Below are 72,089 nucleotides of genomic sequence, written 5' to 3'. Positions count from 1 at the left end.
ACAATTACACAGCTTAGGGTTTAAAAATACCCTAATGGGCTCGGGTCCCGCTAAGGGGAAACTAAAGCCCATCTGCGAGAGTACCGCTCAGCGGTAAGTTGCCGCTCAGCGGTACTTTCGTGAAGTGCTCTTCTCCTTCTTTTCTTAACCTACGTGCCTCCTAGACATGCCCGTCACTGGTTCCCTGCAATTCAATGCTTAAAATACTTATGCAAACCCTATTATGCAACTAAAATGAAACAAACAAAAACAATCAATCAACTGGGTTGCCTCCCAGGTAGCGCTTGTTTAACGTCACGAGCCTGACCCAAAATCCACCAACACCCATCAGTAGGTGTTACAAACTTACCAGCACCCATCAGTTGGTGCAAAATTTTCTCACCAACACCCATCAGTAGGTGTTACAACTTAGCATCCTTCAGTAGATGCTATATCCAACTAGCATCCTTTAGTAGATGCTATGTCCAGCAAAATAATTACACAATAATGTTCAATAGATTTAAAAATTACAAACCAAAAGTAAAATTTAAAAGTTCTAAAATCCACTGGGTTGCCTCTCAACAAGCGCTCTTTTAACGTTATTAGCTTGACCCAGTAAAGCTCAAGTTCCCTCTTTATAGTTGATGTTGTCATCCCACCAACTCCTCAGCTGTTTCCTGTGAACTGTTTTGGTCCTTCTAGAATGTGGAGATTTTATCTCTATCATCTCCTTCTCCTTAAAGCCCTTCACAACCCACAACTTGTTTTTGATTCTCACAGGTGCACCAAGTTGGGGTCTTCTTTTCTCCCAGTCATCAGAAATTTCTCCTCCTCTTCCAATCTTTTCTTCCTTTTTCACCTGAAACAACAAACAATGGTTACCTGCAACCTTGGGATTTTCATCTTTATGGCTAGTCATGTGTGCATCTTGAAATGCAGCTTTATAACTAGCTTCTTCCTCCTTTGTTTGCGTCTCATCTTTAAAGACATCTACAACCACTCTCTCCTCTCGGTCCTGGAGCACAACTATACCTTCATTTACATTAATGATAGCTCTGGCCGTTTTCATAAACGGTCTTCCAAGTATGATAGGTATCTTCTCTGTCTCCATCTTCATCACCACAAAGTCTGCCAAGAACAGAAGTTTGCCAACACAAACTATAATGTCCTCTGCAATCCCACATGGCTCCTTTGAAGATCCATCGGCCATTACTAGATTAACCTTTACAGGTTTCACTTTAACATTGCCGATTTGCTCCAGTAAAGAATAAGGTATCAAGTTAACACTTGAACCTAAATCAAGGAGAGCTTTCTTCACCTTTTTCTTCCCTATGGTACAAGGGATAGAAAAACTGCCTGGATCTGTTGCTTTAGGAGGGAATGACTCTTTTTTAACAGTTATACACTCTTTTGCCTCATCATCTTTACGTCTCTTCTTTGTATAGATTTCTTCATTAGATTTAGTGTAAACCGTAATCTGTTGCATAATCTGTTCCCAAGGTGCATCATTATCCACCATGTTGAATAACTCTGTGAAGTCTAGTTGTTTCCCTTGATGGATTGGAAAAGGAAAACTATTATTGCTCTCTATTTATCTTCTCTCTTCTGTATCTAACTCAACTTTCTCATCATCAACACTCTCTACCACCTTGCACTCTTCTCTGGGGTTAACCTCAGTATTAGACCCAAAATTTCTACTTGGCCTTTCTTCCACCTGTTTGGTGATCTGCCCCATCTGAGTCTCCAAATTTTTGATAGCAGCTTCAGTGCTCTTCTGTGTAGACTCAGTCTTCTGTATGAAATTGTTGAGAGTTTCCTCCATCCTCATGGACCTTTCATTAAGCATAGATAACTGTTGCCATAAGGTGGGTTGCTGCTGCTGCTTATTATATTGACCAGCTTGCCCAGTTTGCCCTTGACCAATACTTGGGTGTGGTTTCCACCCCTGGAGAACTCCTTTTTGTTGCATAGGAGCTCCTCTCTCATTGTGCAGCTCATTATCACTAGTAGCCATATTTTCTATAATCTCTGTTGCTTCCTCTGGAGTTTTCCATTTAATATTGCCTCCTGCTGAGGCGTCCAGCATCATCTTGGTTTGTGAACCAAGCCCTCCAAGGAAAGTTAAGACTACTTCCTGATCTTCAAAGCCATGCGTGGGTGTTTTTCTTAGCAAGCTTTTGTATCTGTCCCATGCATGCCCTAGTGATTCTTCCATACCCTGCTTAAATGAAGAAATCTCTTGCTTGCCTTTTGTCACCTTAGATTATGGGAAGTACTTGTTTAAAAATTTTGTGACCACTACTTCCCACTCTGTGAAACTTTCTTCTAGGAAAGAATTCAACCAAAGCTTAGCATTGCCTCCCAATGAGAAAGGAAACAAGCTAAGTTTGATAGCTTCGTCTGGCACCCCATTAATCTTGACTGTGTTGCAAATCTCATTGAATGTAGTGAGGTGCTCATATGGGCTTTCATGAGATAACCCATTAAATTGGTTGCTTTTCACCAGTTGAATCAGTCCTGGTTTAACCTCCATATTAGCTGCATTGACTCTTGGTCTAGCTATACTGTTAAAGTGCTGAGGTCCAACTATATTGGTGTAGTCAGCAAGAGTTCTTCTAACATTGTTGTTCTCCATATTTTCTGTGCTATGAACAGAACCTTGTGGTGATGGTTGCAACAGAATTTCTAGAGGATGGAAAAGTTCTCTAGATGTTCGGATTCTTCTCCTCCGTCTACACTCGTCTAAACCTTCAAGAAGAGGTTCTGCAGTTATCTTGCTCCTTGTTCGAATTGCCTCCTGCATACACAAGAGAACAAAACTCTAGAATATTTGGTTAGCACAAAGAGATATAGGAGAAGATATAAGATTCAAAGAATAAAATAAAATAAAAATAAAAACAGAAAAAAAACAGAAAATAAAATAAAATGAAATAAAATAAAATAAAATAAAATAAAAACCGAAAAATAAAAACAGAAAAATAAAAACAGAATTTCAAAATTAAAGTCAAAGATAATCAATAATCACACAAATTAACCAGTTAAACCACGAGTCCTCGGCAACGGCGCCAAAAACTTGATGAACAAATTTATGAACACCAAAATATGATGTCACAAACTTGTTTTACAATCGACAAGTATGACCGAATCGTTTCAAGTAATAAAACTCGGTAAGACCAAGTATCGTTTTCCCAAAGGACTCACGGCCTAGTTTAGTTATGTGATTTGTTGATTAGCTAAGACTTAAGGACGAAATAAGTTGAATTTAATATGCAAAACAGAAAATAAACATGTATGCATGAATGTGATCAATGGCTAAAGCAAAATACAAATACTTTCAATGGAATATATGGATGAGTATGTTGTTGGGGTTATCAATTTCATCTTATTCACTCTCATATATTTTAGGAATTCAACATTCAATTCATCATTATTAATGCCACTCTCTAAATTACCTTTCAAAGAAGGCTTCTCCCTAATTACGAGTTCAGACGATTCCTAGGATCCCTAATAATTAGTTTATTTAGCACATGAGCTTAAGGCAACCAATATACCTATTGGGAGAAATTCCCCAGATCTAGACTTCCCCGTACGTGTCCGTATCGACAAAACCAATAAGCATGCATTGAATGAGTTAAACAAAGCAAGCATTAAGCAAAGAGGAAAAACCCTAACTAATGATGAAAGAAAGCATAAATCTTAGATTAAGATGCAAGCACAAATTCCATATATGAGAGCTGCAAAAGATTACATTGATTCCCCAACAAACATACAAGGTTTAGTTCACCATATTCATGGTGAACCTAGATGAACAATAATGAAAGAATGAAAGATAAAACCCTAAAAAGGTGAAGAGGTAGCCTGAGCATCCAAATCCTCCTTCAAAGGGGTGGAAGAGAGAGTATTTGCTTCGTCCCAGCCAAAGATACAAACCCTAGGAAACCCTAAAGCTTATATACTATTCGTAAATTACAGAAAATTAGGCCCAAGCCCAAAAATAGTGCCGCTCAGCGGTAAAGTACCACTCAGCGGTAAGTGCGTGAGCTCGATTCTTCCCCTTAGCGGCCAGTTTGCCCCTCAGCGGATCCAACGTGACTTCTTGAGTGCCGCTCAGCGGTAAACTGCCGCTGAGCGGCAGTTGCGGCTTCTCCTTTTGCACTTTTTGATGTCTTTTCTGATTCCATCTCTCTCCTTCTTCACTTCTTTCACCAAATTCACCTTAAAACCTGCACAAAAACACTGAAATCAAGCATAAACCTATCCAGCTCTCTTATTTCTGAAAATATGAATAAAAGCATGATTTTAAGCTAGTTTCTAAGGATAAAGGTTGCTTTTAGTATCAATTTTAAGCATGAAAATAACAGTTTTTGAACTATTATCAATTTTAAACCCTAAACCCTAAACATGAAAATAAACCTTGTATTGTTGTTGGGGAATCAATGTAGTCGTATAAAACTCTCATATGTGGAATTTGTTTTTACATCTTATATTTAAGACCTATGCTTTCTTTCATCATTAGTTAGGGTTTTCCTTCTTTGCTCAATGCTTGCTTTGTTTAACTCATTCACTGCATGATTATTGATTTTGTCGATACGGAAACGTACGGGGAAGTCTAGATCTGGGGAATTTCTCCCAATAGTATATTGGTTGTCGTTAAGCTCCTATGCTGAATAAACTAATTATTAGGGATGCTAGGAATCGTATGAACTCGTAATTAGGGAGAAGCCTTCTTGAAAGGTAATTTAGAGAGTGGCATTAACAATGATGAATTGAATGTTGAATTCCTAAAATATATGAGAGTGGATAAGATGAAATTGATAAACCCCAACAACATACTCATCCATATATTCCATTGAAAGTATTTGTATTTTGTTTTAGCCATTGATCACCCTCATGCATACATGTTTATTTTCGTCTTTTGCATAGAAAATCCAATTATTTCGTTCTTAAGTCTTAGCTAATCAACGAATCACATAACTAAACTAGGCCGTGAGTCCTTTGGGAGAACGATACTTGGTCTTACCAAGTTTATTACTTGAAACGATTCGGTCATACTTGTCGATTGTAAAACAAGTTTGTGACGCTGTATTTCGGTGTTCATAAATTTGTCCATTAGCTAAGCACGTGAAAAGTAAAAGAAAAAGGAAAAGAGAAGAAAGAAAAAGAAAGGCTCAATGCAAAAGAAAGTTGGGAAGAAGGAAGAATGATTGTGTTTAGATAATTCACTTAACTCAAGGATATTGTGACCCAATCGAGTAATATCAGAGTCAGCAATATGATGCTCCTACCCAAGTAGTTCCTCAACCTTCTGCTTCTGAGCCTACATTGGAGGAGTTGTTGAAGTAGATGACCATGCAGAACATTCAGTTCCAGCAAGAGACTAGAGCGTCAATTCAAAGTTTGTCTAATTAGATGGGGCATATGGAAACTTAGCTCAATCAGGAACAATCTCAAGATTCAGAGTTACCATTTCAGACTGTTCAGATTCCGGAAATTGATGTTAGTGCCATCAACCTAGGAGATGGGAAGTAGAGTCAAGTGCTCATTGTACCACCTTCTTTCCCACCTTTATATGTCCCTACTACTGTACTTGAGCAGGCTGATGTAGATCTTGATAAAGATTTTGAGGACTAGGCAAGTATGAGAAACAATTTTCAGCTAGGTAGACTATCTTCATCCTCCACCACTAGTTATGATTTGTTGATGTCTCCTATTTAAGAAACCTTCAGGGAAGTGGAGGTAACCATACCTAAGATTGATTATGTTGTTGATGGGTATGTTGTTGATGATTATATTGTTGATAAGTATGCTTCTAATTTTCATTCTCTACATGATGAGAACCATTTTTTCCCATCCTATCTGAATACTTCTTATCCATGCATTGAACATGAATCTGAGTCTGTTATTATTGATGTTGCTTCTAAATCTATACTCGATTCATGTTTTGAGAGTATTTCTGATGTTCACTCTCATACATTGGGATTTGGTGTTATACCTCTGCATGTAAATTCTTTGGAGCCATATTGCACTAACAATATTGCAGGAGATACGCGTAGCTTTGACCAACAAACACCCACAGTTGACGACAATGGTGCTCACATACACAAAAGCTTGAAGATCAATAGGCACCAACTAAACCCGTTCATCAACAATCCTTCCTTCCTTGACCTAGTTGTGGAAGACATTTCCCTGCTCGATTAGATTTTGAAGATGAAGCAGTTCCTCTAAACTTCCTTCTCGGATCTAGTGGTGGAAAACACTTCTTTGCTAAATCAAGTTTGGCATCTTCCACCCTGACTCAGGGGAGTTTTCTTTTCCCTTTTTACCCACTTTTATTGCACTTGTCCACGATCTGTTGACTACTTTGATTGTTGATCTTATGTTAGTGACACATTGAGGACATTGTGTAGTTTAAGTGGCCTATTGGGGGAATTTTTCTTTGTTTAGGCTTTTCCTTGTTTAGTTTTTTCTATTCGTAGGTTGTTTTTGTTTTGTTTTAAGCTTGTGTATGTGTATAGTTTTGCATGTTTCTCTTGATTTCTGGATTTTGTTTAGGTTGTAGGCTTTTCTCCTTCACTTGATTGATACTTATGGTTTGAAATCCTTGTTTTTCTTTGATGGGAAAATGATTATGATGTTTGAGAGGTTGAATTGATTGTGACAGAGATACCCTGTGTGAGAATTTGATCCACTTGATATTCTTTCTTGTGTGTGATATGTCTCTTGATTGCTTGCACATATGCCTTGGCTTGACTCTTGTTGATAATTCTTGATTGATATGCATGTTTGGAAGTGATAAAGGCAGTTTTATTCTTGAGCCTCTAGCCAAATAAGCCTACTGATAACAAATTTATGAACACCGAAAAACGACGCCACAAACTTGTTTTACAATCGACAAGTGTGACCGAATCGTTTCAAGTAATAAACTCGGTAAGACCAAGTATCGTTCTCCCAAAGGACTCACGACCTAGTTTAGTTATGTGATTCGTTGATTATTTAAGACTTAAGAACGAAATAAGTGGAGTTTAATATGAAAAATAGAAAATAAACATGTATGCATGAATTTGATCAATGGCTAGAACAAAATACAAACACTTCAATGGAATATATGGATGAGTATGTTGTTGGGGTTATCAATTTCATCTTATCCACTCTCATATACTTTAGGAATTCAACATTCTTTTCATCATTGTTAATGCCACTCTCTAAATTACCTTGCAAGAAGGCCTATCCCTAATTACGAGTTCATACGATTCCTAGCATTCCTAATAATTAGTTCTTTTAGTGTAGAAGCTTAACGACAACCAATATACTATTGCGAGAAATTCCCCGGATCTAGACTTCCCCGTACGTTCCCGTATCGACAAAATCAATAATCATGCATTGAATGAGTTAAACAAAGCAAGCATTGAGCAAAGAGGAAAAACCCTAACTAATGATGAAAGAAAGCATAGGTCTTAAATATAAGATGTAAAAACAAATTTCACAAGACTACATTGATTCCCCAACAACAATACAAGGTTTAGTTCACCATATTCATGGTGAAACTAGATGAATAATAATGAAAGAATGAAAGATAAAACCCTAGAAAGGTGATGAGGTAGCCTGAGCATCCAAGATCCTCCTTCAAAGGGGTGGAAGAGAGAGTGTTTGCTTCGTTTCTGCCAAAGATACAAACCCTAGGACGTCCTAAAGCTTATATACTATTCTAAAATTACAGAAAATTTAGGCCCAAGCCCATAAATGTGCCGCTCAGCGATAAACTACCGCTCAGCGGTAAACTACCGCTCAGCGGTAAACTACCGCTCAGCGGTAAACTACCGCTCAGCGGTAAACTACCGCTCAGCGGTAAACTACCGCTCAGTGGTAAGTGCGCGAGCTCGGTTCTTCCCCTCAGTGGCCATTTTGCCCCTCAGCGGATCCCCCGTGAGCTCCTGAGTGCCGCCGAGCGGTAAACTGCCGCTATGCGGTAGTTGCGGCTTCTCCTTTTGCACTTTTTGATGTCTTTTCTGATTCCATCTCTCTCCTTCTTCACTTCTTTCACCAAATTCACCTTAAAACCTGCACAAAAACACTGAAATCAAGCATAAACCTGTCCAGCTCTCTTATTTCTGAAAATATGAACAAAAGCATGATTTCAAGCTAGTTTCTAAGGGTTAAAGGTTGCTTTTAGTATCAATTTCAAGCATAAAAATAACAGTTTTTCAACTGTTATCACCTACCTTGTTCTAATCCTTTGATAACCCCTGTTGAGCCTATGCTTTCCCCTATTCTTTGTTTTCCAGCTCATTAATTAGCCTTAAGTGAAAAACCATGATTACCTTGTTCTAATCCTTTGATAACCCCTGTGGAGCCTATGCCTTTGGAATTTTTTTAGGAACAAGTGTGGTCTTCTTAAGGATTCTTATGAATTGGCTAGTATTCCCGCCTATCACATGGGTGACCCGGGTTCGATCCCTGGCAACGACGCCAAACTTTGATGGGGCTGTCGTGGCCCATGCAAATTTGATGTTCAAATAAATGCAGTATAGTGCTAGGAAGTGACTCCTAGGTCATCTCTCAAGGACCAAATGTGGTTCGAGACTTAGGTCAAACACGTAGTGGGGGTTTTGAAAGTGTTTTTGTGCTTAAAAATGAACTAAATTAAAACTGGAAATTAAATACAACCAAACATAATTAGAAACATTGAAATAAATGAACAAAGCATGAAGACCGAACGGTTCTACATTGAGAGTGAACAGTCTCTAAAGCAAGTGAAGAAATTGGGAATGCTGGAAGATAAAGAAGCCGAACAGAATAGACAGCATGAAAACAGTAAATTGAATGGTCCTAAAGCAAGATGTGTGAACTAATTAACATGCAAGAAATAAATGACAAAACGCATCAGTGCTCTTAAATTGCAATGTTGAACTAACAAATTAAATGCACATTGGAATAAAGCTTGGAAATTGTAAAACAAAATGACCACCGATCAAGCATCAACACAATATAAAGAGACCTTTTTAGAGCTAAAGCAAAATAAAAGACAAATCTGCAACGCTTAATGTGGTAATGACAATGCTAAAAAATAAAATGCATCTTCCTGGAAGAATAGCCATGAAGATTCCAACCAGGCCGTGACACCTCTACACCCAAAATCCAAAGAACCGTGAGTGCACCAAGCTGAAATCAGCGCTTGCTACATAATGAAGCACCCTCCTAGAAGAAAAGAAAGAAAAGGTTTATCCCATTCATCCCCTAAAACGGCGCATGCACCCATTGGCAAAAGAAAAGTTTCTTCTTTTCATTCCATTGTAACAGCGTGAAGAAAATGTTCAAAAACATAGAAGCTCCAAACAACATTCAACAGCAAAAGCTAATGTAAGTGGCGGCTGGACAAATCCCTTTTACTAAATGAAATAAATTGAAAATGTGCTTCCCGTTCCATCATCATCAGGCCGTCAACACGTTGGAAGAAATGAAAATAAAAGCATTCAATCACAAGTGCTTTTTCCAAATGTCTAAAGGAAGAGTAAATGTGTTTCTTTCATTAACCAATGCCAATTAATGTGAATAACATTTTCAAGCTCTCAAAATGTTCAAAGAAAAATCATCATCCCCTGAAGAGTGGCGACTCCTCCTCTTTTCAAATGTGGGCCAAAAATTGGTCCAAAATACAAGTTGGTCCAAAAGGTTCTAAAAATTGAAATTACACTATAATTAAATCTAAAATGTTTAAGTGAAGAGTCTTGAATTATGTGGCAGCCCTCCAAATGTCCCAAAATGTATTTCCAAAATTTTCCCTACAATCTATAATGAAAATAATAAGCTCAAATAATTCAAATTAATTAAAATAAGAATTTCTGGTCAAATTAAACACAATTAGAAAAAATAGGGAAATACTGGACAATTAAGCACAATTCCCTAATTAAATCCGGTACAATAAACTAGGTGAAGTCAAGAAAATATCGACTCATCAGTTCCTCTTCTGGTTTGTTTTTGTAAATATGTTGTGTTATATTGTGTGTCTTGTCCTAAAAATAGAAGAGAAAAGAAAAGAGACAAGAAAAGAAAGAAAAATACAAAAACCAATCAGAAAAATAAAATTTTTGAATAGTAGTGGAGTCAAGAAGAGGATTGAATTAGACATTTTGGGTGTGATTTGATTGTCTTTTCACTTGTTCCCCAATGTTCCTATATTCTTTTTGGTTTGTAGCTTCTCATCCATATGTTATCCTCCCTTGTCCTTGGCCCCATTACAACCGTGAAAAGACCTTTTGATTTGAACATGCATATGTTTTAGGTGTTGATATTAGAGGCTTGCCAAGTCTATTTGTTGCGTGCTTTCTTGAGTGCATTGAGTGACATTGTTTACCCTAAACACTTGAGAGAAATAGTGATAGTGCATCTGTGAGGTTATGTAGCCTTTGATTCACCTCTTGAGCTGATTGATTATTCTACCATGTGTTAAGACTCCGACAAGTGTACCGAATCGTATCAAGTAATAAACATGGTAAGACCAAGTATTGTTTCCCAAGAGACTAACGGCCTAAACAGTTATATGATTTATTGATTAAATAAGACTTGAAAACAAAATCTTTTGGTTTAGAATACAAATACAAAAAAGTAAATATGCATGCAACTTGATCAATTGGGCAAAAGTGTAGAGATGAACGGATGAATTTGATATTATGGGATGAATATGTTGTTGGGGTTAGATCTCACCTAGTTTCCTCTCATGTATATACGAATTCTACTTCTTCATTAATGTCAATGTCACTATCTAAAGTACTTAAAACCTGATTCATCGGCGAAGAAAGTCTATCCTTAATTACTGGGTCACTGAGAACGATTGAAAATACTATTATCTGTGACGTAATTTTGACACTAAATGCACCCTTTTCTGCTTAGAAACTTGCTGGGAATCATGTTTTTCTGTTAAGTTGTGTGAATAAGAGAGTTGAGGTTGAATTTGATGCTTTTATGACTAAATTCCCTTGTTTTGCCAAGAAATGAAATAATATAGAAAGCAGAGATGAAGTGCCAAGGAGATGGAACTCAGAAAGGCCTGCAAAAGCACTAGAAGGGAGGAATTCTCGAAGCTTGGGCACCCTTTTTGGAGGCTTAAGCGTAGAAGAGTGTCGCTCACCGCCTGGGCGCCCCTTTTTGGGCGCTTGAGCGTCTGAAGCACGAAGCTTGGGCGCCATTTTAGAGGCTTAAGCGCAAGGAACCATCGCTCACCGCCCAGGCGCCTTAAGTGGGGCGCTTGAGTGCCAGTGACACGGGCCTAGTCCTTGTTTATGTTCTGTCTTCACTCTATTTAAAGGACCCAGACGTCCTAGGTTTGGTATCTTTGGCTGGAGGAGCACAACAACACACCCTTTCACCTTCTGAATGCGAATTTGGATGCGGGAGCTTCCATCTTCTACCTTTAGGGTTTTTCTATCTCATTCTTCTCCATTGTTCATCTAGTTTCACCATGTATATGGTGAACAAAACTCTATTTGTTGTTGGGGGATGATGTAACCTTGTGAACTCTCATATATTTGAATTGATTCTTAATAACATATGCTTTTTTCATTAATTGTTAGAGTGATTCATCTGTGCTTATTACATGCTTTGTTTAACTCATTCATAGCATGATGTATGAATTGCATGAGTGTCGAGAGGTTCCTTACAATTCAGGTTCTTGTTGAATTACTCCCAAGAGTAATATTTCTCAGGGATGAGGGTATGAGTCTTGGTCGTCTTAAAGCTCTTGATCTTCACATTTAATTACTAGGAATTGCACGAACTGGTCATTAAGGACAGGCTTATTTCGCCGAGGGATTGGGTTTAAGTGATTTAGTGAGTGACGTTAACATTAATGCATAAAGAAGAATTCTTACATACATGAGAGGAAACTTGGTGAAATCTAACCCCAACAACATACTCATCTCATATTAAAAACAACATTCGTTCATCATTGTGCTACTCAACTATTGATCAAACTGCATTAATATTTAATTTTCTGTCTTTGCATCTAACACCAATGACCCCGTTCTCTTTAAGTCTTAATTAATCTAGTTATCACACGATTGTCTAGTGCGAGAGTCCTTTGGGATACGATACTTGGTCTTACCATTTTATATTACTTGTGCGATTCGGTACACTTGCCAATCCATCAACAAGTTTTTGACGCCGTTGCCGGGGATCAAAAATGTTGTTAACAAGTTTTTGGCGTTGACTCACGGTTTAAAGTATTCTATTTGCGTGATTCTTGATTAACTTTGACTTTATTTTTATTTTTCTTATTTTTATTTTTATCCTATTTTTAATTTGTGTTTTGTGACATTTGTTTTTGTTTTTGTGCTAACATTGTTTTCTAGGGTTTTGTGTCTAGTGCTTGCAGGATGCAATTCGGACAAGAAGTCAACTATATGGACACTCAATTCCACCAAGGTAATTTAAACCACTGGTGGAAACCTCACTTAAACATGGGTCAAAGTCAATTTGGGCAAGCTGCCAAACAATTTGATAGGCTGCCACAACAATAATGGCAACAACAACCCTCTCTCTCAAAAAGAATGGCTAAGATGGATGACACACTTCAACAGTTAATGCAGATGTCTAATTCTCATCACAAAAGCACTGAAGCGACACTCAGAAGAATGGAGATGCAGGTTGGTCACATATATACTTCAGAAGTTGGATGATTTTGGGGGCAATATGGAAGTTAACCTTAGGGAGGAATGTCAAGCTATTATCAGTAGAAGTGACAAAGTTTTAGATGAGAGAAAAATAGAGAGAAAAGAAGAAAGCTTAAGTGAAAAAGAGAAAGATGTAAAGGAAGAGGAAGAAAAAAGAGAGAGAAAAAGTGAGGTTGAGAGAAAAGAAAAGGGGAAGAATGTGGAAGAAGAGAGAAAAGAAACAGAAGAGGTTGAGAGAGAAAAGAAAAAAATTGAGAAAAGTCTTCTGTACCCTAAGGAGTGTTCAAAGAAGGAAAAAGAGAGGGAAGAAAAGAAAAAGAGAGAGAAGGAGCGTGAGAGAAAAAAGAAAGAATCATATGAAAAACCCCTTCCTCACCCAAAGAAGTATCATAGGAAGGATAAGGAAAAACAGTTTGAGTGTTTCATGAAAATCTTCAAGAAATTGGAGATTAAAATTCCTATGATTGGGACACTGCAACAGGTTCCTGGTTATATTAAATTCCTGAAAAAATTCAACAAAAAGAAAAAAGTATCAAGAAAAGGGAACAATTGAGGCATAGGGCAATTGTAGTGGGTCAAGCTAGTGACGTTAAAGAAGCGCTTGCTGGGAGCCAACCCAGTTTCTGATTTTGTTTTTTTTTTTTTTATTTTATTTAGTTGTGTGGTATGGATTTGATTTTGTTTTGCAGTAATGACAGCATCTGCTGATGGATGCTGGACAACATCTACTAAGGGATGCTAAGAGGATTCAAATAACAACATCTACTGATGGATGCTGCTACGATGAATGATAGCCCATTTTTCTTAACTTTTCTTTTTAGTTGATTTAATTTTGTGGTTTTGATTTGATTTTTTTTTTCTTTGTGTGTTTGAGTTTTTTTTTAGGTTAAATGCTGCTTCTGATGGGAGTAATGATAGCATCTATTGATGGATGCTTCTACAACATCTACTCATGGATGTTGCTATGATGAGGATGATGAATGACAACATCTACTGATGGATGTTACTAACAGCATCTACTGATGGATGCAATGATGATGAAGATGGTGTCAAGCTAGTGACGTTAAAGAAGCGCTTACTGGGAGGCAACCTAGCTTTCTAAACCTTTCTTTTTATTAAATTGTTTTGTTGTTGTACTTTGCTTGAATGAACCACACTGCTTTGATTCAATTGTGTTGTGTTTTCATATGAGTATTTCTTTGTGATATTCTAGTGTATTGATTGATGTTGAGATGATGCATGATGTGCTGATATACAAGTGATGGATCATAGTGTATGAAACAGGTGCTTGAGGTAAAACTTGATTTAGATACTGAACAGTGTATGAACATGACTTCAGAGTTTACCTGTGTGAGTTTTGGGCTTCAGAGTTGTTGTGAATAATTGCTATTACTTTGGAAGCATGAATGATAAATTTTCTTTGATTGAACTACTTGCTTGCAGTTTTCAATTTTGACCAAGCTGCATCTTCATCCTTTTACATGATGCTTCAATGCTTTTCTGAGTGGAGATGGAATCTTGCATAAATTGTTGAAAGACGTCATCCAGCTTTGATAAAGAGCTTTGTTGTTGCCATTGTTGTTGTGGTTGGTTCTCAAATTGTCCGGCAGCTTGCCAAAATTGACTCTGATCCAAGCTTGAGTGAGGTTCCCGCCAGTGGTTGAGATTACCTTCGAAGAATTGAGTGCCCATATAGTTAAATTCTTGTCTGAATTGCATCCTGCAAGCATTAGGCACAAAACCCTAGAAAACATTTGTTAGCACAAAAAGATAGAGAAGATAAACTAATAAAATAAAAAGAAAAATCAAAATTTATAAGTGATGGATGATCTCATTTTTGTAATTTATAAGATGGCAAAAGTACTCAAACATTTTTGTAATCTCCCCCTTTCCCTACTTTTATTGCACTTGTCCATGATCTGTTGACTGTTCTGATTTATGATCTTATGCTTATGACACAGTGAGGACACTGTGTAATTTAAGTGTGGTCTATTGGGGGAGATTTCTATTTTCCTTTTAGTTTTTGTTTTCTTTGTTAAATTTTTTCTTTTCTAGCTTGTTTTTGTTGTGTCTTGTGTAGAGTTTTGCGTGTCTCTCTTGATTACTGGACTTTGTTTAGGTTGTAGATGTGTCTTTCACTTCATTGATACTCCATGGTTTGAATTCCTTGTTTTCTTTGCTTGGGAAGATGATTATGATGTTTGAGAGGTTGAATTGATTGTGACATGTAACATCCCAAAAATACAGTAATAAACCATATAATAGAATTAATTACATTTAATAATATATCAATTCAGTCTTATACTAAACAAGCGTACGAATTTGGCCGAACGGCCTTACATAGCTTTGCCAAAAGTAAACTGTACAAAAAAATTAAGGAAACATGACCGAACGGCTTACAAAAGTTAAAGTACTGATCGGTCAGATAATAAAAGGGAAAGGAAGTGACCAAACGGTCACCCCATGCTAAACTAATAACTATTAACCGAACGTCCTACGGTTCGGCCTTTACTTCAACTTCTACGAGGTTCGCATCCTCCAAATTTTCTTCTTCTAGCGCCTCTTCCAGTAGTGCGCTTCCATCTACGCACATCCACACGGATGATCATTGCAAAACAAGACGGACGTACCACAAGACAACACAATGAAACACAGGGTAAGCTAATGTAATTTAATTCAAGAAATAACATTCGTTTACCAAATTCAAACACATCAAGTACATTTCAGCATACTTATACAAAGAAGGCCTACTACTAGACTGACCGTCCAGACTGTATGAATTCTGTGTAGCTACGACGTTTGTGCACCCGGGTGATGTAGTAACTAGAATTCTCATCAGCTGCCACCCGAGGTTAGTCTGTTCCGTCCAAAGTACTCCTAAGGACTAGGACCTCCTGTCGTTCCCACACATGATCTACCCTCCTCTACGTGAGGACGAGTACTCACGGAAAATCAGGATGAACCACCATCTAAGCATTTCCACATTCATACTATACCAAATATCAATATACAACCAAGAGTCGTTCCTCCCCGGAACGCTCGTTCAAATCCACAATCTTACATTCATCTCATATACTCTTCATCCTTTATAACCTTTCACTTAGGTGTCATTTTCATCATCCTTCTTAAATACATAAAATACCAAACGTTCCGCCCCCTTCATAACGAGGACGAACGATAGAAACGAGACCGATAAAATCTCTCGTTCCAGAATGGAATAAGACCAAGAGAATTACTTTTAGATTTAAGAATATCTCGAGTACAATAATATACCATATATGACGAACGTTATTTACATAGTGAATCAGTTAAATGAACTGACTCTCGTGAGTTCAAACCCATACTCAAACAATAATTCAAGTACAGGGGCTCTAGGCCGGATCCAATGAATGTAGACACGTCAGAATATTAAATAACCATATTTAGAATCATTCATATACAAAAACCGAATGCCAGTCAGTGACCGAACAAGGTAAGAATATGCTACTAAAAATTTGGACGAACGGTATTTCATCAAGATTGATTATACAAGAAATGGGTACGAGCGCTTGGTATAAGACCGAGCACTACTCAGTATGAGCGCTAGGTGTAAGACCAAGCACTAATAAATTTCTAATAAAAGGTTTGGAAAATATATTAAATAACTATTGCAGTGGTGTTTACGAATAACAATAATAAACAATTACATATATATATTAGACTCAGGCACAACTATGCTTGGCCGAACGCTCAAGCGTAGTATTTCCACAAGAAGGCGCTCGTCCTACACTAGGACTCTCTCCAAATGAAAGAATCCCTTTTCATCTAGGTTTACTAGGAAAACCGAACGATCAATAACCGTTCAGTAACGGACGTACTTTATCATAGTGAAATCTCATATACAGAATCCATTTACATTCAAACTCATTTTTCTTAACTGATAACTTCATAACTTCAGAACTTTATAAAATCCCTATCATAATCAACTTTCATACCTCATACATTCCATATCATATAAGTTTCCTATATTTCATACATTATAACCTAACTCAGCCATATTTCATTTCATCTCATCAAATAAACGAACGTTCATTCCATCCAATCATATCAACCATCATGCATCAAAATCATTCAATCAACTAAAAGAACGTTCAAACAGTTCAACAGCATACAAATCAAATTAAATTAAATAAGCTTCCCTTACCTCTAGTGTGAACGTACGTCCTTCAGACTATAATTCGGTTTGCAGAAATAAGATTTCTTCTACCCTTAACGCTCAACCAAACTCTTCAAACTAAAACAAGTTACAGAAAACCAAGATTGGTTCAGATAAGGTGACCGCATGCAACCAGAGCTTGGCTTGCATGTTCATACGAAAGAACAGCTAAAGACCTAGGAGTCACTTCCTAGTCTATACTGCATTCTTTTATGCACAACTTTTCTGGAAGTGTGCGGACGTGCTGGACGTGCGTGCTATCCGCGAGAAGCCAAATCAGGACGCTAGTTCTGGATGTGTGCGGACGCTCGTCCTGGATGTATGCGGACGCTCGTCCTGGATTTGTGCGGACGCTCGTCCTGGATGTGTGCGGACGCTCGTCCTGGATGTGTGCGGACGCTCGTCCTGGATGTATGCGGACGCTCGTCCTGGATGTGTGCGGACGCTCGTCCTGTGTGCTGATGCTGCTGGAATCAAGGTGCTGGACTTGCTTCTGTTGGGTGCAGGCCGTGAGCCTCTTTTTCTTCCAGCACCACTTCCTAGCTTCTCTAATCAAGCCAATCTCCATATGCACTCCGATAATTTAAATCCACACCTCCTCACTCATTTTAGTTTAAAATAAAATTGATGTGGCATTTTCTTTTGACCTCCAAATGTCCCAAATAATATCCAACAATTTCCCTACAATTAATAATGCAAATAATTAGTCCAAATAATTCAAATTAATTAAAATAAGAATTTTTGGTCAAATTAAGCACAATTAGCAAAAACGGGAAAATACCGGACAATTAAGCACAATTCCCCGATTAAATTCGGTACAATAAACTAAGTGAAGTGAATAAAATATTGACTCATCAAAATAGACCACACTTAGTCTTTTGCACTCCTGGGCAAAATCAAGACGCAGATCAAGGAATAGTTCAAAGGACTTTTAGGAAGGTGACACAGACTTAGCATACAGAAAACAAAGACTAACAAGGACAGAAACAGAATTTACACAGTCCTCAAGAAATCTGGATAGAGAAAAGAAGTAGACAATTCCAACACATAATGAATCAGAGAAAGCAGATACTCATGAAATCATCCAAGCAATTCAAGATATGGCAAAATGATCAATCAGCTCAAGAGGTGAATCAAAAGTAACAAAACCTCACAGATGCACTATTAGTGTTTCTCTCAAGTGTCTAAGGTAAGAAATGTCAACTCAATGCACTCAAGAAAACAAACACAAACAGACTTGGCAAGCCTCTAATATCAATGCTCAAAATATATGCATGTTCAAATCAAAAGGTCTTTTATGGATGTAATGGGGCCAAGGACAAGGGAGGATAATTATGGATGAAAGTTACAAACCAAAAGAAATAGAGGAGCAATGGGGAACAAGTGTAAACATAGTCAAATCATACCCACAACCTCTAATTCCCTCCTCTTCTTGACTCCATTATTCACAAATTTTTTTTATTTTTCTCATTTTTTTTTATTTTTTTTTTATTTTTTGCACTTTTTTTTTTCATCCTATCTCTTTTCTTTTCTCTCTTTAGCACACAACTATAAGAGACAAGATATAAATCATATTTCTAAAAACAAAACAAGAAGAGGAACCAACTAGCCAATTTATCAGAATCCCCAAGAAGACCACACTTGTTCCCAAAACACTTCCAAAGCTCCAAAATTCCCTAAGGTTAAGGTAATCATGGTTTTTCACTTAGGGCTAGTGTATGAGCATTCAAAACAAAGAAATGGGGGAAAGTGTAGGCTCAAAAAGGGTTTTCAAAGGATTAGAACAAGGTAGGCTTATTTGGCTAGAGAGGCTCAAGAACAAAACTGCCTTTATCACTTCCAAACATGCATATCAATCAAGAATTATCAACAAGAGTCAAGCCAAGGCATATGTGCAAGCAATCAAGAGACATATCACACATAAGAAAGAACATAAAGTGGCTCAAATTCTCACAAAAGGCATTTGTGTCGCAATCAATTCAACTCTCAAACATCATGATCATCTTCCCAAGCAGAGAAAAGCAAGGATTTCAAACATATCAGAGTATTAATGAAGTGAAAGACACATCTACAACCTAAACAAAGTCCAGAAATCAAGAGAAACATGTAAAACTGTACACAAGACACGACAAAAACTACCTAGAAAAGAAAAAAAAATTTAACAAAGAAAACAAAAACTAACAAAGAAAAATAAAAAATCTCCCCCAATAGACCACACTTAAACTACACAGTGTCCTCAATGTGTCATAAGTATAAGATCAAAAATCAGAACATTGAACAGATCATGGACAAGTGCAATAAAAGTAGGGAAAGGGGGAGAAGAGGGAAAGAAAACTCCCCTGATCATGGTGGCAGTTGCCAATTTTGGACTTTCAGGGAGATGTCTTCCACCACAGGATCCAGCAAGGAAGTTTTGAGGAAGAACTTCTTCATCCTCCAGATTTGATCGAGCAGGGAAATGTCTTCCATAGCTGGATCTAAGAAGTGATTGTTGATGAGCGAGTTCAGCTGGTGCCTATTGATGTTGAAACTAGTGTGTATGTAAGCACCTTTTCCTTCCACTGTGGGTGTATGTTGGTCAAATTCATGTGTACCTCCTGCAACATGGTTAGTGCAATGTGGCTCCAAAGAAATGACATGCAGAGGTATAACACCCAATCCCAATTTATCAGACTGAACCTCAGATACATCCTCAGAACATGAATCAATTTCAAAATCACAAGCAATATCAACTACAGACTCAGATTCATGTTCAACGCATGGAGAATAAACATTCGGATGCGACAGCAAAAATTGGTTCTCATCATGCATAGAGGGAAAATTAAAATCAGACTCAACAACAATATAATCATCAGCATACCTCTCAACAACATAATCATCAATATAATCAAATTGAGGTATGCTTACCTCCTCTTCCTTGAAGATTGCTAAAGTGTGGGAAGATGAAGGTGGTCTACCTGGTTCAGGATTACTGCTTATTTCTGCCTGCTCCTCAAAATATTCATCACTCTCCTCAGGTGCAAGAGTGGGACCATCTGAAGGTGGGAAGGTATGTGGTGCAGTAGCAAGCTCATGACTCTTCTCCCCATCTTCTATGTTGATGCCACTATCATCATCATCTGGAATCTGAACAGTCTGAAATGGTAACTCTGAATCTTGAGACTGTTCCTTAGTGAGTTGAGTGGCCATCTGCCCTATCTGATCAGTTAACTCTGAATGACAGCTCCTATTTCTTGCTGGAACTGCATGTTCTCTTGCTGAAACTGAAGGTTCTGCATGGTCATTTGCTCCAACAACTCCTGCAATGTAGGCTCAGAAGTAGAAGGCTGAGGAGCTATTTGGGCAGGAGCATCATATTGCTGACTTTGGTATTGCTGGACTGGTGGAGGCATACAAGTACTCTGGAATGGTGGTTCTTGATAATGATGCTGTGGAGCATTATACCATTCCAAGGTAGGGTCATTCCATCCAAGACCGTTGCTGTAAACATATTGCACAAGGGAAAATTTGCTCAGAAACTGATGCTCAAGATATCCCCAATCGGTAACGGATCTCAGAGGAAGAGAGTCTTTCCAATCCTTAGCTGCTCCTTGTAATGAATGCGGAAATGCGCTCAAGAAAATGTAATCAAGAGGGACATCTGGAGGCTTCATTGAAGAGCACATGATGTGGAGCTCCTCCAAATGTCTGTGTGGGCATTCTCCTACAAAACCATGAAACTTAGGCAGCAAATGTATCAGTCCAGGGGTGAGATCGCAATGAAGATCATCCTCCTTAAGTGAAACCGGCTCACAAAGAGCACTCTCAGAAATTAGAGGATGAGTCATATTGTTCTCAACATAGAAATCAGCAGAATATGAATTACAATCATAGTAACATGCAAAAGGAGAATCATAATCAGAGGCACTAGCAAAACAAGCAGTATTCACGAAATCAAAATAGGTAGACATGGAAAAAGAAGAATACTAAAAATCATGAAACAAATAAAACACAACACATTTATACATGCAACACGCACACACAAAACAGAACATCACATCACATCACATCACAACACAAGACAAAACACAACACACACAAACACAACAAAAACCTAAGACCGAACCATTGGTCCTCGGCAGCGGCGCCATTTTTTTGAGAGGGTCGCACCTCCCACAAAAGTTGTGCATAAAAGAATGCAGTATAGACTAGGAAGTGACTCCTAGGTCATCTCACAAGGACCAATATTGTGGTTCAGTCTTAGATCAACACACGTAGTGGGGGGGTTTTAATGGTGTTTTTGTGCGGATAAAATTAAACACGACTGGAAATTAAATAAAACCGTAACCAGAATTGAAAGCATTAAAGTACATGAAAACATTCAACTAAACACTGCAACATATAAATATCCAAACACAATTCGAACGCGACACTTAAACTAGAACCTCAATTGCACATAATGCAGCAGTAAAATGAGCAAGCACCTAAGTTGGAAAGCGTCAATACATTTCACATAGCAGAGGGAATAAAATTTTAAATGCACGGGAGTTCAATTAAAAGCATCCACATTTGCGAAAAAAAATGAAATGTACGGTTGGGATTGAAGCAAAGAAAACAATGCTGACGGCAAATTAATATACATAATATGAAATGCATTTTTCCAAGCTCAAGTTCCCGTGAAAACAGTGTTCAAAGCCGAAATCCAAGAAGAAACAAAATTTACTCTAAGGTGGCGCTGGAACCTTGTGTGCTTCCAATAAATCAATTTACTCTCACTACCTACTCCCACCTAATCTACTTCTTCATTTCACAAAGAAAAGAAATCTCCAAAGCATTAAATCATCAAAGGAAAGTGATAACGGCTGCCAGCACGCACACTTCTTCACAGCAAATAACACTGTAATCTCATAGAATTTAAAAATAGAAATCTGGTTCAAACATGAAAATAAAAACAAGACCACATGCTCTTTAAAATTCTTCTCGGTTCCAACACAGGAAAGAAATATAAAGTCTTCTACACTACTGCAGCATCACCGTGTCTACCACTCATCTCTCAATATCCATGGCGGCTGGGGCACACCTCGACCATTCTCCGCATCTGCTCTCTAAAGTTGGCAGCTACCCACTTCCAGGTCTCCTCTTTTTCTTTCTCTACCTTACATCACTCTCCATGTCTCCGTGTCTTTTTTTTTTTCTCAGTGAAGATGATGATCCCCCCAAGGTGGCGGCTGGGTCTTAACTTCCCAAAAATGAAAGATGACTTGTGCCCTTTTCTCGCCCATTCCTCTGGACCAACTTTCATTTGGCTTCTTCGTGCACCTCCCTCTTTTCAACGCAACATCTGCTGCTGTGTGCTTCTTCTTTCTTCACGCATCACCTAAGAAAGCTGCCATGGACGCTCACGTTTCTGGATCAGTGCTGGATGCACCCCCAAAACTGCTTCCCAGGCCTTGGGCCGTGGTGGGCCTCACTGGACAGTGCACCCCCTACATTGTTGGATGCGTGTGGAGTGTGCTGGACGTGCGTTGTCTTCCACTCTGCTAGACGTTCGTTCTGGAAGTGTGCGGACGTGCTGGACGTGCGTTCTGGAAGTGTGCGGACGTGCTGGACGTGCGTGCTATCCGCGAGAAGCCAAATCAGGACGCTCGTCCTGGATGTGTGCGGACGCTCGTCCTGGATGTGTGCGGACGCTCGTCCTGGATGTATGCGGACGCTCGTCCTGGATGTGTGCGGACGCTCGTCTTGTGTGCTGATGCTGCTGGAATCAAGGTGCTGGACTTGCTTCTGTTGGGTGCAGGCCGTGAGCCTCTTTTTCTTCCAGCACCACTTCCTAGCTTCTCTAATCAAGCCAATCTCCATGTGCACTCCCATAATTTAAATCCACACCTCCTCACTCATTTTAGTTTAAAATAAAATTGATGTGGCATTTTCTTTTGACCTCCAAATGTCCCAAATAATATCCAACAATTTCCCTACAATTAATAATGCAAATAATTAGTCCAAATAATTCAAATTAATTAAAATAAGAATTTTTGGTCAAATTAAGCACAATTAGCAAAAACGGGAAAATACCGGACAATTAAGCACAATTCCCCGATTAAATTCGGTACAATAAACTAAGTGAAGTGAATAAAATATTGACTCATCACCTCTTCTTCTTCATCACCTTGTATTGTTGCTTCTAAATCATCTCCATCACCATCAGGGTCGACCAATGCGGTTATACATTCAACTTCAATAATTTCTTGTGGTTGTAACATTTGGTCAAGTTGGTAGGCAACATCTTCCTCAACCTCATTTGAGTCAATGCGACCTCTAGGCTTGGTTTGTATTGCTACGGCCCAACCAAGCTTGTCAATATTGCGGAATGGTGGATATGGCACATAATAAACCTGTCTGACATTAGTTGGTAGAATGAAAGGATCAAACGGTCCATATCTTAGTCTCTGGTTGAGTTCGACAATATTAAAGCGTGGATCGACTCTAGTACCAACTCTAGAAGGATCAAACCATTCACAATAAAAAAGTACTACTCTGTTTGGAGAAGTAGTGCTGTTGTACTCTAACTCATATATTTTATGAATGATGCCGTAGAAATCATCATATGAACCCTCTGTTAGGCCCTTCACATACACACCACAATTTGATGTTTTCTTTCCTTTAGACCATTCCTGTGTATGGAATTTGTAACCATTGGTGAAGTAAATGTGCCATTCTTTGACACATCTCATTGGCCAATTCGAGAGATGTCTTAACTCTTGAACCGTGGGAGTTAATGCCTGATTAAAAACCTACAAAGGTACTAACAAAATTATAAAAGCAACAGTAAAATTAACCTTGCTCTAAATGTAGGAAAAAGTACGGACCTGATTTCTAAACCAATGGGGAAACTCTGAGTGTATTCTAGCAGAAGTATTTCCTTCTGCGACTTGCTCAGCCACAACAAATGAGCTGGTACAAATGAAATTCATTAGTGTATAACAATTAAACCGTTTGAAAGATAAGAGATGGATGATGACATACTCAAGGTACGACTTTACTTCACTGCAATTGATCAAGACATGGACATGAGCAGAGTTGAATTCAGCATCAGTTAACCAATGAGTGAATTCTTTCCCTGCGTGACGGTCTGATTGTCGAAAAACTGATAATGCACCTTCACGTGGTTCAACTTGTCATTGCATTTCATTTCTGACATGAGTGGGGGACAACATGAAGTTTTTGAAATAATGTGAACAAAAATACGTTGTCTCTCTATGTGATAACAGTTGAAAAACTGTTATTTTCATGCTTAAATTTGATACTAAAAGCAACCTTTAACACTTAGAAACTAGCTTGAAATCATGCTTTTGGTCATATTTTTAGAAATAAGAGAGTTGGACATGTTTATGCTTGATTTCAGTGTTTTATGCAGGTTTTAAGGTGAATTTGGTGAAAGAAGTGAAGAAGGATAGGAATGGAATCAGAAAAGACATTAAAAAGTGCAAAAGGAGAAGCCGTAACCACCACTCAACGGCAGTTTACCGCTGAGCGGCACTCAGAAACCTACGTTGGTTCCGCTGAGGGGTGAAAAGGCCGCTGAGGGAAAGAAACGAACTCGCGCACTTACCGCTGAGCGGTACTATTTTGGGCTTGGGCCTAATTTTCTGTAATTTTACGAATAGTATATAAGATTTAGGGTTTCCTAGGGTTTGTATCTTTGGCTGGGACGAAGCAAACACTCTCTTTTCCACTCCTTTGAAGGAAGATCTTGGATGCTCAGGCTACCTTTCTAGGGTTTTATCTTTCATTCTTTCATTATTGTTCATCTAGATTCACCATGAATATGGTGAACTAAACCTTGTATTGTTGTTGGGGAATCAATGTAATCTTGTGAAACTCTCATATATGGAATCTGTGTTTAAAAATCTTATTTGAGATACATGCTTTCTTTGATTAATTGTTAGGGTTTTCCTCTTTGCTCAAAGCATGCAGTGTTTAACTCATTCATTGTCATGATCATTGATTTTGTCGATATGGGAACGTACAGGGAAGTCTAGATCCGGGGAATTTCTCCCAATAGTATATTGGTTGCCTTTAAGCTCCTGCACTTCAAAACTAATTACTAGGAATGCTAGGAATTGTATGAACTCGTAATTAAGGATAGGCCTTCTCGACAAGGTAATTTAGAGAGTGGCATTAACATTGATGAAAAGATTGATGAATTCCTAAAATATATGAGAGTGGATAAGATGAAATTGATAACCCCAACAACATACTCATCCATATAATTCATTCCGTGTTTGTTTTACTCTTTTGCCATTGATCAAATTCATGCATACATATTTAAATTGCTGTCTTTTGCATTTAAACCTAAAATCAATCGTTCACAAGTCTTAAATAATCAACAAATCAAATAACTAACTAGGCCGTGAGTCCTTTGGGAGAACGATACTTGGTCTTACCGAGTTTATTACTTGATACGATTCGGTCACACTTTGTTGAGAGGGTCGCACCTCACACAAAAATTGATTGCAAAAATTATGCAGTATAATACTAGGAAGTGACTCCTAGGTCGTCTCTCAAGGACCTAATTGGGTTCAGTCTCAAATCAAACACGTAGTGGGGGGTTTTGGTGAAAGATTTTTGTGATTTGAAATGAACTAAATTAAAATTGGAAATTAAATACAACCAAACATAATTGAAAGCATTAAAGTGCATGAAAACATTAAAGTGAACAATGCATAAGATAAATATCCAAACACAATTCAAACTATAGAAATGTAACACTAAAGCTAAAAATGAAATGCACATTGCAACTTGGAATAAAAATTCAAAGAAACATGATGTTAACCAATTGAAACACACAAAGTCGCTGGAATAAAAGAAACAAAGTTTAGCTAATAATTGAAATGCTCATTGCAGTGGAAATAAAGAAACACACTTAGATAATAAACTTCAATTCAAATTTAAATGCATTGGGTATAACCGAAATGCCAAAGTGCACGACACATTGAAATGCAATTAATTCACGGAATAGCTTATAGCAAAATGAAAACTAAATGTGCTTTTCAAATGGAAATTAAATGAAACTCCAGTCCGTGTGTCTCTTCTCACCATGACAGCACCTTGCATTTAACGAAAAAAATAAAAACCAATCCTAATAATTCCAATCTCAATATAATAAAATAAAATCTGCTCTCTAAGGTGGCTCTTTCCAAAATAGCCAAGTCATTCTCTCCCCTCCGTTTCAGCTGCTCCGTGCTCCCTTTCTCTCGGTGGTTCTCCCCCTTTCTACTGTGGCGGCTGGAGCTTAAATCCAAAAGACCCTCCTGAAGCCCTCCACGCGTGATGCTCTCCAAGGTTGTTGGCCCGTGTGCTGCCAATTGCTGGATGGTGCAGCTCTCCTCTGCTGCTGGGCCGCGTGTGCAGCCCTCCTTCAAGCTTGCTGGATGGGAGCTGCTTGGATGTTGGACTGTGAGTTCTCCTCTGTGGATGCGTGGTGTTGTACCTCCTTCAAAAATGCTGGACACACCTACCTCCACGCGTGATGCTTCCAAGCGGGTCGTGACCCCTCTTCTTTTCTCGTGGACGCGTGCTGCTAAATGGAAGAAGGTGTGTGCCGTGTTGCTTCATTTCACTCCGTGCAGTGCTTCCAAGTGTTGCTATGGGCACCCCATTGTTGTGCTGGACGTGGAAGCTCCTTCACGTGGCAGGCCGTGTGCTTAGCTCCAACTATTTGAATAAAAAAATGAAACTGTAATTTGATGCAGCACGTGACTGTCCAGCTTACAACGCTTCTTCCTTCAAGGACGTGGCTGTTGTGTGCTTTCAATGATGAAACACCTTTTGTTCTCCAAGGCCATCACCTTTAATTTGCTGGACGTCACCCCTATTTTCAATTGAAGCACCCCTTTCTCAAAGGCCCAAAGAGTAAAATCACCATAGTGTCCTCTTTCTTGTGCACACTTCTTTTATGGAGAGTCTTGAATTAAGTGACAACCTTTCAAATGTCCCAAATTGTATTTCCAAAATTTTCCTGTAATTAATAAATCAAATAATTAGCTTCAGAAAACCCAAATTAGCACAATTATGAATTTCCGATCAAATTAAGCAGTATTCGGAAAACGGGGAAATAACAGACAATTAAACACAATTCCCTGATTTATTTAAGTGCAATAAACTAAATATAATTCAAGAAATAACGTCTCATCACACTTGCCGAGGGTCAAACAAGTTTGGGGCGCCGTTTTCGGTGTTCAGAAATTTGTCATCAAGTTTTTGGCGCCGTTGCTGGGGACTCGTGGTTTAACTAGTTTATTTGTTTGATTATTGATTATCTTTGACTTATTATTTTCTGTTTATATTTTTTCTGTTTTTATTTTATTTTATTTTATTTTTCTGTTTTCTGTTTTTATTTTTCTGTTTTTATTTTATCTTCTTTTATATCTTTCTATGCTAACGAATTCTTTTAGGGATTTGTTTTCTTGTGTATGTAGGAAGTAATCCGAACAAGGAGCAAGAATACTGCAGATCCTCTTCTTGAAGGTTTGGACGAGAGTAGACGGAGGAGAAGAATCAGAACATCTAGAGAACTCTTTCCTTCTCCGGAAACTCTGTTACAACCATCACCACAGAATTCTGACCATAGCACTGAAAATATGGAGAACAATAGACAAACTCTTGCTGATTATACAAATGTAGCTAGACCTCAACACTTTAACAGCATAACAAGACCAAGAGTCAATGCAGCAAATATGGAGGTGAAACCAGCACTAATCCAATTGGTTAAGAGTAACAAGTTTAATGGGTTGTCTCACGAAAGCCCATATGAGCACCTCACTACATTTAACGAGATTTGCAACACAGTCAAGATAAATGGGGTGCCGGACGATGCAATCAAACTTAGCTTGTTTCCATTCTCACTAGGAGGCAACGCTAAGATTTGGTTAAACTCTTTTCCAGAAGGAAGCTTTACAGAGTGGGAAGAGGTGGTAACAAAATTCCTAAACAAATACTTTCCACAATCAAAGGTAAATAAAGGAAGGCAAGAGATTACATCTTTCAGGCAAGGTATGGAGGAATCACTAGGTCATGCATGGGATAAATATAAAAGCTTACTGAGAAAAACTCCCACACATGGTTTTGACGAGGGGGAGGTAGTCTTGGCTTTTCTTACAAGTCTTGGGTCTCAAACTAAGATGATGCTTGACGGCACAGCTGGAGGAAACATCAAATGGAAAACTCCAGAAGAAGCTACAGAAATCATAGATAATATGGCCACTAGTGATGATGATCTGAATAGTGAAAGAGGAGATCTTAGTCAACAAAAAGAAGTTCTACAGCTGCAAACCTATGACGCCTTGTTAGCACAAAATAAGATTATTTTTCAGCAGTTGGAAGAAGTAATTATGCAACTCTCTCAATTACCACAGGAGATACAAAAGGTTTTAATGGTTCAACAGCAGTAGCAAACATGGCAAATGCAACTGACTCCATCTAGGAAGACAACAAAACTAGACGAAACCTTTCAACAATTCTTGAAAACGAATGCATCTTATTGTAAGAATGTGGAAGTTGCATTTCAAAATATGAAGACTTATGTTGAGCGAATAGTTGACAAGATGAAAACTGATAATCTCAGAAAGGAGTGTAAGACTATTGTTACCAGAAGTGGTAAGGTGTTAGAGGAGAGAAAAAGAGAGGAAAAAGAAAATGAGAGTGAAAAAGAGACTTGTGAGTGGAAAGAAAGAGTTGAGAGAGAGAAAAAAAAAAGAAGATAAAAAGAAAGAAGAAAAAGAAAGAGAAGAGAAAGATGAGAGAAAAAAAGAGAGAGAATTTGAAAAACCACTTCCTTATCCAAAGAATATTTCAAGGAAGGAGAAAGAAAAACAGTTGGAAAGATTCATGGAGTTGTTTAAAAAGTTGGAGATTACTATACCATTCTCTGAAGCATTGGAACAGATACCAGCATATGCAAAATTTTTGAAAGAACTCCTTACAAAGAAGAACAAGTATATTGAGAAGGAGACTATCCAAATACAGGGTAATTGCAGTGTGATCATACAAAAAGTACCTCCTAAGCTTAAAGATCCAGGAAGCTTCAATATTCCGTGCACCATAGGAGACTTGGAAGTTGGAAGAACATTGATTAATTTGGGAGCTAGCATTAATTTAATGCCGCTATCTATGTGTAAACAAATTGAGGGATTGGAAATCAAACCTACCAGAATGGCTCTTCAACTGGCAGATAGATCTCTTAAATATCCATATGGAGTGGTTGAAGATGTGTTAGTGAAGGTTGATAAGTTTGTATTCCCAGTAGATTTTATTGTAATGGAGATGGAAGGGAATAGTGATGTACCTCTCATTCTTGGGAGACCTTTTATGAAGACTGCTAGAGTTTTAATTGATGTGGAGAATGGTAAGCTGAAATTGAGAGTTCATGATGAAGAAGTCACTTTTGACGTATTCAAAGCCATGACATATCCAAATGATGATAAGGCATGTTTTCAATTTGACGAACTTGATGAAGTTTGTATGATACAAGAAAAGATGGTGAGGCCTGTTTCTCCATTAGAAAGAACTCTTATTGATGCTTGTGAAGATCTAGATGAAGGAGAAGAAAGATTAGTTGAAGAGTGCGTGATGGAATTGGAAACATTGAAGAAGATTCCAGTGGAAGATACAAAATTTGAAATAATTGAGAAGGAAGAAGAAGTCAAAGTAAAGAAGCCAGAATTAAAAAGACTCCCAGCACATCTGAAGTATGTTTTTCTAGAAGAAGATGGAAAAAGCCAGTTATTATCAGTAATTCATTGTCTCTACAAGAAGAAGAACAATTGATAGAAATTCTGAAGGCAAATAAAGGAGCAATTGGGAGGTCAATATCAGATCTTAAAGGTATTAGCCCAACTTATTGTATGCATAAGATTTTTATGGAAGAGGATTATAGACCGAGTGCTCAACCATAGAGAAGGTTAAACCCTGTAATGAAGGAGGTGGTCAGAAAAGAAGTGTTGAAACTTTTAGAAGCGGGTATTATTTATCCAATCTCTGACAGCGAATGGGTAAGTCCAGTTCAGGTGGTTCCAAAGAAAGGCGGCATGACAGTAATTCACAATGATAAGAATGAACTTATTCCCACTCGGACAGTTACTGGATGGCGGATGTGCATTGATTACAGAAAGTTAAATAAAGCCACTAGGAAGGATCATTTTCCTCTTCCTTTCATGGACCAGATGTTAGAAAGATTAGCAGGTCAAGCTTTCTATTGCTTCTTAGATGGATATTCTGGATACAATCAAATTGTGGTAGATCCAAAAGATCAAGAGAAGACAGCTTTTACTTGTCCTTTTGGTATTTTTGCTTATAGGAAGATGCCATTTGGATTGTGTAATGCTCCAACTACTTTTCAAAGGTGTATGTAGGCAATTTTCGCAGATCTCTTAGAAAAGTGTATTGAAGTCTTCATGGATGATTTTTCAGTCTTTGGAAATTCTTTCCAAAGGTGTTTGGCGAATTTGGATATTGTTCTCAAAACATGTGTTCAGACAAATCTTGTTCTTAATTGGGAAAAATGTCATGTTATGGTGAAGGAAGGAATTGTGCTGGGACATAAAATTTCTGCTAAAGGGATTGAGGTAGATAAAGCAAAAGTGGAGGTTATTGAGAAATTACCTCCACCGACAAATGTAAGGGGAATCAGAAGTTTTCTAGGTCATGCTGGATTTTATAGAAGATTCATTAAAGATTTCTCAAAAATTGCCAAGCCATTGAGTAATCTTCTTATGAAGGACGCTTCTGTTGTGATGAATGAAGAATGTTTGAAAGCTTTTGATATATTGAAGAGCAAATTAGTGTCAGCGCCAGTGATTATAGCTCCAGATTGGAATAAAAATTTTGAGCTAATGTGTGATGCAAGTGATTATGCAATAGGAGTTGTTCTTGGCCAACGAACAGAGCGGATTTTTCATCCAATTTATTATGCCAACAAAGTTCTGAATGATGCTCAATTGAATTATGCTACCACAGAAAAAGAATTTCTAGCTATAGTGTATGCTCTAGAAAAATTTAGACCTTATCTTATTGGGTCTAAGGTGATTATTTATACAGATCATGCAGCTATCAAGTACTTGTTGACAAAGCCAGATTCTAAGCCTCGTCTGATTAGATGGGTACTACTCTTGCAAGAATTTGATGTGGAGATCCGTGATAAGAAAGGGAGTGAGAATTTGATTGCTGATCATTTATCACGATTAGTCAACAAGGAGGTTACTAGGAAGGAATCAGAGATCTGGGAGTCTTTTTCAGATGAAGCACTCATGTATATTCAGCAGAGGCCATGGTTTGCTGATATGGCTAATTTCAAAGCTGCAAGGGTCATGCCAAGAGATTTAACATGGCAACAAAGAAAGAAATTTTTGCATGATGCCAAGCAGTTTGTTTGGGATGATCCGTATTTGTTCAAGATTGGAGCAGATAATCTTTTGAGGAGATGTGTGACAAATGAAGAAACAGAAGGGATTCTCTGGCATTGTCATGATTCACCTTACGGGGGACATTTTAATGGAGAAAGAACAGCAGCAAAAGTTCTTCAATCAGGGTTTTATTGGCCAACTTTATTTAAAGATGCTCATAATCATGCTAAAAATTGTGATAAGTGTCAAAGAGCAGGGACAATCACTAAACGTCATGAGATGCCATTACAAGGCATTTTAGAGGTTGAGATTTTTGATTGTTGGGGTATTGACTTTGTGGGACCCTTTCCTTCATCTTTCAACAATGAGTATATTTTGGTGGCAGTGGATTATGTGAGTAAATGGGTGGAAGCATTGGCTTGTCCTAAAAATGATGCTCGCACAGTAATTAAATATCTGAAGAAGCAGATATTTTCACGTTTTGGAACTCCAAGAGTGTTGATTAGTGATGGGGATCTCATTTTTGCAATTATCAGCTAGAAAAAGTACTCAAACATTATGGAGTGAAACATAAGGTAGCTGCACCTTATCATCCACAAACCAATGGACAAGCTGAGGTATCTAACAGAGAAATAAAGAGGATCCTGGAAAAAATAGTGACATCATCAAGAAAGGATTGGTCACTAAAGCTGGATGATGCTCTTTGGGCTTATAGAACGACAATGAAGACGTCTATGGGATTATCACCGTTTCAATTAGTCTATGGGAAAGCATGTCATTTGCCAGTAGAGTTGGAGCATAAAGCGCTGTGGGCTTTGAAGTTTTTGAATTTTGATCCTCATGAAACTCAAAGCACACGCAGAAGGCAGATTCTGGAGCTTGAAGAAATGCGATTACATGCATATGATTCATCCAAGGCTTATAAAGATAAGATCAAATTCTATCATGACAGAAAGTTGGTAAATAAAGTTTTTAATCCAGGACAACAGGTATTATTATTCAATTCAAGATTGAAGATATTCCTTGGAAAATTGAAGACAAAATGGTCAGGACCATTTGTAGTAAAAGGAGTGCATCCACATGGAGCAATTGAAATATTTAATCCAGCCGCTGATGATCCACAAAGAAGCTGGGTGGTGAATGGTCAACGTCTCAAACCTTATTTAGGGGGAGAAGTGCAACAGTTGTCCACAATGATGCAGTTGGTTGATCCTTGAAATTTCGGGTCAGGCTCGTGACGTTAAACAAGCGCTACCTGGGAGGCAACCCAATTGATTTACTTATGTTTTTGTTTGGTTTTCTGAACTTATTTATTTGTGTTTTAGAATAGGGTTTGATGTACTCAATTGGAAACTTTATCTGTTATGATGGTTTGCTTATGATTGTGAATGTTTGATAAGTAATGCTTGATGATCCTTTGATATGGATTGATGTTGAGATGTGCACTTTACATGCTTATACAGGTGGTTCACAAGCTTTGTGAACAAATGCAAGTTATTGTGATTGTGATTGTGATATTAAGCAGGATGTGTATGTCAAATGTGAATGAGCTTATATGTGAGGTTTTGAGCTCCAGAGTTGTTGTGATTGAGTGCTATTACTTTGGAAGCATAAATAACTTTGCCCAGGTTTTCTATGATTGAATCAATTGCTTGTTTGCATTATATGATCAAGGCCGTTTGTTGGAAACCCTTATATTAGCCAAATTTCATGAAATTAGCCACTAAAAGAGAACACTTTGTGTTCTATCCTTTGAACCCTTAGCCTTGAACATGATTTGAAAACCCTTATTGAAAAGCTTTACCTTGAGTTAAGTAGAAAATATTATGTGGTATTGACAAATGTTCAAGTTTGGGGTTGTTGGAAAATAGAAAGGGAAATTGAAAGCATTGAGCTAAGAGCTAAGAAGTAAATATGTGAAAAGCAAAAGAAAAAAACAGAAAGAAAGGAAAAGAAAAAGCAAAGCTCAATGCAAAGGAAAGTTGGGAAAGTAAGAATGATTGTGTTTATATGATTCTCTTAACTCAAGGGTTTTGTGATCTAGAAAAACCAATTTTCTTGTTAGCCCAGCCACATTATAAGCCATTGAAAGTCCTTGTGATAATGCATGCTTGTGAATTTATTTGATTGTGGTTAAATGAAAGGCAAAGTCAATTCTTGTGACATTGTTGTAGTAGAGTGAAAGAGTGATTACCTCTTATACACTTGTGTTTGAGTGAAACACTTTACCTAGTGAGGAGATATTCCATGAGCACATGAACATCCATGCTTAGTTGATTTATCATTCATGAAAAATAGCATTTGTTGGATATTAAGTGATTTTGTGAACACCCAAAGCATGTGCACATCTTGATTGAAATCTTTGTCATGAGTTTGATTGAAGTTTTTACTTATCTTGAAAAGAGGATTTTTGAATGAGTGAACCATTGTACAGATTGGTAGAAGATTGAGTTACATTTTGTTTGCTTGAGGACAAGCAAAGTTCTAAGTTTGGGGTTGTGATAACAGTTGAAAAACTGTTATTTTCATGCTTAAATTTGATACTAAAAGCAACCTTTAACACTTAGAAACTAGCTTGAAATCATGCTTTTGGTCATATTTTTAGAAATAAGAGAGTTGGACAGGTTTATGCTTGATTTCAGTGTTTTATGCAGGTTTTAAGGTGAATTTGGTGAAAGAAGTGAAGAAGGATAGGAATGGAATCAGAAAAGACATTAAAAAGTGCAAAAGGAGAACCGCAACCACCGCTCAGCGGCAGTTTACCGCTGAGCGGCACTCAGAAACCTACGTTGGTTCCGCTGAGGGGTGAAAAAGCCGTTGAGGGGAAGAAACGAACTCGCGCACTTACCGCTGAGCGGTGGTTTACCGCTGAGCGATACTATTTTGGGCTTGGGCCTAATTTTATGTAATTTTACGAATAGTATATAAGCTTTAGGGTTTCCTAGGGTTTGTATCTTTGGTTGGGACGAAGCAAACACTCTCTTTTCCACCCCTTTGAATGAAGATCTTGGATGCTCAGGCTACCTCTCTACCTTTCTAGGGTTTTATCTTTCATTCTTTCATTATTGTTCATCTAGATTCACCATGAATATGGTGAACTAAACCTTGTATTGTTGTTGGGGAATCAATGTAATCTTGTGAAACTCTCATATATGGAATCTGTGTTTAAAAATCTTATTTGAGATACATGCTTTCTTTGATTAATTGTTAGGGTTTTTCCTCTTTGCTCAAAGCATGCAGTGTTTAACTCATTCATTGTCATGATCATTGATTTTGTCGATATGGGAACGTACGGGGAAGTCTAGATACGGGGAATTTCTCCCAATAGTATATTGGTTGCCTTTAAGCTCCTGCACTTCAGAACTAATTACTAGGAATGCTAGGAATTGTATGAACTCGTAATTAAGGATAGGCCTTCTTGACAAGGTAATTTAGAGAGTGGCATTAACATTGATGAAAAGATTGATGAATTCCTAAAATATATGAGAGTGGATTTGATGAAATTGATAACCCCAACAACATACTCATCCATATAATTCATTCCGTGTTTGTTTTACTCTTTTGCCATTGATCAAATTCATGCATACATATTTAAATTACTGTCTTTTGCATTTAAACCTAAAATCAATCGTTCACAAGTCTCAAATAACTAACTAGGCCGTGAGTCCTTTGGGAGAACGATACTTGGTCTTACCGAGTTTATTACTTGATATGATTCGGTCACACTTGCCGAGGGTCAAACAAGTTTGTGGCGCCGTTTTCGGTGTTCATAAATTTGTCATCACTATGCAAGTAAGCTGCACAAATTGAGCCTTCTACTCTAGCTTTATTTTTAACTGAACGTTTGGATTCTCCCATAAACCTTTCAAATGGATACATCCACCTGTATTGCACAGGTCCCCCAAGCCAAGCTTCATATGCAAGATGAATTGGAATATGCTCCATTGAATCAAAGAATGCAGGAGGGAATATTCTTTCTAATTTGCAGAGAATAATTGGGATATTTTCATCCATCTTTTTACGGGAATTCTCCTTTAGTGTCGTGCAACACAAATCTTTAAAGAAGTTACTGATTTCTATCAGTGGATTTAACACGTGCATTGGCAAACAATTGAACACAAGAGGGATGAAAGTCTCCATGAATACATGACAATCATGACTCTTCAACCCTTGAATAGTACCGTTCTGAACATTGGCACATCTGGACAAGTTAGAAGCATATCCATCTGGCATTCTAAGCTCCTTGATCCATCCACACACTATTCTTGCCTCGTCTTTTGACATGGTGTAATTTGCTTTTGGTTTAAATAATCGGCCGTTACCTTGCGCCTTCAACTCTAAGTCTTTTCGTCCATAATACAAAGGTAAATCTTTTCATGCTTTCTCATTATCTTTTGTCTTACCTATAACATTCATAACTGTGTTGAAGACATTGTCAAAGAAATTTTTTTCGGTGTGCATGACATCGAGGTTGTGTCTTAGCAAGTTGTCTTTCCAATAGGGAAGTTCCCAGAATATGCTTCTTTTAGTCCAATTATGCCATTCTCCAAACCCTTCTATCCTATTCTGACCAGATTCAGTGACTTTTGGATAGTCTTTCACTCTTCTCCAAACGTGTGATCCAGTCAACTTCGGCGGGGGCATATCCGTTTCAACTTGCCCTTTGCGAAATGCCTTTTTGTTTCTTCTAAAGGGGTGATCAATGGGCAAGAACCGTCGATGGCAGTCAAACCAACTACTTTTCCGACCATAACTCAACTGGAATGACTTTGTATGTTCCATGCAATGTGGACAAGCTAATCGACCATGCGTGCTCCAACCAGATAACATGTCGTACGATGGGAAGTCATTAATAGTCCACATCAAGGCTGCCCTCATAAGGAAATTTTGCTTCCTTGAAACGTCATACGTCCAAACACCATTCCATAACTTCTTCAAATCATCAATCAAAGGCTCCAAATAAACATCAATCAATGATTTGGGATTAGATGGACCTGGTATTATACACGATAAAAACATGTAAGGCTTTTTCATACACATCTCAGGTGGTAGATTGTATGGGGTAACTATCACGGGCCAGCATGAATATGGTGATGCAGACGCCTGAATGTACGGGGTAAACCCATCAGAGCATAGACCAAGTCTGACATTATGTGGTTCACTAGCAAAGGATGGATGTTTACGATTGAAGTGCTTCCAAGCTTCACCATCAGAAGGATGACGCAAAAATCCCGGAGTTTTGTTACCATCATGCCATGTCATGTGTTCTGATGTTTGCATTGAATAAACAATCTTTGTAATCTTGGAATTATAGGCAATTAGAACATGGACTTTAAGGGAATTGGTTTTTTTTGCCTCCGTCCAGCATGCATTGTATGATATCGAGGTGAGCCACAAAACTTGCATTCAACCAACAATGCATCATTTTTGCCACTGTCATTGTCATAGAATAACACACATCCATTAACACAACAATCAATCTTCTTGACATCCAATCCCAACTTTGAAACACATTTTTTGGCTTGGTAATAATTCTTCGGCATGAAATTGTTTGGTGGTGTCAAATCTAACATCAATTTTGTATAGAAGTCCACTGCTTGAATGGGAACGTTCCAATTAGATTTCTCAGCCATGAGTCTAATGCACACTGACAATTTTGACTCAGATGAACCTTCAAATACAGGTAGATTTGCCTTTGTCAGTAAATTGTAAAACCTCTGCGTCGTTTCATTTGGAGGCTCTTCATCATGACTATCGTCTACTTCTTTAGCATGGTGACGAAGAACATTGTCGACCATCTCTTGCATATAGGCAAATTGATCTATCTCAGATGTATGTACAATAGTATTCGAACCTGATGCAAGCCGTTTTTCAGCTTCAGTAGAGGTCGAAGGAATTTCTTCACCATGAAATGTCCAAACCGTGTAATTAGGCATGAACCCTTTTTGGTAAAGGTGAACTTTGACGACTTCATCTTTCAAAATCCTTGTACATTCGCACTTGATGCATGGACATCGAATCCCTCCATCAAGGGCATAATATTGATATCGTTGGGCCGTCTCCACAAACTCTTCAACTCTGATGACAAAAGATTCCTTCAAACCTCTCCTTCCACTATAACAACGGTCGTACATCCATCCACGATGGTTGGGAAAATGGGCCATGTTCTGTGACAAGCCAAACAAATAAAAACTTAGCCAAAACAGCAACACTCCATGTGACATAAGTAATAAACCTATTACTACTCAAGTCGAACATGGAAGGCAATTTGAACACTATGGTCATAGGCATTCAATAAGGGCATGCAAAGAGAAGTCCTCAGTATTGAAATGCCTTAGACATACTAAGGGGGGCTGTGTATTAAAGTTGGAGGAGACAACTTATTACTACTGAAGTTCTCTTCTCTAGAGTACTTCCGAATATTTTGTAGGTTCTAAGTGTTTAGTGTATTTTTACCCTTCTCATTGCTTTGAGAATGTGTGTAGTACCATAGGTATTTAAATGACTACTTCACTTAATCAAGTTATAGCCTAATAAATGAAATACAAGGTAAATGAACATACAATATAGACATCAACATAATTTAGGCAATCAAATATCTATAAAAGCATGGATATATACTACATTCTAACCATGGATATATTTAGGCAGTTTGCAAATTCTAACCATTCTAGTGCATTTTTAGTAGTCATTTTGAAGAAGAAAAAGTTGTATTGGGTGTCTATTTTCATGCAGCAAGGATTTTTTGCTATTTGGCAGTTTAAACAAGTCGTAATTGTTGTATTAAACTTGTTACAGCATTCAAAATGAAGCCAGATTCATGTATGTGCAATTTACATATTCAAACCTCATTTTTTAGTGAAATTGGGAACTAAAAGGGTGAATCTGCTATACAGTTTCGTTTTGAACCCAATTACAGTTCAAACAAGTTTAAATTGATGAATTCAAGTTGCTGAAAGTATTATCAAAGAGTCAGAATCACTTATGCACGAATTCACTTTTAGAACCACCAATCTTGGATCAATTTTTTGGTGTAGAGTTGACAAAATTTAAGTGCTGTTATGATGAAGTTGGTATGAAATTCCATTTTGGTTGGAGCAAAACATGTTTAAGTTTTTCTTGCTTTCTTCATCTATTAAAGAACCTTTCTTAGAATCCATTTGAGTGCCTACTTATATTGTACACCTATTTCTAATAGTTTTAAGCTTGTAGGCATTTTAAAATTGACCAATTCAAGTCAGAATTTGGTGCTGTCCTTGTACATTTCTGGTCCACTTTTTGATCTACTTTGGTGCTAATTAATGCGTGAAATAGTGGTGTTCTAAAGAATTTGAGGTGCAGTCCAGTTTTAGAAACATTTTCCAACTAAGGTGGCATCTTAGGAAGTGGAAAAGGAGCACAATTTGTCAATTCAAAGGGGCTGTCCAACAAGGAAAAATGATGAAATTGGCAACTCCGATAGCCAAATATTGAGTTCTAAATTGTTTTTGTAGTTAGGTTTGTTCATTAAATTTCATTCCATTATTTTAATAATCCAGAATTGAATTTGGGCAAACAAAATAATAGCTGGAAAGGGATTCAAAGGCCTTTCTTCACATGTTTGGGGTGAAGGATAAATCCAACATAGTGCTAGTTGAAGACCCTATTAGTCAAGATAAGAGGTTGTTAGAGAGAAGGAACAATGCTAAGATGGAGAAAGCTGCAAAATCAATCTCAGAAATCAGCTTGGAAGTAGAGAGGCTTGCAGGGAAAAAATAGTGTTGTGGTTGCTAATGATCAGTGATTGGATTTGGTTAGGTATCAACATTTGAGTGAATTATCAACAAAGGTGAAAGATTTGCACAAACAGATGTGCTTAATCTGATTGAGTTATTGCTGAATCAATTGCTTAAAGTAGATGGTATAATGGTTGAAGGGGATGTGAAATTAAAGAGGAAAATTCAGGTCATGCCAAATACTGAGATGCATTTTACTGAATTATGTTTATCATTGTATCTCAAATTACATTTGTTTAAGCAATTGTAGTTCTAATGTTAGTGAAAAATTAATTTTGAAGTTAAGAAGAGTTCAAAAGTATGTTGAAACTCTGGATTAGCTGAAGATTAAGAATTCATTGCTTGGTAACAATGGACATGATGCACCATTGAGAATGTGTGTAGTACCATAAATAGTTCAGGGGACTTTTATCCTTCTACATCAATACTTTTATCCTTCTACATCAAGTAGTAAGATTAACGGTAAATCAATCCTAAGTTCAGTAATGTGAGACTTCAATCACACTCATACACTATAATTTGTTCGTACAAGGAATTTCCAACACTTTTTTCTAACCATTATGGGATCACTCAAAGTATGACAAAAAGGTAATGAATTTGGAAATGAAACTTTACTTTAGCATGTCAAGAAGAAGATGGAATTTTCTAAGACTAGCTACTAAAACACAACTTACAAAAACATTGATTCAGTTTAGCCATTACCTTGAGATCAGAGAGACCAATCACACAAGCACAGTCCACTACTTTAGCACCAGCAAGTTCTACAATTGAAAGCAAACTTAACCATTTTAGGAACAAAAAAAAAATGGGGGTTAATTCATAAAGCTTTTTTTTATATATATTTAAACATGCTTTAGTAGACAGTAACCCAACCACTTAATAAGGATTTTACCTGTAGATACTTGTCACTTGTTGATATTTGTCATTCCTAATACATAATTTCAATTAATCTATGTTGTATCAGAACTACTGTTACGAGATTGGGTAAAAGCGTAGAAAGGTATGTGAAATATGAACAAGAGTCCATTAGTTTTCCTCAACCACCGATTGAAAAACATTAAAGTTACTTCTCCTCAAGTTAAAAAAATTGAAGAAATTATATGAGATAACTTTGTTAAACTAAGTTAATCTTGTAATGTTTTTTGTGTCTTGTACATCATCATTTTGTCCAAAATTGTATCAATTATTTGTATTAAAAGAATTAGATTATTGAGGTACTATTATTATTAAACAGAGAAATAGCCATGACATGAATGAAATATGCAGCAAAAAGAGAAGGAGCAAAATTGCATTTCTGTGTTTCACTTTCCATCATACAGAAAACTAACACTTCTAAATATCATACAAACATTACCCAGAAGCAAATTTCAGCAATCACGACTTTATGAAAGAAAGTCTCTGTAGAAAGTGGCTAAAATTTTCATCAGTATCCAACATGCTAATTCTTACGTATTTTGGACTGACCCCAAAGTGTTTTCCACTTCTAGTTAAGATGTTGTGTGCTCGAAGGAAGCTTTCGCAGTCTTCCACGTTTCCCTCACACTTTAACCACACAAAAGTTGTCAAATCATCAAATATGCATAAAACATAAACAATGTATTGATGTAAATCGAAGTTAATTACGGATACACTTTTCTTAAAAGCTAAGCACAAAAAAAATCACTAAACAAGTAACTGAAAACCATACTGAGAAAGACGAAATGAATGCATGAAATTAAATTTGTGATGAATTGAGCAAGTAAGTACCTGGTTGAGGCTCCAAGACCTGTTTGAAAAAAGTGCAGAATGATTGTGAAAATTTAGGCAAACTGAACAACTCACTATGCTCCACCACCAGCTGCAAGAGCAAATCACCTACAAGTCTTATTGCTACTGATAGGCATCACTTTCCAGACCAAATCAATGCACTAGAACAAGTACCAAGAGAGTGAGGTGTTGGGTTAACTTCAACAACACTTTTAAACCATTCAATCAATATCAAACTTCATTTCTAATAAACACTTTTAAGTAATTAAAAACCACATAAGCTCTACAACCATACAATTCAAATAAGTAATGAGAATTAAAAATGAGAATCAATTATCAGTTAGCCAAAGAATGTGTTGAAACAGATTTTTTTGGTGCAGGGAGAGTAACTGAAGCTCTTCTTCCTCTGCTCCAACTCTCCACTTCACTAAGGATTGTCACATTCTTTATTTCACAATGAAGAAAGCATCAACTAATCTCTGCCAAAGCAATGAAACCCGACAAGTTGTTATCACTTCTCTTCCTCTGGTTGCATAGATTTTTACTTATGAATACATATGTCTACTTTCACTAAATCCAAATAAGAAAACAAAGTCCTGTAGACTATTGCCTTTCAATATATATATATATATATCCCTCCATAACTTTTCAACCAACGAAAACACCATTGGTTGCTTAACTAATAGAACAAAACCTCTTCCTAAAATGACATACAATTCTTACTACCCTTGTGCATGTTATGTTCTCTACTTGAGTGCATAGAATCTGTATAAACATTTTTCTGGACTAATCTTAATTGCTCAACTTCCTGCATTTTGTAATCTTTTATGAAATAACTTTTATGAAGTTTGTACTAATTTAATCCATAATGGGATCTCTAACATTCTTCGTATATATGAATATTCTTATTAGGCAAGGGCTATCAATCTGATACACTATATATGGCCAAAATTTTCAGTGAGGAACAATGCACCATCACACTTCAACCTAATATCTCTTCCTTCCACAAAAACATTACATTCTCTTCATAAAAACTTCATAATTCATATAAATCATTCATATAATTTGGTTGATCAACTTATACTATACTGTGAAAAGTATGATATTGTTGTCATGTATTCACATCTATATATATATATATATATATAGATATAGATATAGACGTGGCAGCATGATACAGTATATGAAATAGTCTCAACTTTCATGAAGAAAGTAGATCATTGACTGTTCACCGTTTTTACCTACTATTTTTTTACTTATGAAGAGAAGTTTGGTTATATAGACCTAAAGAGAATGCAAAGACTACTTAGATATTTGTATAAAGATGTGAAGGAATTCACAGATGAAGCCTGAAGGATAAGAGTGAAGCACTTGGAATGATACATTTTATCTTTACAGTTTTATAAGTTATGTTTTTAGTGTGCTTGTTTTTGCAGTGGTTGCTTTGATTTGTTTCTGGTTTAAGAGATAGTGATGATCTGACCTTTTGTATGAGGGACTCATGCTTTGTTTTCACTCCTTCCAATATATAAAATGGTAGTATATATTGAATGCTATAAATCGCATTCATAAAGTGCACATATGGAGACAAAATTTAAGAAAAAATACCTTAATCTACAATGATGGTTCCAAGAAATATCTTCAAACATATGAAGGTTTTACATAGTGAGACTGATTTTGGTTGTGCCACCACTTGACCGTAATACCAAATTTTCTAGCAAGTGGAAGACAAATGGAAAGCTTAAAGAGAGAACTTCTTTCTTGAAAAAAATTATTACTAAGTATATGAAAAAAAAATATTATTTTTCCCCCTCTCTAATCTTATATATTTGAACCCGTTGGCCACGGTTCTATGATAGACCTATGTGTAGTTGAGAGGGACAAATACATTAATTGACTTGAATAAAATTATCCACTGCAAGCAAGCATTATTGATTAAGTTCAACTAGTCACATTAATTATCATCAATTATAGACACTTAATCAATTACTTGTGTGCTTAAATATAAATCAAGTGTGTCTTCACATAATTGATTATGTTAAACTTTAGAGTATGTTGCATAATGCTCTACAGTCATATTAATATCTAGACATTAACATAAACACATGCATATGAATGAATCAACAATAAATAAATTCCTTTTTACAACTACACACCATCACTAAACAATATTAAGTTCAAACTAAAAATGAGTTCATAACAATATATTCAAGCATTCAATAACATTTCTATGACAGCACAAACCAGAAGCAACCAACAATATATCACACCCATGGTTAGAATTGTGAATATTTTCTTTTTAGAATTATGGCTCAAATCTTATTATAACATATAAGATATATAATGAATAAAATATGATATTTTTAAGTAAAAATAAGTGACATGAAAAAGGTTGAAAAATATCATATATGAAAATTTAGACAAAATTTCCAATCCACAAAAACTAAAATATAGTAATAAAAGGAAAATGGTATTTTCTTTATTTAAATCCTACATCCTAATACTGTGTTTTTATTCATCTCATTTTCGAGTTCAATGCCACTTAGATAATTTTCTTTCATTTGTGAATTCCATGAATTGGTTTTGGTAGTACCAGAACTTCAATTCTGATGTACTTGCATGCTAATTTTAGGAATATCATTATAGCAGTTTCTTCTGTCATTACTCTCTCCTAACAAGGAACATAACTCATCAACAAACATAACAACCAAATGGATAACAAATTAACTTTTCATTCCAACCAATTAATTAAGAAATCCCAAAATCAGGTCAATGTAGATTGTGATGCTTAAATCGTGAAGCTTCCTCTCAAAGATCCATGCCAGTACATCAACTCACAACTCTACACTCATTCTTTCGTTTTTAGGAGAGAATAATTCAGCACTGCAATTTTGGATCAACCTTACATTGACATCACCTACCAAACCAAAACACAACTTCCTTATCCCCTAAGAAACTAGATTACATGTGTTAAATTCTATGTCATATATATTACAAGAAAATATACTTAGTTTTGAATCACAGAGAAAATGAAGTTACCCTTTTCTATTTATCAATGAAAACAAAAAAGATTAAGGGAAAAAAACACATTTTGTTGAACTAAAACTAAGTTTCATTTTCCCTGCTTGGTTCAGATGTTTTGATTTGATGCAGTCACCTAAATGTGGAAGAAAGTGTTTTTGTTTTAGGAAGTTATATCCACCAACAAACTGTTTCTGATAGCTGAAAACTAAAAACCAACTTTTCTAAATGTTCTAAGGAATTTCTTTTTATCATGACCCAAGAATGGTGCACCCACCCACCTCAATTTTCCTACTTCCTACATCTCTAATTCCATTTTAACTTACAAATATGATATGGTTGTCTCTTTCATCGTTATTTTCATTGATCTACATTTTAATTAACTAAGAGTAAAAATAAGCTTGTGAGTGAAATGAAGTTTGAATGCACTATATTGAGTGCAACTTTACTTATAAGGTTATGGGTATTAGGTATAGGACAGAGATATCAGTGTCCATGTAGGTCAGACTTACCTTCTATAGCTCTATACATTGACCTTGACAGGAATATAACACCTTTAGAATTTAAGTCAGTATATATATATATATATATATATATATATATATATATATATATATATATATATATATATATATATATATATATATATATGCTGTCAAAGCGGCTGTAGCGGATGGGTTAGTGTGGAACAACAAACCAAGAGGGGGGTGAATTGGTTCTTACTAAAAACGTGTGCCTTAAAAATTTCTACTCAATTAAACTTACTTAGCAATTAATGATAACAATTAAATAGAGTAAGGTTGAGAGAAATTTGCACAAATGATTTTATCCTGGTTCGGATCTTACCAATCCTACGTCCAGTTGCTTATCTCGAAACAAGATAAACAATTTACTAATCACAAAACAATTACAAACTACAATCACAAAGATACAATTTGTAAAAGTTTAGAAAACACCTCTCTTGATGCCACAAGAGATGAGACAACACCTCCTTTGAATCTTCACAAAGGATGAAACACTTTCTCCGAATACTTCACGAAGGATGACTTCCTCTTCCGAACACTTCCTTAGACACACCAAGGATGAACCAGCTATTCCTCTATCACCGTAGCAGTATTTCACCAACTCTACAGACAGAGTTTCCTTAGCTGAGCAAGAGCACACAATTCTCAAGAGTTTCTGAGTATTTGAGCACAAGGGAAGAGTTTCTCTAGGTGTTCTTGAGAGGAAATGAGAGTCTATTTATAGACTCATCCAAAGGCTCTTCCATTTTTCGTTTTAAGCCTTTTTGACTGTGTTAATCGATTAACTTAAGTGGTTAATCGATTAACTCACCAACGAATAGTCCAACGGCTCTAAAAACGGCTAGTTTTTCAAACGGTCACTTTGTTAATCGATTAACAGCCTCTGCTAATTGATTAACGCTAATCGATTAGATACCCTTGTTAATCGATTAGCATGCATTGCTGTGCTTCTCCATTCGTCTCTGGAACAATCGATTTTTGTACTTTGCTAATCGATTAACGCTAATCGATTAACCACCCTTGTTAATCGATTAGCATTGCACAATTTTTGCTTTTGGTTCATTTTTACATCACTTTTGAATGCATACATAAAACCACTAATTTCCTATGTTCATACAGTTATTACAAAAGTTACAAGTCTTCAAAAATCATTCTTCATGAGTCTTGGTTGTTCTTGACTTGATTTAGATATCATCAAAACTTCATCTTCATCATTTTGCTAACATATGCCTCCTACAGGGTACTGGAAGTCCATTGGAAAAGATAGGAATGTGTACTATAGAGGCAGAGCTCCTCAAGGAATCAGAACTGATTGGGTAATGCTTGAGTATTGCCTTGATGACAAAGACTGTGAAGACACCACTAGATTACAGGTATGTGTGTGTGTGTATATATATATATATATATATATATATATATATATATATATATGTATATATATATATATATATACATATATATATATATATATATATATATATATATATATATATATATATATATATATTCAACCTATATTAAAATATCAACAATGATACGTACACATTTTAACAGTATAATAACTTCATGTTTATCTTTTATATCTTTCTTTATGACACATTTATTAAGTTATCAATATCACATTATCATCTTTTCTTATGTAACCTTTCTATCACATAATATTATTTCAGTATCTCACATTGTTATCATTTTCACCTCTCTGTATCTCTCATAGTGTGTGCACACCGGCATTTGTATTCAAAATATGTAACTATTAGCCCATAAAGTAAAGCTCTCAATGCCTACTCATATTCAAAAGTGATTAAAATAAGACAAAAGAACAGTAACCCTGTAGCCACGACAGACCTATTATACAAAACCAGTACCAATTCAAATGTAAGATACATTAAAATTATATTTGAAGAAAGTTGATAATGGCTATTTGTTATCAGCTTTCATAATCAAGTGATATTAGCTTGCTTTAGTTTTAAAATGACTATTTCTACAAAATGCATTAGCAATCAAAATGACAACTTTGAACAATATTTTCTATAACAAATCATATTGCACAAACTAATTCAGAGCATACATTGAACTAAAGCCAGAACGAATTCTTCTTAGCTTTTATAGTTCATCAATCAAAATGACAACTTACCTCGACGGTAGCCCCTTCAATAGCCTCTACAGCGGTAGTGGAAGACCTTGTCACGCAGCGACACTCCCCTGCTTACGCCGCCTCGTCTACGTCCCCTCGTCGAATATCCTCCCTCGACAATGGTAGCCTTCAACTCAATCAACCACCACCTTCCTCAGCTCAGAACACTGGAAAACGCTACAATGAAAAGAGGTTCCACCACTGACGCGTAATCGAAAACAGTAACAGGAAAATAAAATGAGATGGGAGAATTGGAGACTTCACCTATAATGGAGGAGTGGGGAAGAAGCGTATCCCAATTGTGGTTAGAGTAGGAAGTAGTCTGCACAAGCCAAAAAATTAGTTCGTCGAGGGAGTTAGGGTAGAGAATGTGAAAATTGGGGAAGAAGGAGTTTTCGCGAAATGAGGGCTTCGGAAATATCTCACTTTCTAATTTCATATACATCATTCACTTACCGACGATCGTTTGCCTTCGATAATCACTCCTGTCCATTACAGACGGCCATTAGCCTTCGGTAAAGTCATACTACACAAGCCTTCGGAAAAGCCTTCGATAAACTACATTTACCGAAGGCCACAAGGCCTTCGGTAATACTCCGCCAGTAATAATCGTTTTTCCTGTAGTGTTTCATACCACGTGTTTTGTTTCTTCTTGCTCATTGATCAATTCATGCATTCATATTTAGTTTTTAGTATTTTGCATTTAAACCTACAATATTTTGGTCACAAGTCTTAGATAATCAACCAATCACATAATTGTCTAGGCCGTGAGTCCTTTGGGAGAACGATACTTGGTCTTACCAGTTTTATTACTTGATACGATTCAGTTCCACTTGTCGAGGGTTAAACAGATACGATACTTGGTCTTACCAATTTATATTACTTGTGCGATTCGGTACACTTGTCGATTCATCCAACAGACACCACTAGACGTATATGGGAAAAGGCAATTTGTTGCTCATCATAAATGATTTTGTTACAAACGAAGAGATTCACATCAAATTAGGAAGCGGTACCATAAACATGTTAATTGACTATTTCTCTCATAAACACGTTAAAATTATTTGGATGATTTGTTGTTTTTTTACAATCATATTTCAAAGCAATCAAATTCATTACGAAAAACAACTTGAGCAAACTTAAAACAAGAATCATCCAAATATACCATTGCATAGTTTGATCATTTTTTAAGGATTCATTTATTAAGTTTTCCTAGAGTTGTTTTCTACCAGAAATTAGATCCACTGATTTTGTAGAAAAGAACTTCAAGAAACTTAGTATTCGAATCGTATATACAATGAGACGTCAAGTGCTATAAGTATTTGACGTAAAACTCCTTGAAGGATTTCTAAAAGAAATCCATTTTTACAGAACGTATGTTCATAAACAAAAGCAAAAACAAAAGAAATACATAATAACACTAAACATAGGAAAAAAAAATGAAAATCTAACCACGAAAAGATCCACGGGATAGTTAAAATGTTGAAGGATTTTGGTGAATGGAGGTTGTAGCATTTTGAAAGGGTGCAAAATCCAAATCTCTCAACCTTTTTCTTTGGATTTCTATCACTCCTTCAAGCTTTTCAACATAACAAAGAATCAAACCACAAAGAAATGACTCGTTTTTGTGACCTTGAAGGAGATAATAGAAAAACAAAGAAAAAAGTTAACAGATTGTTACGAGAAATTTTATGAATGGAAGTTGTAGCGTTTTGAAAGGGTGTGAAATCCAAATGTATAAACCTCTTCTTTGTGTTTCTATCACTCCTTCAAGCTTTTCAACATGATAAAGAATCAAACCACAAAGAAATGACTCGTTTTTCTCACCGTGAAGGAGCTTATAGGAACACAAAAAAATGTTAACACAAAGAAAACTGGAAGGAGTTCTTATGAGAAATTTTAGAAATGGAGGTCTAGAGGTTATCGAAGGCTCCGAAACTATATTTATAGAAAAAAAAAGAATAACTACTAGGAGCCAAAATTATTGCTCCTAGCTACTACAATGCAAATAACGTCTCCAAAAGAGTTCGACGTTTTGTGGTTGGTTTAAAAGAAAAAAGGAAAAATAATAAAAAAGAGATTGACACTTTGGCTTCTAACTGGTCAATAAAACTTCGAAGCCTTAGAAGAATACGACGTGTAACAGAGCCATGCGCATAATAAAACGTCAAATTAGGAAGCAGTTCGTCGTTAATATACAGTGGGGCGTCGAGTTCTACAAGGGTTCGACGTAAAACTCCCCGAAGCATTTCTAAAAGAAATCCATTTTTACAGAACGTATGTTCATAAATGGAAACAAAAACAAAAGAAAAGCATAATAACATTAAACATAGGAAAAAAATGAAAATCTAACAACGAAAAGATCCACGAGATAGTTAAAATATAGAAGGATTTTGGTGAATGGAAGTTGTAGCCTTTTAAAAGGGTACGAAATCCAAATGTATCAACCTCTTCTTTGTGTTTCTATCACTCCTTCAAGCTTTTCAACATGACAAAGAATCAAACCACAAAGCAATGACTCGTTCTTGTCACCTTGAAGGAGCTAATAGAAACACACAAAAAAAAGTGAACACAAAGAAACCTTGAAGGAGTTCTTACGAGAAATTTTATAAATGGAGCGAAACTATATATTTATAGAAAAAAAAAAGAATAACTGTTGGGTGCCAGAATTAATGTGCTTAACTACTCCAATGCCAATCATGTCGGAGTTTTAAAGAGTTCGACGTTTTGTGGTTGGTGTAAATGAAAAAAAGGAAAAGTAATAAAAAAGGGAATGACCCTTTGGCTTCTGACTGGTCAATAAAACGTCGAAGGCCCAAAGGAATACGACGTGTAATGGAGTGACCCTTTGTAATAAATCGTCGAAGCCCCTAGTAATTGGACGTTTTAGGGGTTGGTTTAGAAGAAAAAATAAAAAGAATAACTACTATCAAATAAAAAGTCGAAGCCCACAAAGAATTCAACGTTTCGTGGTTGGTTTAAAAGAAATAAGAAAAATATAATAAAAACGAATTGACCCTTTGGCTTCTAGCTGGTCAATAAAACGTCGAAGCCCCGATTAATGTGAAGTTTTCTAGGTTTATTTAAAAAGTTAAATAAAAAAATAATTGTTGCCTGTAATATACAACGTCCTATGTTTGTTACGGTTGACGTCATATTTAGTAAATCACTAATTTATTTTGTATTCAACGTCAACTTTTTTCTTAGCTGACGCTATGTGATTACTAAGGTCATTGTTTAACGTCAACTTTGTGTATTATTTGACGTTATTTCCTTAAAGACAATGGTGAGGAGATCCAATCGACGTGGTGTGAATAAATTTATTTACAACAATGTCACCGGTCTTTTTTAACGTTGGTTGTTCTGCTATGGGACGTTGAACGCATGATGTTATACGTGATTTTTGTACTAGTGAGACATTGAATGTTACATCTACACGACATCTACCGGTTGAATTTATTTACAATACTGCCACTAGTCATTGTTAATATTAATTGTTCTTTGAGTGGACGTTGAACGCGTGACGTTATACACTGTTTTTGTACTAATGGAAGTTTAACATTGTGTACCTCATCACTTCCTAGAAATTCCTCTTGCATTATGTTCTAAGATTGCTTTGCACTTGTGGCAGTAATTATCCTTGGAAAAATTGTGTCATCAACTGCTTGTTGAAGAGCAAATAAAGCCCTTGAATCCTTTTCCTTGTTCTCCTTCGACTCCTTCTTTTGAGTTGTACTAAGAGTAGAGGTGTCTTCTAGAATAGTGAATCCCTCCTCTATGATGTCTCATAAATCTTGAGAGCGAAAAAATGTCTTCATTTTTTACACTCTAAAAATAATAATTTTCTCCTATAAAAATAGGCAGGATGGTGTTGATTGGTAGAAGCCATGAGTTGATAAAATATTTTGGAAGTAGTATAAAAGGAGTTATAGTTTGTTTGAGGTAGTTGAAAATTTTATCTACGCACAGTAAATGACCAAATGTAACTCTAGTACCACTGTTAGTATTTTGAGATTGTGAAAGAAATAGTTGATGGAGTAGAGGAAATGTAGAGATAGTGGAATGTAGAGAAAATGTGGAGATAATGGAATGTGGAAGCAGTAGTTAGAAGAAGTATTGTAGTTGTCTTTAGTTGTGCTAGATGTTATCTTGTATCAAATGATAGAGTATATGGATATTTATAGACCCATAGATTATTCTAGAATATGCTAGCCACAACTTATGTGGAATGTTCTAGATTTTTATTTATGTAGAATGTTCTTGATTTTTTTTTCCTATCTTAAAATTTTCTATAATATTCTAGAATTTGTATGACATTTCAATTCTTTTATAATTCTTTTATCTTAGGAGCTTCTACATCTTCTAGAAGTTGCATTACACTATACTATTAAGTAATAATGCACAATAATCATATATCATCCTATCCAAAATGCATTGCTTACTACCCGGCCATTGCTCTAACCTCTCGTTTGAAACTAGTATTCTATCAAGACGACTTTTAGAAGTTCCATTTGGACTATAGCATGTATATTTTCATCCAACCACAAGTATGTCATTGACGTAACTAATCTATAAACTATTGAATTCAAAGATCTCCCTACTACTGGACCCTCCTACACTCAGACTTCTTTCCTCTGGTTTCCTAAACCGACTTAAACTCTCTCATTATACACCACAACTTAAATTTAATCAATGTTTTATATCTAGAATTTCTTTCCACAAGTCCTTTTTCTATTCAACTTACAAGGTGAGTAGATGTTCATGACTACAGTAGCCACGTTTCTCTTACCCCATTTACCACATACACTGCTAAAATATCTTGATTCCTAATATAGCTTTCACACTTAATTGGTCTCTACACCACATTGTTAGGATCCCTCCTGCCCCCATTCACTGCTTCATTTTCTATCCACTCAATCTCTGTACCATCCCGTATTGCCTGACACTTTTCAATACTAATTATTTCTGTTTCAGTTTATTGTAAGCATATTATTCTTACCTCTTCTTTATTTATGATTTCTTTTAAGTACTTTGACTTTACTGACCTCTCCCATCCTCTTATATTTAGGCTTAGTATTTTCATTATGACTCTAGAATAAATGCATTGACAAGAACCAGATTAAAATCAGATAGGTGAAATGGTTCATACTTACTTTTATAAGAATTTTTTTTTTAATTTGCTTAAAAACAAATACATTTCTACCTTTTTACGTATCCACTTAATGGCACTTTAACAATAATCGGCCTTTTGTTTTTAAAGAAACCGATTCTATGCAATTATTTAGAAAATATTTATCTTCAGTTTAAGAAAATTGGGATCCTGTGACATATAGCAAATATTACGTAGATTAATTACAGCATGTTATGCATACCCATCTCTATTCTATATTTATATATATATATATCTGCTTACACTGATGATATATAGTGTGTTTCTTTTTCTTTGCTATATGAAATCTCTTTTCTCTCTTCTGTTATTTCCTTTATAGTAAAGAACTACTCTTGAAAGCAAGTGTAACACTTGGCCAATACAAAATTGGAAAATTTTGTGAGAAGTCAAAACTTGAGGACTAATGTGTGTAATCATGACACAGCCGTTGACTGTTGTTGGACAACCAAAACAGAAGCCCTAGTCTCCATATCAGGTGAAGCAAGCAAATCTCCGATGACTCCCAACTCCGAATATTCAGTCCAATTTTCCAACCCATAGGTTTGAGAAGATCTCATTCCGTAGCGTCTTCCAACCATGATAAAATCAAATTTGTTGGCTATGTCTTTGATGAAAACCGTTGTCTGAGATGCATCTTCTATGGTGTGCTCTTCGTATGTAACATTTTCAAGTTTTCCATAGGCTCCACGCACCTCCCGCAACTCCTCATCATCAATCATGTCTTCCCAATTCGACATATCACGATCGTATGCAACCAACCTATACACAAACAACCTGTTGCCAAGGTTTTTGGTGAACCTCTTAGCCAAGCACAAGGCCTCTCTGTCATCTGCTCCTCCCAAGAAAACCATGGCCACTTTGTAATTTGCTGCGCTGAACCCAGCAGGGCCACGGCTCACAAGAATCCCAATGGAGCAAGGTGCCCTTTCCAAAACCCTTGAGTTAAATGACCTTATGTTGTTGTCCTCTAACTCAATCGAACCATCCCCTCCCCATTTCAGATGAAATGGAAGGATTATAATGGCTGCGTTTTTGTCCAGAGCAAGGTGACACACATCTTCATGCATCAGTGCCATTGGGGATATGGCAGTGTAGGTGTTGGCGGTGGCACAACCCGCATAGTCACGTTCAAAAAGGTCAAAGGTCACGATGAGTTCCCCGGAGTAGTTGTAGGAGGACCCCACCTTTTGCTGAAGTCTGTGTGCAATGAAAATGGGAGTGGACCTTCCAACCAGCTCCATCAGATGCAGAATATCTGCCACCAGTGTGTTCTCTGGACAAGGAGAACACAGCTGGAGCACGTTTTTCATGTGAATCACTTGGTATGTCTTTTGGATGCATGCAACAATCCTAAGCTCATGATTTTGCTTCAAGCTCATGATGTTCCTTTTTTGATACCCTGCGTATTTCCTTGAAGGGTCATACAGTGCTTTCACACCAATCTTCGAAGTTGTTCCCAGAACCAACACCGACACGATCAAAACCCCTATTACTTGTTTGTTTTGTGCCTGGAATGGTTGAAGAATCAAAACCAGTTTTTTAACAAATAACCATGGTATTATTTTGACATCTATTATTATAATATGTATGAATGAGTAACTCAAGAGTTAATCACGTACCATTGAATCGAACATGAGGACATAGGAGCAGACATCCACAACACCTTTGCTGCTCAAAATGAGAGCAAGGCAGAAACCATCAGAGTAGGGCATTTTACAGTAGCGGCAAATTCCCATGCACAATAGTATCTTAATCAATTGGGCTAATAGAATGAAGAAGAACACGACCACAAAAAAGGATAAAGGTACACAGGCTTTGAGATCCACCTTCATGGTGCAACATGTGACAAAAATTGAGGTGAGGAACCAACTGCAAAACAACTCAAGTTGGGAAACCAATTCTGACCCCAACGGTGGACCTTCAGGGACTGCAAGGCCTAAAATTATAGCCCCTACTAAGAAAGGTTGGTTGAAATACCCAGCGAAGAACCCTAATCCCAGAAACGACACAATGATGGAATAGATATATATCTTGCTCACGGGTTTCCCTTCTGGGGTGTTCTTCACAATCCACTTCATCGCCGGTCGCCCAATCAGTGGAATGCAGATTAGGTAAACAAAAAACGCCACCACGTTTGTGACTAGAATAGGAAATCCCAACTGCACGCTTTTCACATAGTCTGCGCCGAACCCTGCTGCGATTCCACCTGATTATCGTACAAAAATGAAAATCACAACCATGGAAAAACTCAAAAACACAAAAATCAATAAGTGATCATAGTCACCGTATCCATCCCATTACTTTACATTTGAAATTTAAATTTAATCCAATTTATATAGTTATTTAATTCAACCAACTTTATAATTTTGTCGTACATTTTGTTTTTCTTACAAAAGGTATTAAATGAATAAAAAATATACGTAATATAATCCTTAATAATACAATAGTTTTACAAATATAAACGTTAAGGGGCAATAAAAAAGGTATGTAAAAATTATAAAACTGTGTTTTATTAAAATATTATTTTATAAAGAAGTTTGACTCATGATGGAGAAAAGATTCCATCTTACCAGTTAGGTCATTGACGAAAGCTGTGGAGAGGGCAAGGCGACCGAGTTCGGAGTTGAGAATTCCGAGGTCGTTGAGCAAGGTGGAGACGACGGCGAAGGAAACGCCGCCCTGAGTTACTATGACCATTGGCAAGCTCGAGAAACTGTCATAATCATCATTTATTTGTTCCAGCTGGGAAGACAACAAGTTCATGACGGAAAACCCAATAGCTATGGAGACGAAGTAGGAGGAAAGTGCCATGACCCATGCTTTCTTCCCCGTTTTCGTGATCAAGCTCAGGTCCATTTGCACTGAGGTTATGAAGAGGAAGAATGAGAACCCTAACGATGACACCGTGTTCAGGATATCAGCACTCCCAAAAGGGAACAACATCTTCTTGTACTTTTCGAATGGTCCTGTCGGAATTGTTGGCCCTAGCAGAAAACCAGCCTGAAAAAACATGAAAACCCTAATGCTTTAACACATGTTGTTTAGATTCAACTTTTAACCGAACGATGGACTGAAAAAAGAAAAGGAAAACGATGATGATGAGCAGAGAAAAGGGACACACCATGACTTGTGAAACGAAATAGGGGAACCCAAATTGCTTGAGAATGAAATGAAAGGCTTGAGTGATGGCAAAGATTATAACCATTTGAATCTGAAGCATGGTGTATGCAGATTGTGCGGGCGATGAACCATTGGGGTGGTTCCAAATGCCATCGGAGATAATCTTCATGGGCTGATCCATGCACACGTTGTAGATCTCACGTCGTGAGAGAGGGATGCTGACCAGCAGCGTGGCCGAAGAGAAGATGGTTTGGTTGAAATTCATCTTGAAGGCAAGAGAAAAAGAATTTTCTTTTCTTTAGCAGAAAATATTAATATTAGTTATTAGTATTTTGTCAACAGAGAATTAAACGTATCACCTCTCACCTTCTCTTTCAAACTCTCTCTAATATGTTTGAAAGAGCGGAAGAGAAGGTAACAGTGCTGAGAAAAGCACAAAGTGATGGAAATAGTGAATGAAAGGAAAAGCAAGAGCATTAGAAAGGCGGGAGGGGAAATGTAATTAGGGTTTTAACAACTAGATACAGGGAAAAACCTGAGTTTACAAGTTTTCGTTTACTTAATTTGATGGTTATGGGGAACTTGCATAGGTGTAGCACGCCAATTTGTGGCTTCTCCATATAGAAAACAACAGTGAACAGATCATGTGTATTTTTTAACATTCTATTTTGTGTATGTTTAGGGTGTTATTTTTCTTTTCAATGGACTCTTTTTTATTATATATTTAATTTTTAATCTTATAAGGATGTATTTTTCTTTCGAAGATGACTTTTTCTGTCGTATATTTATTTCCTTTCTATAATAGTTTGTTTAAAAAATGACATTTTAGTGAGTACTACAAGATTCCTTTACCAGTAAAAAGAGTAACTTGTATAAATAAAAGTTCTAATCATTCACGAAGTTCCTATTTTTACGTGGAATCTCAATTTAGTCTCGTTATTTATGGAAATGTCAATTGGATTTCAAATTTATGAAAATTGCAACAATTGAATCCTTTCCGTTAAATTGTCTCCAACGGCGTTAGTGTGTGTTTGACGTGGCACACTGTAGTCAGTTTCTTAACTGACGTGGCTGACTGAAGTAGGGGCAGCTCAAGCACGTGGATATTATTATTCCAACATTTTTCTACTACAACCTAGTACCCTACCCTTCTAAAACCTAAATTACTTTATTTTACACATGGGACCCACCCAATACTAAATAATCATTTCCTATTTCTCTTCTCAACAAAGAATTTTAGCATTCTAATACACTTACGACCCTGCACCTCTCTCTAACTCTCCTTCTTTCTAATTAAATTTCTTTTTCTCTCCGAAAGCCAAACCTATTCCCAGTACTTCTCTCACGTCTTGCTCAATTTAAACACAGACCCCTCCACACATCAATCCAATTTTGTTTTCTTCCCCAAGCAGACCGAACTGATCAATGTTTCTACTTCTCCTCCTCCAACCTTTTTCTACTTCCCCAGACAGTATAATGGGTTTTGTTGATTTGTTGTATTGTGGTGGGTGTTTTCTTCCTCATACCTCTCTTCTCCGTTTCGGAATTGTGAAAATGCTAAAGGTGCCGGAGCACCACGTGGCGGGTCACATGGCAAAGAACGACGTTCTGGGTCCACTGGTGGACGATTTTGGAAAGTTCTACACGCCACTGCAGGAACACGACAGGGGCTCCGCCGAGCTCTCCTTCTACTCCTCGCTCGCCATCCCACCCTCCATCCGCCCCTTCTTCCTGGCCTTCCATGGCACCGTCGTCGTCCCTGCCTCCGACGGCTCCAGCCCCCACACCCAGCTTCTCCTCCAGGACCTCATTGCCCCCTACACCAAACCCTCCGTCATGGAGGTCAAAATCGGCTCTCGAACCTGCCACCAAGTCAGGGTCCTCGCTCTCCGTCGAGCTCTTTCCACCACCATCGCGTGGTCGCCACTGTCGAGCTTGCCGCCGGCATTGCCTAGGGCCAATGGCGCTTCCTAGAGCTGGTGGTGCTGCTCCCCTCTTCTTTTTCTGTGAGATATGTCTTCCCTCCGACTTGGGGCATGTCGTTGTGCCTTCCACCTTGGAACAAGCCACCACCAGAGGTTCTATCAACGCCTCCGTTGGCGCCCCTAGTCGCCACCCATGGCCACCACCAGGCTTGCAAATGGAGTAGGTGTCGGCGACATCGTCTCCCTTCATCTCTTATCTCTGCTATGATTAGTGTTGACAATGAAGATGGCAAGGCTTAGGTTTTATTGCTCTGCTTTTGGGGTCGTCCAAAATTGAATTATCGACGTCAACTGACCTCAGTCAGCCACATCAGTTAAGAAACTGACTACAGCGTGCCACGTCAAACACACACTAACGCCGTTGGAGACAATTTAACGGAAAGGATTCAATTGTTGCAATTTTCATAAATTTGGGACCCAATTGAGATTTCCATAAACAACGGGACTAAATTGAGATTCCATGCGAAAATATGGACTTCGTGAATGATTAAACCTAAATAAAAAGAGAATACTCACCTTTATAATAAGAGTTGTCTCTACGGACAAAAATTTAGAAATATCCTCCTAACTAAATCCTCTACTTCCTCTTACAGCATGTAAACAGAGGAAAAACACTAACAAGTTTATAAATAGTGTGATAAGAAAAACAAAATTACATTGAATTACAAGAATATTATTGATTTGATTTTAATAAATTTTAAAAATGACTAATTAATGAGAAGCTAATATATAAAATTATAAATACTATTTAATTTATTTTCTTAATAACATTCTATAAAAAATAAGTTAAATTAAAAAATAACTAAATTTTAGTATAATTTTATATTTTATTTAATTTTAATTTATTTTTTCAAGGAAAAAACTAAAATCACTAATATCAAATTAAACACAATAGTTAAAAATTAAAAAGTAAAAATAAAATTCATTAGTATCATTAGTGCAAGAAGTGGAAATAACACCGGTTATAATTGGTTATAGGCACCGGTTGGAGAACCGGTGCATAATCAGACGAGGTAAAAAGGAGTAGATTTCATGCCTCGTTTATGAACTGAGATCAAAGTGATAAGATTATGTCTCGAATTTTTTTGTAACCGAGGCCGTAACACTTTTTTTAAAATTTTTTTTTAATTTTAGGTAACACAGTTCAGGAGGATTTGGTGATTTGGTGATCGGAGATTCACAAAAATGTAGAGAGTTTCCTTAACAGTAACCCAGAAAGATGAAGAGCAACCCATGACCCAAAACAGCAACCCAGAACAACAACGCGCTACCCAAAACAGCAACCCAGAACCACCGTAACAGCAACCCAGAACCCAAATCGTGCCTCCATGATTCAATCTTCTCCACCCCAACCTGCACACAGAACCTAGAAACTCAAAAATCACAGAAACCAAACTCAAATTGCAGCAACCAAACTGAAATCGCAGAAAACAGAGATGAAATCGCAGAAAACAGAGATGGTGAGGGAGATCGAGGAATTCTCGCTGGCGCCGTGTCCTCGCCGTCGCCGCGTCCACCATCGTTTCTCTCTCGCCGGAAACCACCGATCTCGCGGTTGTGTTGGCTGTGTGGGTGTCGTGACCGTCATCGTCGTGAGAGGATCTACACTCGAGGACGGTTGGGGTCGTTGTCGCCCGTCAGAGATCTCGTCCATGGAGTGGGACTCGAGGACGAGGCCGCACTTGGAGCAGAGGATGTCGCCGGTGGAGTGGTCGGGGACGAGGCTGCACACGCAAGAAAGAAGGCAGTCTCACTAGGTTTTCTCAGATGAATTTGGGGGAAAGTTACCTCCTTTTGCATATAAGAAAGGCTTTTATGCCTCAGTCCCGCTTGCCCCGAGGCCGTAAAGGCTCTTATGTCTCGGTCTTTCTATCAACCGAGGTAGTATCTTTGCCACCTCCAGAAAAAAGACTTAATTAATATAATATTTGTGGGGTTTATGCTTCGGTTCACCTTGATAACCGAGACAATATTTTCTTTAGACCTCGGTTACGTGACAACCGAGGCATATAGTGCTCTAAATATTACGAAACTGCCACCGTGTTTTTATACGCTTCGGTTTTGTTAGAACCAAGGTGTAATATGCGAGTTAAAATTACGATTTTTTACTAGTGTATAAGATTAAAAGAGTGATTAAACATTTAAGATTACTTTGAATGATGCTAAAAATATCATGTATATTGTGACGATTTTAATATGACGTTTGTTTAAAATCATCGTTTTTGTAAAATAATATGACAATTGGAGAACGGTCACATTGTCATTTTTTAAATTATCATATTTTATATATTAAAATAAAATACATTTTTCAATAAATATAAATATTTCACTTTTATTTTCTCTCTTTTTACTTTCCTTTTCATCCTCTCGCCTTGCCACCCACATTTATTTTAAATAGTGTTTTTCTTCTCATTAATATATTATTATGAGGCTTGATCCACAAAATGATACCCTTGTCCATCTCCATTAAATGAAACCCTAATCCACCTCAACCACAAAGATAACATCTAGAACACCATTGTCGTCGGTGTCATCCCCTCTCTCACCTTCCTTGACCACAAACGCCATTCATGACTGCCACCCTTACATCCATGGATTCCATCAATTGCAGCCCCATGGATCCCTCCTTTCTCTTCTCTTTGATCTCACTATTTCCTTTCTCATCTCATCTCTGACATATCTCTCACATATCTCACTCTCTTAAAGGAACCCCTATCGTTGGCGATCGGAGGAGTAGAAGATGCAATAGGGCAAGAGCGAAGGAAATCTCCTTTGCTCGTCATAGGACCACCATTGTCTCGTCACTGGTCTCTTTCACAGGCCTAGATCGACGTCACTAATCCATATCAAGTATCGCAACTACCTCGACGCCGTATTCCGAACCACAAGCCTAGATTTCCTTGTTTTTAACAGGAATTGAAATAATTTAGAAAAGAAGTTGAAGTAGTAAGGAGCTGGAACTCGAGAAGAATTGGAAAAGCATCAGAAAGGAGGATTGCAGAGCGCTGAGCGCCATTTTAGGGGCCCTCAGCGCCAGAGTACACTGTCTCACGCTTGGCTACCCTTTTCTGGAGCCCTCAGCACAGCGGCTCGTGCCTATGCGCCCTTTTCAGGGGTGCTGAGCGCAACTTCCTCGAGTCGAAACACACCTGCTTGCCTTCTGAGCTGACCTTGAGCATCAGTTCTGACCCGCACACCGCCTGGGCGCCCTAAGTGGGGCGCTGAGCGCCAGCCTTGTGGGCTTGGACCCGTTTTCTGTTATTTTTATGTTCTACTTAAGGACTTGGACGTCCTAGGGTTCACATCTTTGGACGGAATAGGCATAGAAACACACTCTTTGATCCCTTAGAGGCGGATTTGGATGCGGAAGCTCCTATCTTCAATTTCTAGGGTTTTATCTTTCATTCTTTTTCCATTGTTCATCTAGTTTCACCATGTCAATGGTAAACTAAACTCTATTTGTTGTTGAGGAATGATGTAACCTTTGTAAACTCTCAGGTATTGAATTGATTCTTGATTATATATGCTTCTTTCACTAATTGTTAGGATAATTCTTCTTCGCATAATGTTTGCTTTGTTGAACTCATTCTTTAGCATGATGTATGATTTGCATGAGTAATCTTACAATTCATGTTTTGGAGAATTATTCCTAGAAGCAGTATTGCTCAAGAATGGGGGTATGAGTTCTAGTTGTCTTAAGCTTCTGTTCTTTAGAATTAATTATTAGGAATGCTAGGAATCGTATGAACTAATAATTAAGGATAGGCTTTCTTTGCCGATGAATCAGGTTTTAAGTAGTTTAGATAGTGCCATTGACATTAATGAAGAAGTAGAATTCGTATATACATGAGAGTAAACTAGGTGAAATCTAACCCGAACAACATATTGATTCCATAATATCAAACCCGTTCATCTTTGCACTTTTGTCCAATTGATCAAATTGCATGCATATTTACTTTTTAGTATTTGCATTCTAAACCTAAAAGAGTTTGTCTTCAAGTCTTATTTAATCAAGAAATCACATAATTGTTTAGGCCGTGAGTCTCTAGGGAAATGATACTTGGTCTTACCATGTTTATTACTTGATACGATTCGGTACACTTGTCGAAGTCTTAACAACAAGGCACGCCAAATGTTCTTAACTCCCACAACAGTTCTATCTGTCCTTTTTTCAACTTGACTAATCTCTTCGTTAATATAGATAGATGATCATCATCGTCTTCTGCTTCCTCATGAGCCTCACTCACAGGTTGAGACATTGGTTGTTTCTCATGACGGTAGAACTACAAGTCACATTTACAAGAATCATTTAATTATAACTTGAATATTTAAAATAATAAAAATAAGAATATAATACCATTGGTGGGCCAAAATATGGCATGATCATAGCCTTAGGCCTAGCTATAAATGTGCCTAAGGCGTCCCCACGAATTGGATTTCAGATGTAGGCACTAGCACTCGAGCCTGGGGGTCTCTAACTTCCTCAATCGTGACCTGCGCATGAGTGGGCAATAAAGGAGCACCATGACGGGTCTGGCCTCCTACAATCTGTCGTCCAACGGCCACTACGCGCGAAGGATTTTATCAACCAAAAACTCATACTGACAAGTGTGTTTGATGAATCGGCAAGTGTACCGAATCACACAAGTAATATAAAATGGTAAGACCAAGTATCGTATCCCAAAGGACTCTCGGCACTAGACAATCGTGTGATAACTCGATTAATTAAGACTTAAAGAAAACGAGATCATTGGTTTTAGATGAAAAGGCAGAAAATTAAATATGAATGCAGTTTGATCAATAGGAAAAGAGCACAATGATAAACGAATGTTGTTCAATATGAGTTGAATATGTTGTTGGGGTTAGAGTTCACCAAGTTCCCACTACAAGAAAAATGGTCATTACTGACCGATATTTACATACGGATTTTAATCCGTATATAACTTAAGTATTATATACGGATTTTACATACGAATCTTGAAAAACAAGTTATATACGGATTTTACATACGGGTTTTATTCACCGATATATCCGTATATAAAATCTGTATATAATATTGGCGCGTTTGAGCGGGAATTTTAGCCAAGGATAGAATCAGTAGGTAAAAAATTAAAGTCCTTATGTAATTCCAAAAGCTATTACCTTCCGAAATTACATACGGATATTTATAATTAATTATTAAAAAAATAAAAAACAAAACTTTATTTTCGTTTTTTCCACTTCTTCCAAATTCTCACAAAGCATGAAACCCTCGTAGGGTTTCTTCTCTTCTCTTCACGAAAACAACAACAGCAACCTTCTTTCCGCACCTTCCCAAGTTAACTTCGGTGCCACCTCCATTATCGTTAGGTCCCTCATCATTGTCGCACCTCTCCCGGCTGGCCAAGGTCATCATCGGCGACGCCGCTCACTAGCGTAGTGTCTAACCTAGGTTTTCATGTATCTAACCCTTATTTCTTCCTTTCTCGTATGTTCCCATTATCTAGGTTTAATCTATCTAACCCTTCTTTATTCCCATTGTTCCTAGCCTCATGGGAGTGTTATTCGTTCAGTCTATAAGTTCTCCATTCAAACTCTCTTATCTGCTCGTTCCATAAATCCCTAAACAACTTTGGTGAGTTCCGCAGGTGGGATGCTGGCGATGCTCAACGAGCCCCATCTCTCGCTTAAGCTTCACGCGCACTCCAACCTCAGCAACTTCGTCGATTCCACTAGTCGGCCTAAGATGTGAGCATTCTCCCTTTTTCCTTCGACCTCTGCTTTTTTGCGAATTTGGATTTGGGTTTTGCGTGTGCTTTTTGTTGACACGAAAATAATATGCTTTTCAGTAACAATAGGCTCCAGGACCATAATGACCGAAGCTTGTGCAGTAAGGATTTGGTTGATGAGGCTTCAAAGAGAAAGAGTGGAGACAATTTGTCAGTTGTGATTTGCTTCCAACAACAACCTCCTCGCAACTTGGTGGCCCCTCAGTCTAGAGTGCACTGGAGCTTCTCTACTTAAGGTTTGAAGGAGTTGTAGAGTTTTCTTGATAACTTGGGTAATTTTAGGATTAAAATCCTTACCGGCATTTTCTCATCCTTTAATCCAATAATTTTCCCTAAACAAAGGAATTTTTCTGATGGTCCTTGCAACAAGCTGTTAGAATTTATTGCTAACACAAGCTTGCTATAAAAAGTGTTAGTCAACAACATGCCCAACTTTCAACTGGTTGCCATTATGAGGTTTTTGGACGTGTAGTTAGTCCCAGGAAATGACAAGATGGTGAAAGAAAGTCAAAGGCATCAAGGCTTAGAGAAGTGATCTTGTTTACACAGTAACAACTTCTAGCTGATCTAGAAACCTTGGCTCCTCATGAGCATGAGTCCATTAATAACATGCCTTGAATTTTGTCCAATCACACACTTAATGCTTCAATGTAATAATTTTTCATTTTCTAGCATTGTTAGTAAGAAATAATTGTTTGATAACTTATTACTCTTTATATTGATAATCAGTGGATATATAACTTTGGTTTTTTTTTTCACTTACATTGTCTAGAACATGAGTTTTTGTTCAATGTTAGGTGCTTGCATTAAAGTATTTGCATTCCCTGCATGGGTTGAAACAGACACGTGGAAAGCTTGGTCTTGGTGCAAAGATGGTATTGATTGAGGAGAAATAGGTCTAGGGACTGAATAGGAAGTTGAACTATGGGCTTGCTCTGTACATGTGGTGGAGAAAATGCATGAGCTAATAAGTAAAAGTCAGGAAGACAAGTTAGTGTTTTCTTATAAAAACTTATAAAAAAATAAAAGATAGAATAATTAAGTGATATCACTTTATTATATTACTTTTTAATTTATACATAATTGTGACTTATCTAGCTAATTTTTAGCTATGATGAAATTTGATTATAAAACCCCTTTTAAATATGTTTGTGTGAGCATAAAGTACTCAATCGTTCTACCAACTCATTATAAATTATACCCACGTAATTAAATGATAAGTGTGTGTTGAATTTGATTAATTATGATAACTTTGTTTTAAGGAAATCGGTGGAAATGTTTTGTATAAATAAAAAAACTCGATCAATATGTGAAACATGCATGCAGCTTCAAATAATTGATTTCACCATTTGGAAGGATGCTTGGCTAATACTTTGATAATGTCAATTAGTGTCCTTACAAGTGAAAGGATTCCTTGTCAAGATATTTTCTACAAACGGTTTTACTTTATCAATCCCCATCTCATTCCATTTTTCTAGGCATTCCATGGCTCCCACTTTTATCTATTATTGTTTTTAATAAATTTACAAGTCATGGCATATAGGCAAAAATGACTTCAATAACTCCACCCCTGTGCATAACCTCATTAAATGTTTACTAATTTCCATTTAAAAGTGTTATTTCTATTTATGTACCTTGATTGTCCTAGTGCATAATCTTTTGGTAAGTTATTTCTTTTTTTTATCCTATGATAATATATTATGAGCATGGATACAAAAGCTTGCATGTTTCTCTAATTTGTATACATTCTCAAATCTTGCTTGTGTAATTTGATTAATGTTTAACTGGTACATTGAATTCTTTGTCACAACATCATCTTCTTTTAAACAAAGTTGGTAGACTACTTATATGGTTAATAGTTTGTGTTAATGAAGCTTGTGGTTAAACCTGCTTTGTAACAGGGCCAAGGTTTTTCAATCTATATCTATCAATATATATAATTAATTCTAGTTGTTCTGATAAACACAATTTTTTTAAGGTATGAGCAAAGCATAGATAAGATTAACAGTTATATTTTTTTTCCTATAAGTTTAAAAACTCTTACTAAGTCTACCAAGTACAATAACTAGATAAAATTTTATTATTAATGAGTAGTGTAAACATTTCTAATAGTGTTAAATGATGTGTTACTCTTAGGAGAAGAGCATGGTGGAAAGAATGAGAAGTGTTCCTCAGCAAAAGTTTTTGAACTTGGCTTCACATTTTTGCAACAATGGCAGGCATTGCCACAAGGCCTTTACAATCAAATGCATCATCATTAACATCATCAAGACTTTTCTATACACTTGGTAAATCTTGTACTCAACAATACAAGAATTGAAGATTCTCTCTATTTGGGGTTTAGAGTCATTGCCTTGATGATAAATGACTAGTTAGTGGTGTTTCAAACACTGGTGGAACAATTCTTAGATAGTTTTTCACAGATAACTAATTGTATAAGTACTTTAATTTACTATTACATTTGCCATATTATGAATTGTACTATATATTTATGACTATTATACATTTTATAAATTTAATTCACAGTCATGATTTTGTAATATTATAATATATTTGACTTTTAAATGTGAAAGACTTGTGTAATATGATCTTTGTCACTGAATGAATGGTATAATACTATAATAGATTAAACAAACATCACGTTTTTATAATGGATTAAACAAACATCATGTTTTAATAAAAACTGGCAGATATTTGGTATTATTTTTTTACAATTTGGCAGTTTTATTTTATTTTTATTAGTATATGAAACTATTAGTTATTGGGTGTAGATGTGAGATCATCTAATTTTTTTTTTATAAAATTATAGTTGTATACGGATTTATCCGTATGTAATTTACATACGAATTTTATATACGGATTTATCCGTATGTAATTTATATATGGATTTTACATACGGATTTATCCGTATGTAATTTACATATGGATTTTATATACGGATTTTTCCGTATGTAATTTACATATGGATTTTATATACGGATTTTTCCGTATGTAATTTACATACGGATATATCCGTATATAAGTTATATACGGATATATCCGTATATAAAGTAGCTACGACAGTTTTATATACGGATTTTTGTCCGTGTGTAAGTCGTATGTAACCAAGTGTTATATACGGATTTTGGGCCTTATATACGGATTTTGGCTGTATGTAATTTGATTTTTTCTTGTAGTGTCCCTCTCATGAATGTAAGAATCCTTTTAAAGATACATGCTTTCTTTCATTAATTGTTAGGGTTTTTCCTCTTTGCTCAAAGCATGCATTGTTTAACTCATTTGATGTCATGATTATGGATTTTGTCGATATGGACACATACGGGGAAATCTAGATCTGGGAAATCTCTCCCAATAGTAGTATAAACCTAGACATAGGAGTATGATGATTGGTTGCCTTTAAGCTTCTGTGTTGTGTAATGCATGAGTAATTGCTAGGGAGACAAGACATTGTAAACTAGTGATTATGATTAGGCTTTCTTCACCGAGACATCGGGTTTAAGGTAATTTAGAATATCTTCAATTTTTATCTCTCCTTTCTCTTCTATTTCTTTTCTCTCTACTCTCTTTTCTTTTTTCTCTACTCTCTCTTCTTTTTCTTCTTTTCTCTCTAACTCAACTCTTTCAACATCTACACTCACTAAAACTCTACACTCTTCTTTAAGGTTAACCTCAGTATTAGCCCCAAAACTCTTATCAGGCCTTTCTTCCAACTTCTTATTTAACTGTCCGATTTGCATCTCCATATTTCTAATGGATGCTTGAGTGCTGTTATGATTGGAGATGGTTACCTGCATAAACTGGTGAGGAGTTTCTTCCAACTTTGTATGTTTTTCAGTGAGTGTAGATATCTGTTTCCATAATGATGGTTGTTGTTGTGGCCTATTAAATTGTCCTGATTGCCCAGCTTGTCCAGATTGTTCCTGAACTTGACCTATGCTTGGGTGAGGTTTGCACCCTTGGTTGAAATTACCTTGGCGGTATGGAAATTGATTTTCATGAAATTTACATCTTCTAGGGCCTCCACTGGAAAAACACATTCACCACCACATAGTTCACACATTTGTTGTTGAACTAGAGAAATAGTTTTTAATTCCTTCGGCAATTGAGCAAGTGTCTTTGTTAGATTCTCCAACTATTGAGTTATAACCTTATTCTGAGCAAGCAAGGCATCATTTGACTGCAATTGTAGAACCCCTTTTTGTTGAATAGGAGCTCCTCTTTCACTATGCATTTCATTGTCATTAGCAGCCATGTTCTCTATCAATTCTGTTGCTTCCTCTGGAGTTTTACATTTAATATTACCTCCAGTTGAGGCATCTAACATCAACTTGGTTTGTGAACCAAGACCTCCAAGGAAAAGTAGAACTGCTGCTTCTTCAAAACCATGCATGGGCGACTTTCTCAATAAGCTTTTGTACCTGTCCCATGCTTGACCTAATGTCTCCTCCATGCCTCTTCTGAAAGAAGAGATCTCTTGCTTCCCTTTGTTGACTTTAGATTGTGGGAAGTATTTGTTCAAAAACTTTGCAACCACAGCTTCCCATTCTGTAAAACTACCTTCTGGAAAAGAATTTAACCATAACTTAGGATTGCCTCCCAATGAGAAAGGAAACAAGCTAAGCTTGATTGCTTCATCCGACACTCCATTTATCTTCACGGTGTTACATATTTCATTGAAGTTGGTGAGATGTTCATACGGGCTTTCATGTGATAGCCCATTAAACTGATAGCTTTTCACCAACTGTATCAACGCCGGTTTCACCTCCATGTTTGCAACATTCACCCTCGGCCTCGCTATATTTTTAAAATGTTGAGGCCCAACCACAGTAGTGTAACCTGCAAGAGTCCATCTACCGTTATTCTCCTCTGCCATATTTTCAGTGCTATGGTAAGACCTTGGTGGTGAAGGTTGTAAGAGTGTCTCAGGAGAAGGGGATAATTCTCTTGAAGTTCGAATTCTCCTCCTCCTTCTACTTTCGTCCAAGCCTTCAAGAAGAGGATAGAAATCTTTTTGCTTCTAGTTCGAATATTACCCTGCATACACAAGGAAACAAAACACTAGAAAAATTTTGTCAGGACAAAAAGATAGAAAAGATAGAATAAAAAAAATCAAAAACATAATTGAAAAGATAGGAAGATAGGAAATACGAATAGAAAATAAAAACAGAAAAATAAAAATTCAAAACAAGTAAAAAATAATCAAAAATCAAACAAATACACTAGTTAAACCACGAGTCCCCGGCAACGACACCAAAAACTTGTTTGCCCCTCGGCAAGTGTAACCGAATCGTATCAAGTAACAAACCTGGTAAGACCAAGTATCGTTCTCCCAAAGGACTCACGGCCTACACAATTATGTGATTTATTGATTAATTAAGACTTGTGAACAAATTGTTTTAAGTTTCAAATTCAAAAGACTGAAAAGTAAATATGTATGCATGTGATGATCAATGGGCAAGAAGAAACAAAACACGTGAATTGAAATCTATGGATGAAAATGTTGTTGGGGTTTATCAATTTCATCCTTTCCACTCTCTTGTATTTAGGAATTCATCATTCTTTTCATTCATGTTAGTGTCTCTTTCTAAATTACTTTAAACTTGATGTCTCGGCGAAGAAAGCCTAATCATAATTACTAGTTTACAATGTCTTGTCTCCCTAGAAATTAATCATGCATTATAGTGAATAGAAGCTTAAAGGCAACCAACTATCATACTCCTATATCTAGGTTTGTAATATACTGTTCGGAGAGATTCCCCAGATCTAGATTTCCTCGTATGTGTCCATATCGGCAAAACCAATAATCATGATATCGAATGACTTAAACAATGCATGCTTTGAGCAAAGAGGAAAAACGCTAACTATTATTGAAAGAAAGTATGTATCATAAAAATGATCTTGAAGAACAAATTCCATACAAGAGTGTTTCTAAGGATTTACATTGATTCCCCAACAACAAAATAAATTTAGTTCACCATATTCATGGTGAAACTAGATGAAATACAATGGAAAAGTGAAGGATAGAACCCTAGAAAGTTGAGAAAGGAGCCTTAGCATCCATAATCCTCCTCCAAGGGGTGAAAGAGTGTGTTTCTGCTTCGTCCCAGCCAAAGATACAAACCTTAGAACGTCTTAAACCTTATATACTATTCTAAAAATTACCGAAAAGTAAGCCCAAGCCCATCAAAATGTCGCTCAGCGGTGTTTACCGCTCAGCGGTAAGTGCGACACTTCAGTTTTGCCCCTTAGTTGTTGTTTTTGCCCCTTAGTAGTGATTTTGGCACCTGAAAAGTGGCGCTGAGCGGTTATCGCTCAGCGTAATTTTTTTCTACACTCTGGTTGACTTTTCTGCATTCTGGTTGACTGATTGACTTTTCTGGTTGACGTTTCTTGTTGGCTGGTTGACTTTTCTGGTTTCTGGTTGACTTTTCTGCATTCCAACCATTCGATTCTTTAACTCTTCCTTCAAATCATTCCCATAACCTACAAAATCAAAGGAATCTAGCATAAAACCATTAAATTCACCTTCAACTCTCTTACTCACAAAACTAAAGCAAAAACATGAGTTAAAGCAAGTTTCTAAGTCAAAAAGGGTTGATTGATTATCAAAATTAAGTATAAAAATAATGGTTTTTCAACCATTATCACACCTCCCTTCTGGTTAATATGGAAAGCAAGGATGAAAGGCCTTTTTGAGAACATGATTCCAAGCAAGTTTCTAAGCAGAAAAAGGTGCATTTAGTATCAAAATTATATCACAAATAATGGTATTTTTAACCGTTATCACAACCCCAAACTTAGAACTTTGTTTGTCTTCAAGCAAAACAGATTGTAACTCAGCTTTTCAGAACAATCACTACAATTACTCAACATTTTTCAAAACTTTTTCTTCCAGGACAAGAGATCACTTTTATCAGCTCAGCATACAATGTTAGTCAAGATGTACAGATGCCTTAATTCAATCAAAATCAATGTGATGCTCATATACTTCAATAGATGTTTCCTTAAGAATGATCAATCAACCAAGCAAAGATGTAATTAGAAATTCAAAGAAGTACTCCTCACCAAGGAAAGTGTTTCACTCAAGCACTCAAAAGTGTATCATTCAACTCACAAGTGTATAGTGACACTAGTGCAAAAACAGCGTATTACGTCGATTATTTTTGGCTTTTAACGACGAATTACAGACTGACGTCATAGCGGGTGACGTAACTTTTATGTCGAAGATTACGAGGCGACGTTAATAGGATAATTTCACGTCGATTATATCGAGATCTGTGCAACGACGTTAGGTTATTTCAATTAGTAAAGAGCTTGAAGTTTAATATTTGAATAAATATTTATATTTATAGTAAGATTTGTCGTCTTATGTACTAGGGAAGTAACGTAAACCTAACATCGATGCGGAGGATAATGGACATAATGTTCACGTTGAAGTTTAAAGAAGGCGTCAATTTTTTAGTAATATTTGAATAAATATTTATATTTAAAGGAATATTTGACGTCATGTATAAGGGGATGGACGTAAGATTAACGTCGAAGTTGTCTATATGGGACGTTACTATTGATGTTTGGACGTCAAATGGTGTATACTTCGACGCTACCTTCAGTGTATTTTTTTTGGATTTGATTCGGTTTAGCTCATTCAACCAAACCTGAAAAATAGAAACCAGTTTTCCAATTCATATATATTCACAGAATTAATTAATTTAAACCATGCTATCATCAATTCATCAATTCCAATTAAATAGTAAAACTAAAAGACGCTAATGCTATCATCAAAACATTAAAGAACCCAGTTTTCCATTCATCTATTCGTAGTATTCATCTATTCACAGTATTCATCTATTCACAATAATTTATTAACAATTTAAAAGCTGGACAAGTAAGCAAATGCTACTATCATGAAAGGAAAAACCTAAAGCTATAGCTATTTAAAATGTTTATTCAAATATCATGCCCAATCCTCTCTTATCGTCGTTATTACTGAAGTGGACAATGGAGAGGTAATGTTGAACCGTTGCATAATCAAGGAAAGTTTACTATTATATTCATTTTAATGTCAAAAGTTTATTGATATTTGTAAGATTTTCAAATGTAATCAGTCCATTCCCCTCTGATTTCTGCTCGGATGATTGCCTTCATCTATGACATGATGTAGTAGCCACATGCCCAGGAATCATTCTGCTTATTACACTAAACATGTGAAAGAACTTAGTCAAATGTAATGGTTTAAATTTGACAACGAAAATTAAAGGTTAAAGATCAACGAATCCCAACCTTAGGATATATAATTTCAAGTTGTTGTCCTTTGGTCCTAGTCACAACTCTAAACAAATTTGAAACATTAGAAACATAAGTTAATATATTAATATCATAATGAATTGATAAGAATGAATGTAATACTTACGTTTGTATCAAGGACTTCAACCCCGCTTTAATCTTCCTATGAAGATAACAAAACCATACAACTTGTGCTTTTTTTCGAATGATCACTATGAGTTGCCAATGGCCCCTGTCATGTACCAACAACTAGTGAGTTAGTTTATTGATTAAAATTTGATAAAAGTTGACAATATTGGGAAACACATATGCATCAATGTATGGCGCGATATATATCTCTCTGTTAGACTCAATCATCCATGTTTGAATATATGATTTTCTGAAATCTAATGTGTTTCCAGATGGTTGAATGGTCTGAGGTTCAAGAAATCCATAAATTGACACCCGACCTAATTCAACTACGATGGTGTCCATGTACCTGTAAGAATAAAGTTAAGTATATTTATTAAAAAGTAATAATACTAATATACAAATTGGAAAATAACAAATAAAAAACTTACATGCACCATAGTTGTATGCATGAAATGTTGAGCCTTTTTTCTCCACCAATGATCTCATAAGAATCATCGAAATTAATATACAATGGAACATGGCACTCAAGGCCAAATGTTCTTAACTCCCACAACATCTCTACCGGTCCTTTTCTCAACTTATTTAATCTGGAGGTCCATATGGATATAGCATCATGGTCTTCTGCTTCCTCACGAGCCACGTTCACAGGTTGAGCAATTGGTTGTTTCTCAGGACGGTAGACCTGCAACTCACATTTACAAAATTTAGGAATCGTTTAATTATAACTTGAAGATTTAAGATAATAAAAAGAAGAATATAATACCGCTGGTGGGCCAAAATATGGCATTATCATAGCCTTAGGCCAAGATATAAATGTGCCTAAGGCGTCCCCCACGAATTGGATTTCAGATGTAGGCAATGGCACTCGAGCTTGGGGGTCTCTTTGATCATCAATCATTACCCGCGCGTGAGTGGGCAATAAAGGAGCACCATGAATGGTCTGGCCTCCTGCAATCTGTTGTCCCACGACCACTACGCGTGGAGGATCCTCATCAACCAAAAACTCATAGTGAATATTGTAATCAGTACGATCTACAGTAGAGCATGAGCCTTTGGTTCTCACACAAGGTGCAGTAGGATCATTTGTAGGGGCGTCCTCTTGCTGTGACTGTTGTTGTTGATCTTGTTGTTGCTCTTGTTGTTGTTGTTGCTGTTGTTGTTGTTGGGTGATCATCGCAAGTTTTTCTTTGAGCATTCTGAAGCGTTCACCCATG

The 72,089-nt window shown here is 36.7% G+C and overlaps 1 protein-coding gene and 1 pseudogene across 1 annotated transcript; one reads left to right on the top strand and one right to left on the bottom strand.

Moving 5' to 3' along the window:
* The first annotated feature begins 29,352 nt into the window (after positions 1-29,352).
* On the top strand, positions 29,353-39,384 carry LOC128197503 (BAG family molecular chaperone regulator 4-like; annotated as a pseudogene).
* Positions 39,385-52,000: 12,616 nt separating this feature from the next.
* On the bottom strand, positions 52,001-54,972 carry LOC108344115 (cation/H(+) antiporter 4). Its single transcript, XM_017582582.1, has 4 exons — positions 54,709-54,972; positions 54,158-54,587; positions 53,207-53,793; positions 52,001-53,095 (listed from the first exon to the last, which is right to left on the bottom strand). Exons 1-4 carry the CDS (start codon positions 54,970-54,972, stop codon positions 52,001-52,003), a joined length of 2,376 nt encoding a protein of 791 aa, XP_017438071.1.
* Positions 54,973-72,089: the final 17,117 nt, after the last annotated feature.

This window comes from Vigna angularis, chromosome 6, assembly GCF_016808095.1.
Source record: "Vigna angularis cultivar LongXiaoDou No.4 chromosome 6, ASM1680809v1, whole genome shotgun sequence".
Taxonomy (NCBI): domain Eukaryota; kingdom Viridiplantae; phylum Streptophyta; class Magnoliopsida; order Fabales; family Fabaceae; genus Vigna; species Vigna angularis.
This window is presented reverse-complemented; position numbering and strand designations above follow the sequence as displayed.

Coding starts and splice junctions, on each gene's coding strand:
- LOC108344115 (XM_017582582.1), bottom strand. CDS start 54,972: ATGAATTTCAACCAAACCATCTTCTCTTCGGCCACGCTGCTGGTCAGC. Junction 54,588..54,708: donor ATTTCGTTTCACAAGTCATG/GTGTGTCCCTTT, acceptor ATGTTTTTTCAG/GCTGGTTTTCTGCTAGGGCC. Junction 53,794..54,157: donor TTTCGTCAATGACCTAACTG/GTAAGATGGAAT, acceptor TACGATAATCAG/GTGGAATCGCAGCAGGGTTC.